The following is a 72,089-nucleotide window of genomic DNA, read 5'->3' as shown; positions in this document are numbered from 1 at the left end:
TTTCCTTATCTGTCAAATGAGCTAGAGAAGGAAATGGCAAATGACTTGAATATCTTTGCCAAGAAAACCCCAAATGGGATCACAATCAGACACAATTGAAAAATGATTAAACAAAATACTCCATTCCAGTAATTGTCAGGCACTGGGGAGACAAAGACAAAGATGTGAAAGCCCCTGTTCTAGCAGGGGGGGGAGAGCTGACATTTCTTTAAGGGGAAACAATATTTATGCATATAAGTATGTGAAAAATATACATTACATTTACTTGGTACAATTTTTTCGGGGAGGGGTAAGTGATGGAGGAGATGTTAGCAACTGTGGGGAAGGTAGGGATCAAGGGAAAAGATTTGTAGAAGAGCTTGCTCTAACTTTGGAAGAAATGGCAGATTAGAAGAAACTGAAATAATGTGGAAGGGCGTACCTGGCGGGGGGGGGGGGGGAGTCAGTCCAAAAGCCCAAAGGCTGGAGATAGAACATCCTGGTGGATGTGAGAACAGTTGGACTGACCTGGAGAGTGTGTGAAGAGGGACAAATGTATTATAAACCTGGAAAGAGAGGCTGAAGCCAGATTGTGGAGGGCTTGAAAAGCCAAGCAAATTTATATGGGAGTCAAGCAGCAATAAGAAGTTTTTGGAGCATGGATAGTGGATTCTGAAACCGTTAAATCAAGAGTTCTGAACCTGGGGTCTGTGAACTATTTCACTATAATTGGTTTCCTTTGTAATCCTGTGTCTTTGATTGTATGCATTTAAATTCATGGTTCTGAGAAGGGTCCATAAACTTCCTCCAACTGCCCAGGGGAGCCATGACACACCACAAAGATGAAGAGCTGCTGTACTAAAGGATACATAATAATTGCAGACTCTAAGGATTGTTATTGGGGTTTTTTAATTGGCAGCTACAAAATCTATGTTGGATTTCTCCCATTGCTTTTCAGGTCACAAAAATGAAGTATGACTCACTTCTTAAGTAAGCCAGGATTACTGGAGAATATTGAAACTCAGGGTCACTTGGGAATAGGGCCAGAGTAGGCAGCTACCTTCTTTGGTAAACTGGCACCATCACTGCCATTATCTGACCATGATCTAGGGAAAATCCCAAGTGTTCAGAGCTTCTGTTTCATCATTTTCAAAGTGAGGGGATTGAGCTGGATAATCTCTAAGGGCTCTTAGTGATCCAACTTTCTAGACCTAATGATAGACTGGGAATTGTTCCTCAGTTGGTAGGCTCAGTCAGGAAGCTGATCAAATCCTGTGAACATAGAGAGGATCCTTGATTCATTGGCCCAATTGCTTAATTTTTAAAATGTGGAATGGGTTCTACTGGGAGACAAAGGAATCAATAAACTCAAGGTTACAAATCTCATAAGCAGCAGAGCAAGATCCCAGAGAGGGTGCCTTCCATCAAGACCACTGGGCAAAAAAATGATAGACTTGGAGTTGGGAAGACTTCTGTTCAAAGCTGCCCACAGGCACATAGAATTTGTGTGACCTTGGGCAAGTTACTTAATACCTCTCAGTCACACTTTCCCCATCTGTGATATGGGGAAAGTATTAATAGTAGCACCTTACCTCCCAGACTTGTTGTGAAGATCAAATGAAATAATATGTAATGCACTTAGCAAACCTTAAAGTGCCATATAGTTAAACATTATTACTACTGCAGGATGCTTCCAGAGGCTGGACCTTGACCAGAGATTCAAAGAGCTATTCTAATCACTACATAAATATGCAATCTCTAATAAAGGAATTTAAAAGCCAATGTTTTTAACCCTGTGAAACTATTTGTAAGATCTAACAGAAACCATTAGTGTTTTCTGTGACATTTTTGTCATCATCTCTCTTGTAAGAGCCATAAAATTTTAGAACTGAAAGGAATTTGAGGAAATATAGTGGCATGAAAATTAATTGGTAAAAAGAGTTCAATGGTATACAAATAAACCTTACAGCTTTTTATATCTTTAAAAAACCTAACATGAATCAAGACATCCATTTGCTACAATTACTTGTTTTGCATGATTTGACACTGAGTTCACAAGATTTTGACATATTTTTCATTTTTCAGGAAACCAGTTTTTATGACATGGAATCTTTTTGTTTGTTTGTTTTGCAAGGCATTGGGGTTAAGTGACTTGGCCAAGTCACACTACTAAGTAATTATTAAGTATCTGAGGTAGGATTTGAACTCAGGTCCTCCTGACTCCAGAGCCAGTGCTCTATCCACTGTGCTGCCTACCACGTGGAATCTTAAAAGGACTTTTTGATCAGCCATTTTTGCAAGTCTAGTCTTCATTGTAGCTGATAAATTTTCAATGGGATTTAAATCAGGCAAGTTCCTAGACTTGGGAAACATGATTATCTCTCTCTTGGAAAATTTCATAACCTTTCATGACATGTGGCATGGTAGAAAACCATATTGCAAAATTCTATCTCTACCTCAGAACTTCTATATATCTGAAACAATTCTACTTTTTTAGTCTGTCAATATATTTATTTCAGGTGGCACAGTGTGCTGGACCTAGTCAAGAAGACTCCTCTTCAAATGTGGCCTTAGACACTTACTAGTTATGTGATCCTGAGCAAGTCACTTCATCCTGTTTGCCTCGGTTTCCTCAACTGTAAAATGAACTGGAGAAGGAAATGGTAATCCACTCAGCTATCTTTGCCAAGAAAACCCCAAATGGGGTCAGGAAGAGTAAACAACGAATATTTACTTGAGTTGATCATTTCCTCAGTGAGGACAAGACATTCCAAACCCACTAGACATTTTTTTAATTCCCAAATCATTTTTAGAGGTAGATTTTTACACTCTGATTAAGCAGTTCCAATCTGGGGTGGCCAGGTGGCTCAGTGGATAGAACACCGGACCTGGAGTCAGGAGTACCTGGGTTCAAATCTGGTCTCAGACACTTACTAATTACCTAGCTGTGTAGCCTTGGGCAAGCCACTTAACCCCATTTGCCTTGCAAAAAAAAAAAGTTCCAATCTGATAGGTTCACCTGAACCTATCTGTCAATGATTCTGATACAGCCTTGAACAAAAATTAAATTTCATCAGTAAAAATTACCTTTTTATAATCTTCGGGGACCAAATCTTGGTAGTCTTATCTATGACATACCAGGATATGAAGGGCTTTGAATGCCAAAGAGAGGATTTTATATTTGTTCCCAAATGTGATAGGGAGTCACTGGAGTTTATTGAAGAGGATAAGAAGGTAGGGGTGACATGGTCAGAACTATACTTGAGAAAGGCCAGTATGACAGTTGAGTGGAGCATGGACTGGAGCAGGTAAAAACTTGATGCAGAGATATCAACCATAAGGCTATTTTAGTAGTCCAAGAGTAAATTGATAAGGGCCTGAACTAGGGTGGTGGCAGTGTGAGAGGAAAGAAGAAGGCATATACAAGAAATATTATGAAGGAAAAATCAAAAGACCTTTCCAATAGATTGACTGGAGGTGAGGGTAAGGGGTGGGAGTGAGGAATTGAGAATAACACCTAAGTTTCAAGCCTGGATGACTAAGACTTCAAATCTGGAGGTTAAGACAATATAAATAGATCTTAGAATCATCAGCATAGAGATGGTAATTGAATCCGTGGAATCTGATGAGATCACTAAGGAAGATAGTATATAGAGAGAAGAGTGGCATATACAGACACCCTGTGGGATATCCATAATTAACAGACATAACTTGGATGAAGATCCATCAAGGAGACTGAAAAGGAACAGTCTGGTTTGTAGGAGAGCCAGGAGAGATCAGTTTCACAAAAAGCTAGAGAGATTGTATAAAGAGAGATGAAAAGGATGATCAACAGTGTCAAAGACTGCATAAAGGGCAAGAAGAATGAGAATTGAGAAAAGGTCCTTGAATTTGGCAATTAAGAGACCATTAGTAGCTTTAGAAAGAGCAGCTACAGGGGCAGCTAGGTGGCACAGTGGATAGAACACGGGCCCTGGAGTCCGGAGGACCTGAATTCAAATCTGACCTCAGAAACTTAATAAATACCTAGCTGTGTGACCTTGGGCAAGTCACTTAACCCCATTGCCTTGCCCAAAAAAAGAGCAGCTACAGTTGAATGATGAAGTCAGGAGTCAAACTGCATAGAGTTAAGAAAAGAAAGAGATGGAAGGAAGTATAGGCACCAATTCCTTTTCAAAGAATTTCGACACAAAAGGCATGAAAGATCCGGGACAATAACTATCAGGGTTGAATGGATCAAGGAAGAGTTTTTTGAGGATGGAGAAGAGGGTATTTTGTACCATAGATAAGGAGAGATTAAAGATAGGCAAGAGTGTGAGGATGATTGAATGGGGAAACTAGAAGGTATAGCTTTACTTTAATTGGTCTTGCCATTCCTTCAACTTCAAGAAGCCTATGCCATTATGGAAGAAGCAATCACAACCCATCTGGGTGACAGTTCCATCTGAAGGCCTTTATTTTCTTTCTGAGGATAAATTAAATTATTTAGCAACAACTGTTATAATTTTGGAGTGGATTTTTTTTCCATTTTCAACTTATCTTCCTTTGTGAGTCTGTTACTGACTCTATTTCACTGTGGACCTGAATCATCCTTATTGGGAGCATAGGAACATAGATCTTGAGTTGGAAAGAACCTTAGAGATCAGCCAATGCAGTCCCCTCATTTTACAGATGAGGAAATTGAGACCTAGAAAGGCTAAATGACTTCTCTAAGGCTACAGGGAAAAAAATATCAGTAATGGGATTTCCACTGTACCAAACTGTACTTGAAATACTCCATTGCCCCACACCAACAATCACTGAAGTGTGGAGGATTTTAAAAGATAAGACGTTTTCATATTTCTTTGGACTAATAACCATTCTTTAAAAACAAGAGAATTATAAACAAAATAGATCATTGAAATTCCTATATATGGTATGAAATCCAGCTCTCAGCTAATAAGAGAACTGGCTAAAGGTGTGGAAACTAACACCACCAAGTTTCTTCTCATAAAGAACAGACTTCTGAATCAGTCTCATGTTGTATTGGTAGTGCTCATGTATGTGCACTGAGGTTCACCCAAAGAGGTTAAATCATTTCAAATACTCATTTGTCTCAAATGATGCATGTAGGGCGGAAAAATACAGAATGGCAGAGTAGGAAGGAACCTCAGAGTAATGACTTCTGATAATCAAACTTATCAGAATTGAAACCCTTTCTGAGCAAGGACCCAATGGAGTTTTCCTCCTTCAGTAGGCACTTTGCTTAACAATGTTTGATCATTTGAACTAGAAGGGTCCTTATAAAAGAAAAAAGCCATATGGGGGCAGCTAGGTGGCACAGTGGATAGAGTACCAGCCCTGGAGTCAGGAGTCCCTGAGTTCAAATCCAGCCTCAGTCACTTAATAATTACCTAGCTGTGTGGCCTTGGGCAAGCCACTTAACCCCATTTGCCTTGCAAAAAAAAACCCCTTAAATAAAAAGAGCCATGTGGATCATCTTACCCCTTCGTTTTACAAACAAGGAAACTGAGGTCCAGAGACTGGGGTGGCTGGCATTTATACATACAGAGAGAGAGGCTCATAGACCAAGAATTAGATCTCAGATCCCATCTGGTATAGACCCCTCATCTATAGAGGAGGAAATTGAGGGGGAGTTGAATTATTTGTTTAAGATCAAACAGATAGTAACAAAGCTAGGATGCAAAATGCTTAACCACAGTAAAGAACAATCCATCTCAATCAATACCAAATGCCCAGCTCCCTTGCAACCCAGTAACTCTGATGAATGTGTGTCTGGGCCTTCCCTTTTGTCCTAGTTACTGTCACTATCCGTGCTGCTTCCAAGAAAATGGTTTGGGGTGGGGGAGGAGAGGAGGCTTTATCAGCTTGTGAACTAACGCCTTCTATATGACACCTGTGATTTAAGATCGCCTGTCCCTGGCGAAACATTGTAAGAAAGCTTTTGTGTACGTTTTCTTGGACAGATGTGGGGCAGTGTGTGGGCACTTTGGGATCCTTCCCCTCCTCCAAGGCCTAGTTGAGTAGACATCTCTCCCCTTGATCTCCACACTGGCAGCATCATGGACACCACCTTCACACTCCTTTGCTGCATTCATCTCATCTGCCCTTGTCTTCTAGTTTTTGTGCCCCAAAGTTCCTTGTCTTAGCAACTTTGGAGTGGTGACTATTCCTCTTGTCCCTTTTTTATCTTCCCCCATGCCTCTCATTGCCTACAATAGACACTCAATAAACACTGAATGAATGGGTGGTCTTGGGGCTGCTTGCCCACAATAATAGCCCATTTCTACGGTGCCTCCCAGTTTACAAAAGCCTTTTTCTCCCAGCAATCCTAAGAGCCCCGGATCTAAACCTGGGAGGGGAGCAGAGCAGCTCCCTCGCTGTGATCTATTGAAGACAGCCCTTGACACAAGCTTTTGTCCGAACCTGCCATTCTTCTCCTACAGAGCAGGATTGCTATGGCAACAACTCAGCATCAGTAGGTTTAAACCAACCTGTCTCAAGATAGTCTAATCCCAGCCCATGCTCCCTATTAGGGGGTGAACAATCCAACACTTGGGGAATTCTGCTTCACAATGACAATTGGAAGATTTTTGATCAAAGGATCAAAACATTCATCTAGTTCAGCTCCTTTATTATATAACTGAAGAAGTCCAGGCCTTATAGATAGCAAGTATTTAAAACATGATTGTTGAATTTCCATTCTTTTTTATTCATTCCAAATCACTATCCCCATAGTTCAGGTTTCTACAATGCTTTTAAGGGCTTCACAGGTTACCTCCTCGGATGGTCACAACTTGTGAGGTCAGTGTTATTATCTTAATTTTACAGATAAGAAAACTGAGGTTCATCCAAAGAGGTTAAAGTCACTTCTTTAAGATCACCCAAATAGTAAATGTCTGAGACAGGTTTGGCTGAGCAGGGGATTCAAATATAGGTCCCCTGATTCTAGATCCAAGACTCTCTCCCTGCAAGTACTGTTTTCCAGATGAGGAAACAAATGACTGAAATAGATTGAATAAGGCTGGCATTAGCTTTCAAGGTCTTGAAAGGCTAAAATGAGTTCTATTTACTTCGGTTGGCTCCAGAGATCCGAACTAGCAGTAGTGATTGGGGTGTTGCAGGGAGGCTTCTGATGGAGCCTAATGTAAGGAAAAGTTTCCTTACAATCGATATTTCCCAAAGTAGATTGGGTTAACTCAGAAAATAATGGATTTGCATTCACTGGAGGTCTTCATGTAGATGTCAGATGACTGCTTATCAGGAAGTAATTCTATGGTTGGAGAGCTCTGACCCCAGAGACTAGCTAAGCCAGACTCCTCATTTTATACTTGGAGAAACTGAGGCATGGGGGATTAAATGATTTATTCGACATGAGTCAGATAGTAAGCATCAGAGGGGGTATTTGAACCTAGGTCTACTGACTCCAAAGTCAGCGCTCTTTCCACTATAATTTGCTGATAGATGTAGAAGGAATTTCTGTTCAGTCACCAAGCACTTATCAAATACCTACTGTGTTCAAGTTACTTGCTAAGCACTGAGGATACAAGGAAAGGCAAATGAAAGTCCCTGCCCTCAAGAAGTTCCCAGTCTGATGGAGGCAACAACTCAGGAATAACTAGGTATTAAGAAGCTATAAGCAGCATGGATAGGTTCTCTGAAAGGAGTAGGCACTTGTAGCTGAGAGCACTGGGAAAGGCCTCCTATAAAAGGAAGGCTTCGAAATCCCTTTTGAAGGGAGATAGAAAACTTAGAGGCAGAGATGAGGAAGACAAGACCTCTAGGCAGAAGGAACCAGCCGGCCAGAGCAAAGGTAGAGAAACTAAAGGAACAAGAAGCCAATGTCACTGTGTGTAAGGAATGAAGGTGGCCAGCTTGTAAATGGCTCTAAAAGCCAAAGGCAGGATGTCATATTTGATTTGGAAGGTAGCAGAGAACCACTGGGGCTCACCAAGCAAAGGGTGATGTGCTCAGAAAACTCTGAGCCAGGGAGACCAGTTAAAAGGTTATTGTAATAGTCTAAACAGGAGACCATGAGGACCTGAACTTTAGAAGCTGTGTGAATGGAGAGAAATATATGAGAAATGTTGTAAATGAAGAAATCAGATTTGGCATCAGGGTGGCTATTTGGGGTAAGTGAAGGTGAGGAGGATGTGGAGATTATGGATCTCAGTGACTGGAAGGATGGTAGTGCCCTTGATAATAATAATGAAGTTTGGAAAATGGGAGGATTGGTGAGGAGGAAAAGAGCTAAAGAGTCATTTTGGACATATTGGGTTTGAGATGTCAATGGGACGTGCAGTACAACATGTCTAAAAGTCAGTTCGTGATGTGTGTCAGTAACTCAGCAGAGAGATTAAGGCTAAATATAAAAATCTGAGACTATTCTGCATAAAAACTATTGAACCCCATGGGAGCTGATGAGATCACCAAGTGCAACAATATAGAATGAAAAGAGAAGAGTATCCAGCCTTGGGGGAAACCCACAGTGAATGGATGTGACCCAGATGAAAAAAAACCAAGGAGACAAAGAAGGAAAGAACCAGGAAGGAGCAGTGTGATGAAAAACTAGAGAATACCCAGAAGGTGATCAACAGTGTCAAAAGCTGCAGAGCGCTCAAGAATGACGATTGAGGGAAAATGTCATTGGATTTGGCAGGTAAGGAATCATTGGATGCCATCCACATTCAGAGAGAAAACTATGGATTCTAAATGCTGAGCAAATCATACCATGTTCACTTTTTAAAACTTATTTTTTTCCTTTTTTATGGTTTTCCTCCCCTTGATTCTGACTCTTCTTTCAGAACATGACTGATATGTTATATGTTAAATAGGCTTATATATGTACAATCTGTAATGAATTGAAACTCAAAAGCTTGCAAAAAGATGAATGTTGAAAACTACGTTTTCATATAATTGGAAAGACAAAACAATAGCAACAACAACAAAAGGAGATCATTTGCATTTTTGGATGGGATAGTTTCAGTTGAATAATGTGGTCAGAACCTATATTACATAGGGTTTAGAAAAGACTGAGAAGAAAGGAAGCAGAGACATGTAGTATACATAGTTCTCTCAAATTTATCCCAAAAGGAGAGGGAAGATATTGTGCAAAGACTGGAAGGGATGGTAGGTTCAAGTAAGAGTTTTAAAGATGAGGAAGTCATATGTGTAGCAGGTAGAGAAGGAATCAGTAGGTAGTAAGTGACTGGTTAAGAAAAATGGAATAATGATAGGGATAATCTGATGGAAAAGTCATGAGGAAATGGGATCCAGGGTGCATGTAGAGGCAAAGAGGGCCACCGCTCAATGTGAGACTGGAGAATGATTTCAGGTTTTAGTTAAATATGAAGTCCTTAGCTGAGAGTTAGTGGGGAGACTATGTCATATGAAGCTTGGGGAAAGAAGAAAAGGTTTGGAATAGCTCCCAATTTCCCAGGACCTGAATGTTAGCCCTGTTGCGGTCAGGGCTCATCTGAGATTAGATGAGAAATTTGTAGGGGGTACAATCTACACATTTTGTGAATTCCCTGAGTTTTGTTCAGCAATGTATGAATAGGATTGAAGCAGGCAAATGATGGATCCAGAGTTGGGGATTTGGCAAAGAGAAATTAGTAATAAGACAAGCAAGAGGTCAAGGAAAGTGAAAGTAAGAATAATCTAGAGGTGAATTGGTTCACCAACAGGTTAAATTAGGAAAGATGGAGACAGTGTAATCAATTTGAGGGTAGTAGACTGGGGGGAAAATCTGAGAAGGAATAGAAGTCATGGTGAGGATGAAGACTAGAGTTGGAAGTTCTAAAGCACAGAAAATTCCACCCCATGGCCTCTGCAATCCCTGTGAGAGCAGCTAGTCCCTTTTTTATAGAGGTAGAGGAAGCTAAAACCTTATAGTCAAGTCATTATTAGATGTCAGAGCCAGTATTCTGATTCTAAATCCAATTCTCTCTAGAACCCTCCATATGTATATCCTTAGAGCATCCACATAGTCACATAGCTATCAATTGACAGTTTGGACAGAAATCCAGTGTTAATGGGGAGAGGTAGGGAAGAGGAGAAAAGAGTAGAGACATCAGCATATTTAGAGCTGGAGAAGACCTTAGAGATCCTATAGTCCAATGCCCTCATTTTATGGAGGAGGAAAGAGGCCTAGAGCCATTAAGTGTCTTGCTCAGGTTCACACAGGTAATAAATGATAAAGGTAAGATTTGAACCTAGATTTGATACTGTGTTGCCTGCTTCCAGATAGCTGCAGTGTGTATGTACATATCTATAAATATAGAGATGTTTGTATACACACACACACACACACACACACACACACACACACAGACAAATACAAATGAGAATTTGGGAAAGGAGTAGTCTAATGAATGGTTAATTGAATATGGAGCAAAGGAAACTTCCATTTGCCCTCACCATAGATACAAACAAGTTCACAAATGTTGAGAAATTCTCTCCTGAGAGTTGGGCAGCCCAGTTTTAGATTAACTATGGCATCTCTCTAAGTTGGAAGAAGACAAAAGAGAGCACTTGAAAACTGGAAACAGGCCCAAGGTCTAAAGGGCTGGGCTATAAAATACAATCAAAGAGTTTTAGCTTTGGCCAACCCATATTCCTTTCCTCTTAATTTGTGTTCTCAAATCTTTCCTTGCCACCCCCATCCAGAGCACTTAGGAGTCATTTCCCTTCCCTTTACATAACAATTCCCAGAGCTCTGTTCTCTAATGCACAGCAAAAACTTGGGGCAACTTGATTAGAATCCGTTTTTACTCTGCCAGTTATTGGGAATTGCCATCTCCACACTGAAGAGAAAAACTAAGGGTTATCTAAGGACTGCTAAACCCTCAGGGCTCCATATTATAATGGCTACATTAGCTCCTTGGGCCCTAATATCAATTGTTTATGGATCAATTCCTCAACATCACCTTTAGAATCAAGTAAAGGCATAAGAATCAAGGAACTGTAATTGCATTTCATTAAAGCAATCATTATAATCCAAAGCCCAGAGACAGGAGATGGCTTGGCCAGAATCACACTGAGGCCAAGACCAGAACCCAAGTCTCTTGTGCTGGCACCACTTCTAGAAAACCAAAATGATGTTGTCCATGTTACCTGGAAGGGATGATACTTATACCCTTTACCAGAAACTAGTTGAAATGATCGACTAGCTCTTACCCAGTAGACAAAAGGGCTCTGAGGAAATGTCACCCCAGAAAGATCCATTTTGATGGCCACATTGGAAAGAGTTGGAAGAAATTAGAATATTAACTGCAGCTGGAAGTAAGGAAAGAAGAAAATGCAAAGATAGATCACCATTGGTCCTAGGAAATACTTGGTACTACAACAGTAGTTAACATTGGAGAGCATCACAGAATTTCAGTCAGAACAAACTTCGTCATCTGATCCAACTTTCCCATGATACACCTGACAAGGGACCATCCAGCCTCTGTTTTACAAACCTGCTACCTCTCAAGGTACTTACTCATTACACTTTGGGATGGGTCCAACTGTTGGAAAATTTTTCCTTACATCAGGCCTAAATGTGCCTCTCTGAAGCTTCTAGCCATTGTTCCTTGTTCTGCCCTCTTGAACCAATCAGAACATGTCGAATTCCTCTTCCACATAATAAGACTTCAAGTATTTGAAAACAGACATCATGTTTGGGGTCCCTTCCCCCAAGTCTTTACCTCTCCAGTCTAAGCATTTTCAGTTCTTTCAAATGATCCTCATAGCATAACATGATGTTAAGGCCCTTCACCAATCTTGGTTAATCCCCTCTGAATGTCTTTTCTTCTTATCTCTCCCAAAATGTGTTACTCCAAACTGAACACAATATTACAGCTGTGCTCTGACCAGAGCAGAGTACATTATGACTGTTGACTCACTGCCTCTCAATACTATGCCTCTCCTACTTCAGTCTCAGCTCACATTAACTTTTGTGACTGCCAGGCCATACTATACTGTCTCCTATGAAGTTTTCAGTTCACTAAATTCCATAGATCTTTTTTCAGATGAACTAATGTCTAGCCATCTTATACTTGTGAAATTGATTTTTTGAACCCAAGTCTAAGACCTTACATTTGTCACTATTACAAGTCATTTTATTCAACTAGGCTTAAGAAGTTTTTGAATTCTAACCATGTCTTACAATGTATGAGACAGCTAGGTAGCCCGGTGAATAGATAGATAGAGCATTGAACTTAGAATCAGGAAGACTTGAATTTGAATTCAACTTCAGACACTTCCTAGCTGTGTGACCCTGGATAAGTCACTTAACTTTGTCTGCCTCAGTTTCCTAATTAGGCAGGTAAAATTAGGATATTCATAGCACCTACCTCTCAGGGTTATTATGAGTTCAAAGTGACATAATATTTGTAAAGAACTTTTAAAATCATAAATCAATATATAAATGCTAACTTTTATTATTCAATATCTTTCCTAGTTTTGTGTCATCTGCAAATTTGATAAGCATGCCATACAGTTGGTTGACAAGTTGTTTGTGAAACAACTTTGGTCTTTTCTAGACAATACTCTCCCTTTCCCTTCTCATTTGAAATTATTCCTTTTTTGTCTCTGGAATTTCATTCTTCACCATCAGTCTTCTGGAGTCATGGTTAAATGTTGATCTGGGTTCTCAGGTTTTTCAAAGTCATTTGGCTTTACATTGTTGTTATTGTATAACTTGTTCTCCTGCTTCGACTCTCTTCTTCATACATATCTTTCTGGTATTTCTGAACCCATCCCTCTCAACATTTCTTACAGCACAATAGATTCATTACAAGAATGTTATCTTTTGGGGTTTGGGTTTTTTTTTGTTTTGTTTTTAGGTTTTTGCAAGGCAAATGGGGTTAAGTGGCTTGCCCAAGGCCACACAGCTAAGTAATTATTAAGTGTCTAAGACTGGATTTGAACTCAGGTTCTCCTTACTCCTGGCCAGTGCTCTATCCACCACACCACCTAGCCACCCCAATGTTATCTTTTTTAATGGGAATGGAGGAGGAGAATAAAATGCTTATTAACTGAAAAAAATTAAAATAAGTTTTTCTAAAAATTTTATTCTTGAAATGATCTTTCCTAGGCTAATTCTCCCTATAGTGTTTCAGTCCATGGGCTTCTACCTTCCTTTGGATGAATTGATGAATGAATGAAGCATTTATTAATGCTATGTACAAAGTCCTGTATACACAAACAGAAAAGTCAGAAAGGCCCAGTTTCTCAAGAGTTTCCATTCTTATGGGGGAGAAAGCACTATAGAGGTTTTCAGCTGTACATCAAATGGAAAAATCCCATGCAGCAGCAAAACTAATAGTAATCCTTCTTTAATGTCACTATTCCCAGGGCCCTTGGGTTCAGGATTCTGGGACATCCCAATTGGAGTGTAAGAGAAAATGGTGGTCAAAGTGGTGGTGGTAGCGGTGATTTTTTTTACTTGCCTAGAATATGCTACGTCCTGTATCTCCCTCTGGGGACCTTGATGCTTCTGCTAAGTTGACTTGCTGCCCTGTATCTAGTAGTTGGCAGTTGGTGAGGATGACTGACCCTTTCTCCACAAAAGTTGTTTCCCCAGATGATGGCTATGAGGGCCAGCTGGAAACAATAACAATATTGTGGGGAGAGAGGGCAGTACTGCCACTCTCAGGGTTCCTGTGTCCATCTGTCCTTTTGTGGCAGTTGATAGATGGTTGGTGGTAGTAGTGGTGAAGAAGGTGTGCCTCCTCTCCACAAGGATTTCTCACCTCGGTGATGGCTGTGGGACTGAACTAGAAACAGGTTTAGTGCTTACTTAAGTCATTTTTTTTCAGTTGGGTCCAACTCTCCATGACCTCCTTTAGAGGTTTTTGGCAGAGATACTGAAGTGATTTGCCATTTCCCTCTCCAGATCATTTTATAAATGAGGAACTGAAGCAAACAAGTTAAGCAACTTGTCCAAGATCACACAGCTACTATCTGAAGCTGGATTTGAACTACTGAAGATGAGTCTATCCATTGAGCCACCTAGTTGCCCTTGAGGACTGGAGACATTGCTATTTTAAAAAGTTCTTGAGTTCAGAGTACTGGGCTGTTTCCATCAGGGTCTGAGGAAAGATAGTGGTCAAAGTGGTGGCATCATTGTTTGACTTGCTTGGCATAAGTCTCCTCTTGTCTTTCCCTTTAGGGCACCTGGTAGCTTCAGCAAGGTTGGCGTGTCTTCCCTATGTATTCTTTTTCTAAATCCTTTGAAATCTATTCCTTGAAAATCTAGGGTACACGTCAGAATATATCCTTATTTCCTCTCCTCCTTTACAAAATCTAAGTTGAAACAATTACTTCTCTTCAAATTTCCCATCATTTCCACCCCAGCAACCAATTCTTCCTTGTTGATAAGAATCAAATTCAGAAAAGTTTCCCTTTCGTTTGTTTTTCTACCTTCAGAAGGATTGAAGTATTAAGAAAAGTCAGAAAGTTATGAGTTGTTTTGCCTAAATGGAGAGAGATTTCCAGTGGCATTGAGTTTCCCCTCCCTACTAAATCATGGATCATCAGACTTGTGGCCCATTTCCTGAACTCATCATCTATTTCCTCCTCCTTTCTAGATAATTGGTAGTACATGCTGATGGCAATGTGGTTCCTGTGTTTCAGCCCCAATCGAAACCCAGTCACACTTACCCATCCTCCCTTCATTCTTCTAACAATCCTTAATTGGATATGGCACCAATCACATATTTTAGGTAAGGATAATGATGTAGGAAAGAGTAGCCCTATCCTCCCTCCTAGACTCAGAATCGCCAGCCTCATATCTCAAGCATGGAACCATGGATAAGTCTCTTCAGTGTCCCTCCACCTCACCTGCCTCATATCTACCATGAGGATGACAATATTTACTATATATATGTATATATATATATATATATATATACACATATATGTGGGTGTGTCACAAAGTTGAGAGGAAATAGCTATATAAATTGATATATAAAAGTGAGTTCTTTTTCCTGCCTAGTAGTGTTAGTCATCTTTCCATGAGTCTATGATTTTGTCGCTCCTATCTAGAAAGCAAATTCCTTTAAGGAGAAGAACTGAGTTTTATCCTTGTCAGCACCCCACATAGGCAAATGCCACCCCTTGTCCTTATCACCTTAACTACCTTCCATTTTGCCAATGTTTCTCCTAAAATGTGGCATTCAGAAATGAACACAATACTCCATATATAATCAGACCAAGACAGAGAGAGGGACATCTTGTCTCCCTTTGGCTGTGGTGTCACACGGGTGGTCCAGGTTTGCAGCTCATTAAAACCATCAGATCTTTTCTCAAAAGAATTCTTTCTAACCATATCACTCTTCCACTCTGCCACACACACCTCATCTTGTACTTACACAGCTGATTTTTAAAAAACTGTTTACAATAATCCCTTTTTGGATTTCAGTTTCATCCTCTAACAGATTTGGCCTTTTGTTCCAGCTTGTCAAGAGCTTTCAGAAGCCCAATTCTGTCACTCAATATATATACAGCTTCAAGCCATCTGAGAATCTGCCAAACATGCTATCTATGACTTCATCTGAATCACTGGTAAAATATGTTGACCAGGACAGAACTACACTGGGCATCCCTAGAGACTGGGCTCAAGTTGACCCATTACATTATTTGGGTATAGACTTGCTGTTCAACCAACTTTGATCAACCTAATCTTACTGTCTTCCAATTAACATTTAAAAAATCTTCTATAAGGATTTCTTGAGAAACTCTGTGAAATCCCTTATTAAAATTCAGATTTCCAAGATTGCAGTGTTTTCCTGATCTACCTTGTCTAGTCATGCTATAAGAAAAAAAAATGAAATTCATTTGGCATGAATCTAAGTGAATCTATGATGGCTCCTAGTGATTACCATATTCATTCCTAAATGTTTATAAATCATCTCTTTTAAAATTTATTCTAGAAGTATTCTAGGAATCAGCTTCAAGCTTACCAAGCTATGATTTCCATAATATACAGTTCATGTCTCCTCTCTTCTAGAACTCCTCCACAATTCTGCAAAGATCTGCAAATTCTCTAAGAAGTCTGGGAAGATGTGATTTACCTGGACCTGGATGGAGAAATTCATTTAGAGTAAGCCTCAGAGGTCATTTAGATCAGCTCTTGCTGGAACAAGAATCTCTGTAAAATATCACAAAATGGTCATATAACTTCTGCTCAGAGACTTTGATTGCCCCCTCCCAAGGCAGCCTTTTCCATTTTTAAAATAGCTCTAATTATTAGCAAATGTTTCCTTACATCCAACTCACATTCTTTTCTCTACAACTTGTATCCATTACTCCTAGTTATGGTCTTTAAGGTCAAACAGATCAAGGCTAACCCTCTTCCATGTTATAACCTTTTAGATATTTGAAGATAGCTCTTACTGGATAGTTTCTTTCCCCAGGTTAAATATCCCCAGTTCATTCAAGAGATCCTCATATGATATGAGCTTAAGATATTTTATCATCCTGGTCACTATCTTCTTATCATGCCCTGTCTATATCATTTCTAAAATGTGGAAGCTAGAACTGAAGACAGTACTCCAGATATGGCATCTACACAAATAATTGTAATCATCGGGATAATAAACAGTAGGCATGAGATTCTAACTCATGTCTTCTCTGGCTCTCAGTTCAATGTTCTTTTCCTTCCAACACTTCTCTATCCAACACTCAGATGTGGGAGGATTTCAAGAAACATAGGAAATGACTTTCTATTCAAGTTCTCCCCCTTCCAATAGGACAGAATAGGAAGCCAATTTGTTGTCCAGGGTCTTTTAAAACAATGTTACTTTAGTCCTTGTAAATAGTACCTAAAACATTGCCTCTCTGTAGAGTTTTGTTTTGTGAAATGTCTCCAAGAATCTTCTACTTTAAATTAAACAACTGATAATCTTGTTCCTTTGGGACCTTTGCCCCTAAATGAATATCTACTCATCTTGAGACTGAAAACCATTCAATATCAAACCACTGGTAACGAAGAACTCTGTGTTATGTTTGCTGGCTAAATTAGGGACAACTTTTTAAAATCATTTGATAGGAGTTAAGGCTTTGGAGGAAACTTAAAGATCATTTAGACAAGTCCCTTCATTTGACAGAGGAAAAAATGGAGGACAAGAAAGGAGGAAATGCTTTACCTAAGGTCACACAGTGAATGAGTGACAGATCATAGAATTCTATGTCCACAGAATCTTAAAGATGCAAAGCATCTCAGCAACCACCTAGCCCAAACCATCATTTTGGAGATCAGAAAACTGAACGCTTTAGACCATACAAAATTAGAGCTGTAACAGAGTTGGGAACAGGGAATGTCTGAACTAAAAGAAACAAAAATGTCAGAATGTAGTATGTCTTAACATGGAAAGAGCAGTGGTGGAGAGGGGTAGGGGAGGGGATATAGTTGGGAAATGGAGGTTCTGGAGATACAGAAGATATCAACAATTTTTTTAAAAAGAACATTGATCCTCAAATCAGAAGTCCCAGATTCTAAGTTCTTCCTCTTACCAATTTTGAGACTATGGTCAAATCACTTTTCTTCTCCCCTCAAAGTAAAGAATTGCTATAAGGAAAGTTGCTTTCGAAAATAGCTGTAGAAATATGAGTTAATATTGTGCTATAAGAAATGATTAGGAGGTTGCTATCAAAAACACCTAAGAAGACTTGAATGAACTGATACAAAGTGAGCAGAACCAAGAGAACTTTATGAACAGTAATAGCAATGTTGGATGATGATCGATTTTGAGTGATAGCTATTCTCAACAATACATAGATTTAAGGCATTTCTGAAGGATATATGATTTTAAAAAATCCTATCTGCCTCAGGAGGGAGAACTGATGGAATCTGAATGCAGATCAAAGCATATGGGGGTTTTTTACTTTATTTTTCTTGGGGGGTGGGTCTGTGTTTTCTTTCACAACATAACTAATATGGAAATATGTTTTGCATGAATGCACATGTATAGTCTCTATCAAATTGCTTGCCTTCTTAATGAAGGGGGAAAACGGGGTAGGAGAGAATTTAGAACTAAAAATTGTAAAAATTAAAGGTTAAAAATTGGGAAAAAAAATAGAATACCAAAAAAATATAGTTAATGTTAATAATATCAATTTAGAGTTGAAAGAATTTAAACATCATCAAATTTATAGAAAAAAGAACCTGAAACTCAGAGAAAATTCAAACAAGACAATGATGACAATAGCTGACCTTTGTAGATTACCTTAAAGTTTTCAAAGCTCCTTGGAACCTCACCATAACCCTATTAGGGAGGTGCTTTTATTGTCCCTATGTTACATGTTAAGAAAATGAAGCAAAAAGTCACACAGGAACAGGGTAAAATTTGCTAAAAACCACATAGGGTGTAACCTGTTTGACCACTCCTCAGTCTCCTTTGCTGATTCCATAGCCATTTTCCTGCCCCCTAAAAATGGTGACTTTCTCTTCTCTCTTTACACTTTCTTCTTGGATGATATTAGAAGGTCTTCCGAGTTCCAGTGTCATCTTTAAGGCAGATAATTCCCAGATCTATAACTCCCTCTCTCCTGATTTCCAAGAGTACCAACTGCAAGTCTCACCAACATCTCAAATTCAGATTTTCTAAAATAGAAATCATTAACTTCTCCCCTAGCCCTGCCCTTCCTCCTAGCTTCCTTCTTTCTGTTAAGTCATCCTTCCAAGCACCCAAGTTTTCAAACTCAGAATCATCTTTGACTCTTTTCTCTCACCCTTCAGATGCAATCAGTTTCCAAGTCTTGTCCATTCAACCTCAATAGTGTCTTAAAACCATGCCATGCTTTCCACTTAGACAAAGCTAGTTCAGAGTCTTGGCATTTCTCACCTGGACCGTTGTGATAACCTGACTAGTTCCCCTGCCTCTAGTCTCTCTCCTCTCTATGCAGCTGCCAAAATCATCTTAAGGTACAAGTCTGACCATGTTGCTCTCCTGCTCAAACAGGGGGTTTGAGATAAAATATAAACTCCTAATCCTGGCATTTAAAAATACCTTCTCAGTCTTGTTCCAACATAACTCTCTAGCCTAATTTTATATTATTCCTCTTCACACATTCTAGGCCAAATTGGCCTATGAGCTCTTCCCAATATTGATATTGCAGTTCCCATCTCAAGGCCCTCACACAGGGTTTCCCATGCTCAGAATGCCCTCTCTCTTCACCTTCAAGTTGTCATATATTCTTTTCTATTCAAGCCTCAACTGAAGAATCCCCTCAGATGTTAGTGTTCTCCCTCTCTCGCCAAATTCTTTTTTGCTTACATAGATTCCCCACCACCTCCCTTGAGGGCAGATATCATTTCATTTTTGTCTTTATGATCCTAGTCATGTAATGATAGACCTAGGGGGTCAGGAAGCCAACTACTGGAACCTGTGTTCAAATCTTGTCTCTGACCTGTATTAGCTATGTGACTATGGATAATTTATTCAATGCCTCTAAACAACTCCCTAGGTTGCAAATGAGTTGTGATCTACCTCAGTGGCAGAGGGAATCTTCTATTTCTCTTTGTCACAGCTCTGGTTCTCTCTTTTTGGATCTTACTGGGGATTCCAGAGTTTCCCCTGAAACCCGAAATTTGGCTCATGTCTAGGTTACCACAGATCAAAGAACTCTTCATTCCTGCACAAGCACTCAGGTTAGTATTACACTAAATAGAGGTCAGACTTTATTTAACCAAACAAAATTTAAAATGCAAAGCATGCACACTGAAGCATCCTTTTCTCCCCAAAGAGGCCACTGCCCCAGGACTTGTCCAATCCTTCAGGTTTATAGCACTTGATGTTGTTGTTGCTGTGGTGTCATTTCGGTCATGTCCCACTCTCTGTGACCCCATTTAGTGTTTTCTTGGCAAAGGTATTGAGGTGGTTTGCCATTTCCTTCTCCAGTTCACTTTACAGGTGAGGAAACTGAGACAAACAGGGTGAAGTGCCTTGCCCAGGGTCACACATCTAATAAGGATTTGGAGTCGGGTTTTTCCTGACTCCAGGCCTGGAATTCTTATCCACTATGCTACCTAGATGCCCTGCTTATAGCACTATTCTGTCATAAAGCTCCACCTCACCCTGTAATACTCAGGGTTTCTAGACAGTGGATACCTGCATATGGACCAGCATAATCCAAATAGCTCACAGTACAGGTGAAGGATAAAGTCTAGATTTACCTTCTCCACATCATAATATTGAGTTTATCCAGTGCTTTCTTCTTTGGTTAGTTCCCAGTTACTGAAGGGAGTATCAAACAAAGACAGCTCAGAGATAAGGTAGGGAGGATACTAAGAATATGCTTCATCTCCTTCCTAATTTTGCCCAAAGAAGGAAATGCTACATGCTGTGTGCTAAATATTTGGAAGGGGAAGTATAATGTAGCAAGAGACTAAGATAGTTATCAAGCCCAAGGACTTAGCAGTTCAGTTCAACAGTAAATACCTACTCTGTGCAAAACAAAGGGAAAACAAAAGTCAAAAATGAAACAGTGTTCAAATGAACTGTCCTATCTCAGCTAGACTTTGGTCTTGATTGAGACAGGTGATTTATAGAATTCAGTTCCTTAGCACCTTCCCAAAGGCCTTTTCTGTTTAGACAGTAGGCACTAGCAACAAGATTCAAATCCAGTGTATATCTACGGAATTAAGCCCCTCCTAGGGGCAGCTAGGTGACATAGTGGATGAAGCATTAGCTCTGGTGTCAGGAGGACCTGAGTTCAAATCTAGTCTCAAACACTTAATATTTAGCTGTGTGACCTTGGGCAAGTCACTTAACCCCATTGCCTTGCAAAAATCAAAAAAGAAGTCCTCCTAAATCAGACTGCTGAGCTGTATGATCATAGCAAGTAATTTCCCCTCCGTGGGGAAATATGAGAATGGAAATTCCGTCTCTGCTTCTAATTATTGCTATTACCTTGGACATCACTTAACCCTCTGTAAAATGAATTGGAGAAGGAAATGGCAAACCATTCCAATATCTTTGCCAAGAAGACCCCAAATGAGGTCATGAAGAGCTGAACAACAACATAATCTCAATCCCTCTGGGTCTCAGTTTCCTATCTGCAAGATGATTGAGCTGGACTGGATAAGGTCTAAGGTCTCTCTCAAAACCACATGTTTCAAGGCTCTTTCCAACTCTGGCTGGCTCTCTCTCTCTTTCTCTCTCTCTTCTCTCTCCTCTCTCCTTGATCTGATGTTCTCTGTTCAACAATCCTTCCCCAACTGGGACATTCCATGCCCTAGAATTCCTTCCATCTCCTATGTTTTTAGCATCTGTGAATGTTTCCAAAGCTAACTAGTTTTTGCATTTGTAGCTGGTAAACTGACTCACTCTCAACAGGGTAAAGACTATGTCACCCTCCCATTCAGTAAATTCCATTGACTCTCTGTTGATGCCAGGATCCAATAGAAAAGCCTTAGTTTCATACTCTGTCAATTGGGGTTAAGTGACTTGCCCAGGGTCACCCAGCAAGTAAAAGCAAATTAAATGTCTGATGCCAGATTTGAATTCCTGCTGTTCTCTAATCTTCACAGTCTTATTTCATTCCTCTCTCCCCATTCTCCCATCAAACTACACTGGCCTCTCTCAGAGGGCAATGCTTCTCCCATCTCCATGCCTTTGTATTTGCTGTTCCTCATATCTAGGATTCTTTCCCTTCCCACCCTTACCTCCTGAATTATTTCAAGACAACTCATATTCCACCTTTTTCACAAACCTTTTCCTGGTCCCCCCTCCTGCTAGTACCTTCCCTCTCAGATTACCTTCCATTTCCTCTCTATCTTATAAGAACCGAATCATTTGTGTCTTAATTCCCCTTTAGACAATGAGCTCCTGCTGGGCAGAGGCCATCCCCAGATCTTAACAGAGCCCAATTTATAGAGAGCAAATGATTGTTCATTTCAATGAAGGAGGACTACCCTTCCTATAGGAAAAGTATGGGGCAAATAGTCTGGGAGATTGTGAGAAGCCACAGCCAAGCCTGGCCTTGAGAATACTGGAGAGGATGATCTCAGTTTGCTTATCAGGACCAGGCCTTCTTGCAGCTGCCAGGGCTGCTGCTGTCACTCTGCCTGGCCAACAAGATCTCTTTGGTATTATCCAAGGAGACTCGCAGGCACTTTGGAAAACAAACCTTACCACAGCTCACTTTCACTAACTGAAGCCACACGGTGGAGGAGTTAAAATGCTGGACTATAAATGAAGATCTGGGTTCAAATCCTTTGCTTCCTACTAGCTATGTAATTATGGGGAAGTCACTCTCTGCATCACAAAATGAAGGATTAGACCAAATTGCCTCTAAAGATCCTTCCAACTGAAATCTATGAACAATCAACAAATGAATCAATAAACATTAATTAAGCTCCTACTATTTGCCAGGTGCTTAGTGCTGAGAATACCAAAATAGGCAAAAGAGAGTCACTACTTCAAGGAGCTGACGATCTAGTAGGTGCTCTGAATGTAGGAATAAACTATTGTTGTGGTAACTGAGATCAAAAATATCTACCCAAAAAATAAGGTGAAATTCTTTTTAAAGAAATCATTTTCCAGAAGGGGATGAGGAGAAGCAGCTTCAATTCAGTGATAGCTCCTAGCCCTGGTGTTCCCTCCTACCTCATCTTGGCATGATCATCCCCTTGTCCTAGAAACACTTGCAACTGGAAGCTATACCCCAGAAGGAGGTTATGGTTTATTGAGTTTTTTAAGATTTGACCCCTGTGCTAGTTTCCCCAGTGGGTTTTTTTCAATTAAGATTGAAATTTCTCCCAAAGGACTTGTCTAAATTTTAGCCCCTCTTAAAACTAAGGCTGAGTTAAATCCATAGCAAGTCACTCAGGATCAGTTTCCCAAACAGGCTGCCAGGCCATTGGATTCAAGAGCTGTGACCATGTCTAAGCTAGGCCAGCAGACTTAGTTATCTTGTAAAGCAACTTGTCTAACTGCCCCATGTATAGCCACTATCAACTGGGCTAAAGGGCAACCCTTGTAGGGAAGGAAGTGAAGGCAGAGCTCAACAGCCCCATGATTACCATTCTATCTCCATCCAAATGGGGCTTGGCCTTTCCCAAGCATTTTTCCAGCCCTAGTGGGATGGTGGGAGACAATACCAGGACTAGAACGCATCACTAGAATGAAGCTGCTACTCCTTCCTGCAAATTATAACAGAGGGGCCTCGAGACTCCAGACATAAGGTAGGGCCAGTTGACACTCACTGAGCAATTATTGAAACCTACCATGTGCAAGGTGCTCTTCTAGATATTGAGGATATAAAACCCAAAACAAAAAACCAGGGTTGATGTGAGGGGCTTTCAGTCTTCTACAAATAGAAAAAATAAGGATTTTCACCATATTTATTAAGCTCCTACTGGGTGCCAATCACTGTGCTAAGTGCTGGGGTTACAAAGAACATCTCTATTGCCTCCCCCTCGCCCTCTCAGATGAGACCTTTGTTTCATATTTCACGGAAAAAAACAATTGAGACCATTTCCTGAGAGCTCCTTCTTCTCTCTTCTTCCTCATTTCACATGATTTAGCTCCCTTCTGTCATGATCTTCTCCTTCAACCCTATGTCACATGAAGAGACAGTCCTTGGCAAAGCAAATCCTTCTCCACTCACAAGGGATCTATTCTCCAGTGGACCTGTCATCCCTACTCTCTCATTTATCGTTAAGCTCTCTTGTCTACTGGCTTCCTTACTATCTATCAATATGCCCATACTCTCTCCCATCCTCAAAAAATTCTGCCTTAATCCATCTATCCCTGCTAGGGATCTCCTTGAGAAAGCAGCCTCCACTCTCTTCCTTCTCACTCCATTTTGAATTCTCTACAATCCTGGCTTCAGCTTTCATTCAATTGAAATTAATCTCTCCAAAGTTAGCCATTGATCTCTTAAAATGCCAAACTGAGTGACCTTTCCTCATTCTTCCATCTCACTCTCTCTCTGTAACCTTTGACATGGGATCCCCCTCTTTTTGATACCATCTTCCTGGGTTTTTGTTCTTGGTTCTCCTCCTGCCTAGTTGATCCATCTCTACCTCCTTTGTTGAATCTTCATCTCCAGCATACCCTCTAATGGTTAATTATGGGTGCCCCCAAGACTTGGTCATGGACCCTCTTTTTCTCTTCTGTACTACCTCACTTAGTGGACTCCTCAGCTCCTATGGATTCAATTATTATCTCTATACAGATGATTCTTAGATCTATTTATCCAATTCCAATCTCTTTACTGGACAGATAGGTGACAAAGTGGATAGAGTGCTGGGCTGAGAATCAGAAAGATGCATCTTTATGAGTGAAATCTGGCCTTAGACACTTACTGACTATGAGACCCTGAGCAAGTCACTTCGCCCTGTTTGTCTCTGTTTCCTCATCTATAAAATGAGTTGAAGAAGCACATGGCAAACTACTTTAGTATCTTTGTCAAGAAAATCCAAAATGGGTTCATAGGTTTGAAATGACTGAATAACATCAGCAAACATCTCTACTGACCTCCTGTCTCACATCTCCAGCTGCTTATTAGACATCTCAAATTGCATGTCCTACAAATAACCTCAACTTATCTTTCTCCCCAAATGCTCACATCTTTCAAACTTTCCTATGACTTTTGAGGACACCATCATCCTACCCATTACCCTGCCCTTCCTACCCATTATTACTACCTACTCAAAATGAAGAGAAGGCATTAGCATTTAGGGGAAATGGGGAAGGCTTCTTGAAAAAGGTGAGGGTTTACCTGAAGCTTGAAAGAAAACAGGAGGTACAAATGAGGGAGGGGAAAATTCTAGACATGGAGAAGAGCCAGTAGAAAGGGACAGAGTCAGGAGATGACCTGTCTTATGCAAGGTTCAGCAAAGAAGCCATTGCCCTGACTTGTAAAATATGTTGAGAGTATAAAATGTGAGAACTCAAGAAAGGTAGTAAGGGATTAGTTCTTTAAAAGCTGTTAAATAGCAGATTTCAGATTTTATCCTGGAGGTAATAGGGAGCTAATAGATTTTGTCAAGAAAGTGGATGAGATGATCAGAGCTGCACTTTAGAAAGAGAACATTTAACCATGCCCATAGATACCAGCTCAACCACATAGACAACACAGTTGGCATTTTGAGAGGATAGGGTCTAGAATGGAAGAGATCTAAGGTCTGATCCCTTCATTTTATAGATAAGTAAACCAAGGCTCAAAAAAGAGGTAATTTGCCCAAGATCTCCTAAGTAGCAGAACTGAGATTTGAAGCCAGGTCCTCCACCTCCAAGTGTCATTTTGCCCATATGATGCTGCCTCCATGAACCTTCTGAAAATCTATGGTTGCTTCCCCCAACAGTCAAGAGTGGGGAAATGCTGCCAATTTGAAACTGGGATGGGCAGGGGGTGCACAAACTAGTAGTACCATGTCATAGAATTATGGGTTGTTTGAGCTGAAAAAAAGAACTTAAGCTATCAAAAAGTCAAAGATTTAGAGCTGGAAGGACTAGGCCATATTGTCAAAATGCCTCATTATAGAAGAGGTTGTGATTTACCCAAGATTACACTCCTAATAACTGGCAGATGCAGAATTTTAACCTAGTTCTTTTTTGCTTTGTTTAGTATTTTTATTATTTCCCCCAGTTACATGTAAAAACAATGGCTAATGTTTGTTCTTAAAACTTTGAATTCCAAATTCTCTTCTTCCTCCTTCCCCACCCCTTCATTGAGAAGACAAGCAATTTGATATAGGTTTTACAAGTGCAATCATGCAAAACATTTCCCCAATAGTCATGTTGTGAAAGAAAACATAGATTGAAAAAAACCTCAAGAAAAATTAAGTTAAAAAAGTATGCTTCAATCTGTATTCAAACACTATCATTTCTTCTCTGGGGATGGATGACATTTTTCATCATAAGTCCTTCGGAGCTATCTTGGGTCACTGTAATATTGAGATAAGCTAGGTCATTTACAGAGGATCGCCCTATAATATTATTGTTATTTGGTACATAGTACATTTCACTTTGCATCAGTTCATGTAAGTCATCCTAAGTTTTTCTGAGATCATTTTACTCATTTCTCACAGCAGAATAATATTCCATCACAATTACATAGACAAAAAGCCAGTCCTTTGATGGCAAATCTAGCATACTTTCCACTGTACCACACTGCCTCTAGCTTAGCTCAAATTCAACCCACTCCCTCATTTTGCAATAGATTAAAGTGAAGCAGAGAGAAGGGAAATGACCTGCTCAAAGGCACCCAGCTAGTGATAGATGCAGGAGAACTTAGGACCTCTTATTCCTAGTTCAATGATCTCAGGTGAAGACCAATTTGGGCTTACGGGGGACCTCATCTCCATCATCCAGCAGCCATTGAAGGAAGGCAGCTGGGGAGCACACAAAAAAGCCCAGTAGCTAGCCCCACTGTGACAGGAACCCTAGCACTGACCCAGGAGTCTAAAGATGACCAATTGCTCTCCACACTTCCCCCATGATTCATCTCCAGGAACACATGAGAAGCTTCTTCAATCTCCCCAGGACTAACTCTCTCACATCTCTGAGATTCACAGTCAGTTGGAAAAGTGCTAGTTTAGAATGTTAACTCCCAGAAGACACCAAATGTGTCCTGTGCACCAAACTGCTGACTCATTGGACAACCTTCCAAAGATTGAACTTTGGATTCAAATGGATCCTGCCCCAGTCAAAGAAGAGCTTGATGGTTCTTCCCTCTTCAAAGAACAGCTCCCGGGGTCATGGCATCTCAAGATATAGAATCCCTGACTTTGGTCTGCTGCAGAGGCAATCAAAAAGGAAAAAAAGAGATTCTCTGTATGAAAGACTGGATCAACAAAGTTAGGTTCTAATTTTAATCTGAAGCAGTTACCATTTAGGGAGCTGTGTTCAGCAAGTAGGGCATCATTCCTGTTACATGAATGTCTATGTGTATGTATATATATACACATATATATATATATATGTGTGTGTGTGTGTGTACATATATATTGCATTATGCAAATACATATATATGGAGAAAGAGAGAGAGATAGCTTATAGTCCTCCTCCTCAATAGAGAGTCCCCACACTGATAATATTAAAGTTCCTTCATGTACATGCATATGTTTCTAGAGGTAAATTAATATATGCATACCTCAAAGACCAGAATAATGGGCTCCTGGCCAACTACAGTGGATACCACAGAGAGGATACAGTAAGAATATAGTTGCCTTGAATCTTGCAAATCTAAACAAAATGTTAAACTGGAGGGAGGGGAGAAAACTGTCAAGTTAAATAACACAAGGAGTATCCACAATGTAGAACAAAGAGCATTAGAGCCACCCAAAATTTCACAGGAGGCAAAATCCAAGAAAGTGACATTATAATAGAACCCATGGCTTCACATGTCAAAATATAAATGCCCAAGTCTAGATGACAAACAAGGTAAATAAGAGACCCTAATGCAAGGAGGCCAAATTAGCACAAGAGTTTTCTTGAATGGCAGAAAAGGAAAAATAGCAAATGTTGACAGGGATGTGGAAAACATTGGGATACTAATGAGCTGTCGGTGGAGTTGTAAACTGACCCAACCATTCTGGAGAGTCACTTGGAACTATGCCCAAATGGCAAACTAATTGTGTATACCTTTTGACTCAGCAATACCACTACAAGGTATCCCAAAGTGACTAAAAAAGAAAAGGAAAAGGACCTCTGTGTAAAAAATATTTATAGAAGTTCTTTTTGTGGTGGCAGAGTTGGAAATTGAGAGGATGCCCATCAATTGGGGAATGGCTGAACAAGTTGTGATATATGAATGGTCATTAAATGCCATTGTGCTATAAGAAATGATGAGCAGGAAGTTTTCAGAAAAACTTCAGAAGAATTATATGACCTGATGGAAAGTGAAATGAGCAGAACCAGGAGAACATTGTGATACAATAACAGCAATATTATATGATGTGAAAGACTTAACTATTTTCAGCAATGCAATAATTCAAGGCAATTCAGAAGAACTCTTGATGAAAAATGCTATCTACCTCCAGGGAAAGAATTAATGGATTTTGAATGCAGACTACAGCATACTTTTTAAAACTTTTCTATTTTTCCAGGTCAGTTGTTTTTCCAGTGAGATAATTTTACTTTTTTTTTCATTCTTTTAATTTTGTTTAATCAGTGATGTCTCATAGAATCATTAGCCTCTGTTTGTCCAATTCTAACTTTTAAGGAACTATTTTCTTCAATTAGTCTTGTGTACCTCTTTTTCTACTTTTTTTTAGGTTTTTTTTGCAAGGCAATGCGGTTAAGTGGCTTGCCCACGACCACACAGCTAGGTAATTATTAAGTGTCTGAGGCCAGATTTGAACTCAGGTACTCCTGACTCCAGGGCCGGTGCTCTATCCACTGCACCACCTAGCTGCCCCTCTTTTTCTACTTTTTAAAGAGTTTTTTTCCTTCATTGAATTTTGGTACATCTTTTTTCCATTTGGGGCCCTTCCTTGACCAATCTAGTGACTCTTTCTTTTTTTTCAATGATTCTCCTGTATCACTCTCATTTCTCTTCCTAGTTCCTTCCTACCTCTTTTATTTGGTATTAAAAATTCTTTTTGGGCTCTTCCAGTTCTTTTCAGAACAAAAACCAATACACATTTTTTCATTGAGATTTCCCATGTAGGGTTTTTGACACTGTTGTCTTCTTTGGAGTTTGTGTTTTATTCTTCTCTGTCACCATAGTAACTTTCTATGGTTAGATTTTTATGCTGTTATTATTGACTTGCTCTTTTTTCCAATCTATTTCATGAGTGTTGAAGTTGAGCTCTGCTCCTGGGGTGGAGGGGGCACTGTCCCTATCTTCTTGTACTGAGAGCTCCTTGCCCTAGGGTCCCTGGCCACTCACCTACTACTACTAGGGCCACAGAGACCTGACCACTTACCTCCTGCTGCAGCCTTTGTCACTGACCTGAGATGGGGCTCATGGCCTCCTGTTGGCTTGCTCAGATACCTTCTACACTGGACTATACATACTCGCTTTTTACTCAACACAGACTTTTCTTGCTGACCTTCTAAATTGATTTGGGCCGAAAATTTTTTTCAACATCTTTTTGTTGGTTTTGTTGTTCCAGAATTCATTTTGAGGAATTATTTTATTGTTGTTTGGAGATGAATTTTGGAGAGTGTAGTTGAGTTCCTGCCTTAGTCTGTCATCTTGGCTAAAAGGAAATTGGGAAACAAATCAGGGAACTCTAAGCTTCCATATATCTGCTCAAGATTTTCCTCCCAAAAACAGAATATCTAATAACTTGTTAGATTGCTTTAATGATTAATCTTTTAAAAGATACAGAAAACAAAAAGGAGAATTGTTTTTCTGGACCTGATTCTCACCAGCAAGATAGAATTGGTTGCTGGAGTAGAAATATAAAAACTTCATGGGTAGTGAGGAGATCACCATTTACTTTAGAAATTGTGAAAAGAGGAAGCCAAGATGGCAGCATGAAGGCAGCAATTCCTGGAAACTCATTCCTCCCAAAACTCCAAAAGCTGTCAAATTATCACCCTAACCAAAATTTAGAGGGGCAGAACCTACTTAAAGACTGAGTGATACAATTTCCCAGTCCAAGACAACTTAGAAGTTCCACAGGAAAGGTCTGTTTCACTGGGACTGGGGACTAGGGGCTGAAAAGAGCCGCTGCACAGCTGGGCCAGGTGCCTAGATCCCTGGGGTGTCTGGGTCTGTGGCAGAGGGGGATCTTTCCAGACCTCCTAGCCCAGGGATCACTGGGAACAGCTTGAAGGTGTGGTGAGAAAACTCTGCCACACAAGAGTGAGTGCAGAGCAAGTGTAGGCCTCAGAGGAGCCCTGTGGTGAGAACTTGCAGTGGGAATTGGAGAAGCCAGCCTGCACCTCCAGAACACAGTCCACAGACAGTATGGGGGTCAGGGGAGATTGCAGAAGTCTCTCTACTCTCCCTGGGGAAGGACTCAGCTATTTTCCCACACTCAAATCCAAGTTGCAGTTTGGGCTCCCATACCACCAGAGCCAAGCAGGGACCATCCTCACAGCTCCAGGGCAGAGGGAGAGAGAGCCTGTGGTCATCCACATATCAAAGCACAGGCAAGAGAGCCTCTCATAAGACCTTGGAGGAATTAAGGTCCCTGTGGGTTGTCCCAAAAATCTTCCCAAGTCCTGGAAGTGCAGTAAATCAGTCATAGGCTGAAAAAATGAGCAAACAAAAGAAAAAGAAGAATCTGACCATAGAAAATTACTTTGGTCCCATAGAAGATTCAGAAGGTGACAAAATCGAAGCTTCTGTACCCAAAACCTTGAAGAGAAATAGAAAATGGACTCAGGTTATAGATGACCTCAAAAAAGGCTTTGAAATGGAGGTAGAGGAAAAATTGGGAAGAGAAATGAGAGTGATGCAGATAAATCATGGAAACCAAATCAACAGCTTAGTGAAAGAAATACAAAAAATACTGAAGAAAATAATGTGTTAAAAATCAGTTTGGGCCAAAAGGAAAAAGTAACACAAAAGGCAAATGAGGAGAAGAATGACTTAAAAAGCAGAATTGGCCAGCTGGAAAAGGAAATAAAAAAGTTCTCTGAAGAAAATAACTCCTTCAAATGCAGAATGGAACTAAAGGAAGTCAATGACTTTGCAAGAAATCTGGAAGAAATAAAACAATTACCCCAAAAAACAAAAAATTAGAAGAAAATGTGAAATATTAATTGGAAAAACAACCAACATCAAAAATAATTTTTTGTTTGTTTTTTAGATTTTTGCAAGGCAATGGGGTTAAGTGGCTTGCCCAAGGCCACACAGCTAGGTAATTATTAAGTGTCTGAGGCCGGATTTGAACTCAAGTACTCCTGACTCCAGGGCCGGTGCTCTATCCACTGCACCACCCAGGTACCCCAGAAGATATAATTTAAAAATTATTGGGCTACCTGAAAGTCATGACCAGGAAAAAAGCCTAGACTTCATTTTTCAAGAAATAATACAGCAAAGTTGTCCTAAGATCCTAGAAGCAGAGGTAAAATAGAAATTGAGAGAATTCACCAATACCCTCATGAAAGGGATCCCGAAAGAAAAACTTCCAGGAATATTATAGACAAATTCCCAAACTCCCAAGTCAAAGAGAAAATACCAACAGCTTCCAGAAACAAACAATTCAACTACCATAGCTCTATAATCAGGATTACACAGGATCTGGCAGCATCTACATTAAGGGCTCCTAGGGAATAGAATATGATCTTCCAGGAGGCCAAAGATCTTGGTTTACAATCGTGAATCAACTACCCAGCAAAAGCCAACATACTCTTTCAGGGGAAAAGATGGATTTTCAATGAAACAGAGGACTTTCAAACTTTCCTATTGAAACAACCAGAGCTGAACAGAAAGTTTGATCTCCAAGTATAAGACTCTGGTGAACCATAAAGGGAGTGGAAGAGAAGGACTAACAATGAGGAGCTTAATGATGTTGAATTGTTTGTATTCCTGCATGAGAAGATATTGATAACTCATATGAACTTTCTCATTTATAAGAGCTGTTAGAAGGAGCATATATAAGTTTTTATAGGGGGCGGCTAGGTGGCATAGTGGATAGAGCACCGGCCCTGGAGTCAGTAGTACCTGGTTTGAAATCCGGCCTCAGAAACTTATTAATCACCTAGCTGTGTGGCCTTGGGCAAGCCACTTAGCCCCATTTGCCTTGCAAAAGAAACTAAAAAAAAGGAGCATATATAGACAGGACATAGGAAGAAGCAGAATATAATGGTATAATATAGTAAAAAGATGGAGTTAATGTGTGATAAAAGAAAGTACTGGGAGGAAGAAAAAGGAGAGGAAGAAGGGGCTAAGATATTTCACATAAGAGGCAAGAAAAAGCTTTTTCAATGGGGTGGAACAGGGGAAAGCAATGGGGAATGAGTAAGCCTTCATTCTCATCAGAAATAACTTGGAGAGGAAATAACATACACATTTAATAGAGTATAGAAATCTGTTTCACCCTAGGGAAAAATGAAAGGAAAGGGATGGGATAAGGGGGAACCGGGGTGGGGATTAGGAGATAGAAGAGAGGGAAGATCATGGAAGAGGATACTCAGATACAACACACTTTTGAACAAAGACAGGGTGAAAGGAAAGAGAGAATAGAATGAGAGTGAAAAGGAATAAAGTGGAGGGAAATGCAGCTAGTAATAGCAACTGTGGGAAAAATATTGAAGCAACTTCTTTGGTGGACAAGAAGGCAACTCATCCCTGAAACAGAGCCATTGGAATCTGAACACAGACTGAAGTATTATTAAGGTTTCTCATCCTTTGGGAGGACAGGTGTTTATGTTTACTCTCACAAGAAGATTATTGTAATAATATAAAATAAATAAACAAACAAAAAATATTGTGAAAAGAACTTGTGAAAGCCAAGTGTAGTCTGACAAGACACACCTCCTCATTTTGTGAAGAGTAGATGCCAAAGGATTTAGAAAGAGGATCAGTAAGATCTCATAAGCAAAAACTATAGGGGAAGTCAGTCTAAAAAGGATGATGAGATTCTGAAGCCTCAAAGACAATCAATTCTTGTGAGGAAGAAAGGGGGGATCTAAAAGGATTGATGTGGTTGTAGGGAAGGTGAGACTTTTAAAAGATACATATTTCAGAAGATGAAGCAAAGACAGGTAAGGAAAGATGAAATCAAAAGGGATGGCGTAGTCCTTTGAGAATAATGTCACAAGAAAGCAAGTCTCCTCAAGTAAGAGGTTAAGTTTAGCATGTATAAGTGAAGGGTTAAGAAGGGGACATGAGGGGCAGCTAGGTGGTGCAGTGGATAGAGTTCCGGCCCTGGAGTCAGGAGGACCTGAGTTCAAATCTTGCCTTAGACACTAATAATTACGCAGTTGTGTGGCCTTGGGCAAGCCACTTAGCCCCATTGCCTTGTAAAAAACTAAAAGGGGGGGGGGTAACATGATCAATCAGCTAGTATTTTTTAAGCATCTACTATGTGCAAGCACTATGTTAGGTGCTAGAGACACTAAGCAAGGTCAGATTGCCCCTAATCTCATATTGCTTCTATTTCACAGGTGAAGCAATATAAAAAGATGGGGGGGGAAGACAATCAGTTTGCCACTGGGAGGAACCAGGAAAGGTGCCATGGAGGAGGCTGTCCTTGAACTGACCTCTTAAATAGGCTGGAGATTCTAAGAGGTTGGGGTAAAGAAGCAGGGCATTCCAGAGATGGAGCATAAAGCCTGTCTGACTTCATTTGACAGGTGCTGCTGAGGGATTCAATTTGTTTTACTTGGCCCTAAGAGGCAGAACTAGGAAGGATATTGGGCAAGTTGCAGAGAGGCAACTGATAAAGAATGATAAACTAGGAAGTTTGAGAAGTGAAAGGCCCTCAGAATTCATACCGTCTAACCCACCTGAGAAGCGACTGGGAGGGATAGGACTTGCCCAGGGTAGCACAGTCCAGTCAAGATTCAAAACCAAGTCTGCAGACCCTAAATCCAGGACCCCATTCATTCATTCAACACGCCCCTACTACTGGCAACACAAAGGCAGAAAGAAAACTATCCCTGACCTCAATAAACTTATTTATTGGTAGGATAACATCTATTGGCAGGAAACCTCTGTAATTAAATATAAAGTACACACATACTCTCTGTGTCTCTTTCTGCCTCTCTCTGCCTTGCTCTGTTTCAGTCTCTCTGTTTCTGTCTCTGTCTCTCTGTCCCTCTGTCTCTGTCTCTGTCTCTCTATCACACACACACACACACACACACACACACACACACACACACACACACACACAATCCTGTGTATACAAATAGATATAGCCAGAGTACATATTCCTTCTGCTACAGTATACTGAATCCAAACCAGGATGGTAGTTTTGCAAATATCACCCCCACCAAAGGAGCTCTGCAGTGGAAGTCTCTATCCACAAGTGTCAGAAAAGAAAAGGGGGTGGGGGGAAGTGAGCCGATTAACCTTCCTGAGAATCAAGTTTCCCATCGTGCCAATTACATTAGCAGAGACTGGTAGGATCCACTTTTCCCCGCCTACAGATAATCCAGCTCCCCCCCACCCCCAGCCCTAGTCATAAAAATCCTCCCTGCTTCCCACAGTCCCCACAGCTGCATGCTTTTCTGGGGAGTTCAGAGGAAGAGGCCCAGCCCCCCCTTTGCCCTCCAACCCACTCCCACACAACCTGCAAGCCTGTAACTGCTATTCTTACTGGCCCCATCCTCTCTGGCTCCCTCCCTTCTGCCCTCCTTAAAGCCAGAAGGGGTGGGGGCAAAACGGGGGGCGGCTAATGTGAAAGAGGAAGGAGAGGATGAATATTGACTAGCCAGCGGGCCCTGCCCTCTCCCCACCAGGTCCTCCTCACCAGAGCAGCGACCTATCTGGCTGCAGAAGCTGCCTTAGAGGGCAGGCACCATGTGAATGGTGGGTAGCCCACAAGCCAGGCCAGACAGGGCAGGACACAGCTGCCAGCAGCCAGCCCAGCTTAGCCCAGTGCCAGCCAGCTCCAATTGCCGAGACCCTTTGGGACCCTTTGTCAAGGATTCCCAGCAGGGGCAGCCTCCAGCCCTCCTAAGGTAAGTAGATTCCTTCATGGGCAGGTGTTTATTAGAAAAAGGCTGTTTGTACTTGTCTCTCTCACTCCCCAGGAACCTTGGAGGGAAGAAGAGAAGGTGGCTCCCCTTTGGGTTTTCAAGCTGGGCTGCTGTGGGAATGCTTTTCTTCCTCTTTCCTTTGGCTGAGAATAGGGAGCCTGGTGTTCCCCCTTAGCTAGGAGGGGTGATGCTGGGGAGCTGAGCGGGAGACACCTGCCCCTTCCCAACAGCCCCAGAACTTCCCAGGTGCAGCCAAGCTAGCAAAGAACCACCTTCTGGCAATACATGAGGAGCTTCCCTCTTGAACTCTTTTTGTTTTGTTTCATTTAACTGCAGTTTCCTTTCTAGAGACAAAATAGAAAGAGACTGGAAATTCAGAGACCTGCCTTTTGCTAACCCCTCCCCTCTCTGGCCTCAGTTTTCCCCCTCTGTAAAATGAGGGGTTTGATGCCCCCTCAGCTCCCTCTCTGAGAATCCCTGGCTTCCTTCGACTCAGACTAAACCCCACCTTCTCCAGGAGGCCCTTTCCTCTACAGGTTTCTAGGATGGATCTGGTTGTTTCTATGTCATCTTCACCATTAGAACAAAAGGTCTTTGAGGAAAGGAACTGTGTCTTCTGCCTTTCTTTCTATCTCTAGCACTTAGCACAGCACTCAGCTCCTAGTAGATGCTTAATAAATATTTATTGACTGAGTAGCACAAATACTCTCAGCATCATCCCCATTTTTAGATAGGGAGACTTAAGCTTAGCTAGATGGTAGGATTTACCCTTGATTTTCCCCCAATGGGTAAGTGGCACAGCCCAGAGGAAAGCCCATCTTCTTCTGCCACTAAGTTTAGGACCTTTCAGGTTTCCTATAGCCTATGCTTGAAGGTCTCACGTAGGTCTTTCATTGCATGCTTCAAGGACCCATCTCATTTCCACTTTAATTCTTCACACTTGATTTTTCGATCTTCCCCATCTCTGTCATTTTCTAGCTCTTTACCTTGTGTTTGTAAAGGGCCTCAGCCAAAGCATAGCAGTTGGACACACTGAATAGCTTCCTAAGCCACGCATCCAATTCAACAGCAAAGATTTCCTGAGGTTTTACTCTGTAGGACCCTGGAGCCACACAGTTTGCTGGATCTAACATCCAGTTAGTTGGGAGGGCGATCCTCCTACTTTGTGGCAGCAGAGGAAATGAAAAGGGTAAGGATGAAGAAGGCGGCCGTATGTTGCTGTTGTGCATTCCAGTTTGCCAAGTGGTAGGCGGTACAAGTGTGCCCGTTTTCCTGATGAGACAGCTGAAACTTAAAGAGTTTAAGTGACTTGCCTTTAGTAACACTGATAGTCTATATATTATCTATGTAGTCTAGAGTCATCTTACAGACTTAAGACCAGATTTTCTAATTCTAAGTCCAATGAGCAACAAATGGTTTTGAGAAGCAAGTGAATGGTGTGACAGGGTCTCTCTGTGGTTGGTTTGATTTGTTAGTTCTACCTTCGGAGCCTCAGACTAGGCCTTGGAAACTGGAGAGAAGCGGTAGAGAGAACATTAGGCAGGTGTTATATGTTATATGAATGCCACATGTGAGCTAAACCTGGCCTTGGGATCACATTTGGTTTTAAATAATTTTGAGATGTTTGCAAGAATGAATTACCAAGCATTCCTAACTCATTTCCACATAAATGACTATTCATGACAAATGCAAAACTATTATATATTATATATGGGTTTGCAAGTAGTCTTAGATAAATGAGAAGTATTTTATCTGCATGGCTGGCCAGCTATTGTACTCAAATCAACAAACAATTCAAGAGAGTTCATCTCTGTGAGGTGACAAAGACCAAAAAAAAAAAAGAAAGAAAGAAAGAAATCAAACCAATCCCTGTCCTCAAGGTGCTGATATTCTATGGGGGCCATGTCATATGGTATCTATCATTCAACATGCATTTATGAATACTTATGAATATTAAGTTCTTGGAACTTTGCACCTACTCAGATAAGGAAATAGTCATTTAAGGAGAGATGAGTAATAGCAATTGGAGGAACCTCAGGAAGCCTCGTACGGAAAGAATCTAAGAATCGTCTGAGGTAGATGTGAGAGGGCCTCCTAAGAGGCAAAAGAGGGTAAGTCATTGAGAGATGGAATGTTCAGTTTGCTTGGATCAGAAAGTACAAAAGAGGTACAATAGGAATCATACCAGACCATTAGGTGGGAGATTGATTAGATGGGAGATTTAGGGAAAACTTGAAACACTGGTCAGAGAAGTTAGTATTTTATCTTAGAGGTAAGGAGACACTGGGCATAATGGAACAATCACTGACTTTTAAGACAGAGGACCTGGATTCATATCCTGGCTACATCACCTACTATGTTCATGTTCATGGATAGGACACTTCATCTCTCCAGGCTTTGATTTCCTTATCTGTCAAATGAGGGGCTTGGATTACATGACTTTCTAAGGCCCCTTCTGGCTCTCAATCTATGATCTAAGATCCCTTTACTGGCTCCCATGCCACTATGGTTTGCATAACCACACTCTTAAGCTTTATTTCAGTTCTAATATGATAAGACTAGAAATACAGACCAGGAACAGGAAGACTGGTCAATTCAGTGAAGGCAATAAACATAGAAAGCAAGCATTAGAAAGAGCCCAGAAGTCATCGAATCTCCCTTCTTGCACAGAAGAGGAAATGGACCTGAGACATCTGCAACAGCATCCCCCCTCTCTCAGAAAGTTTGGGGGATATTGGAAACATACAATCATAATGAAAAGAATTCATTGGACATCTGGCCAGTGAACTTCTGGGCTGGTTTTGTTTTGTTTTTATTCTGTATACTCTTCAATGGCATTCCCATTGCTGATATTCAAGGGAGACAACATTGTACATGGCCTCTGCTCTCACAGAAAGATAACTATAATATACATATAATAGCCCATAGTCAATGTGCAAGAGAGAGTGAAGGACATGCTATATAAAATAAGAGGGGAGGAGGTTGCTACTGACTGAAGCATGGAAGGACACATGGAAGAGGAGCTATCTGAGTTGGTCTTTATTTTGTTTTGGTTTTTTTGGGGGGGGGTTATTTGAGGTTTTTGCAAGGTAATGGGGTTACGTGGCTTGCCCAAGGCCACACAGCTACGTAATTTTTAAGTGTCTGCAGCTGGATTTGAACTCAGGGACTCCTGACTCTAGGGCTGGTGCTCTATCCGCTGCGCCACCTAGCCCCCCCCCCGAGTTGGGCTAGCTAGGAATTCTTTTTTTGGGGGGGGGGTTGCTAGGCAATGGTGACTTGCTTCCCATCCAGGACCATCTCCAGTCATCCTGATTCCTATCTAGTCACTAGACCCAGAGGGTTTTGGAGGAGAAAGTGAGGCTGAGGACTTAGCACAGTTCCTCCTCACTCCCATCCGATTCATGTGTTTGTCATGGCATCACCTCCCTGATGTCACAGTCTTCTTGGAGATTGAAGGGCAAACATCATCAAGAACTTTAAGCAAGTCAATTCTCAAGATCCCTTCCAACTCTAAATGCATGTTTCTATGCGTTCAAGTCTGGCCTTAATAGCTTCCTAGCTATGTGACTCTGAGCAAGTCACTTAACTCCTATGAGCCTCAATTTCCCCATCCATAAAGTGGGGATAATAACAGAATTGACCTTCCAGGGTTGTTGTAGGGATCAAATGAGACCACATATATGATGAAGCATTTTGATAGCCTCTAAGTATGATATCAAGTGAGTTAGTGTTATTATAATCATTACTGATGACTTAGAGAGTAACTTGCCCAAGGTCATCTAGCTATTTAAATGGCAGGACTGTGATTGGAATCTAGGTCTTCCCATTCCAATCCCAAAGATTCTTCTTTTTACCTCCTCATTGCCTTGAAAACAAACCTTTCCTTAAAGATCTGTGTTACTGTGTTTCTTAGAAATAAGTCACGTTTAGAGGCAAACTTGAAAGTCCCCCAGGGTCACAGTCCTGGCCCTCCAATCTACCCACATAGTTCAGCTGTCTAGTTCCTTCTTCCCTTTCTGCTCAAACCTACCCTCAGAGGAGACCTAACAAGCCCAGTGGATGTGAGACAGCTGTTCCCCTTGTCTGGAGACATCGGAATTCTAATCTTGATACCATACCAGGAAAGAGAGGAAATGCTTTTTGGCCAGGTTAAGGGATTTCAAGCATCAACACACCAGTGGGGGAGTAATTGGGCAGCAAAGGGACCTCCTAGGACTTCTCAGACACTACCTGCTCTTAAGTAAGACTAGCATTGGTCATGAAATCACTGGCCTTCTTTGTATGACATTTTAATTTGTATTGATGCCTTTTATTTTTTATGTCACATATATTTCCTGTTCTTCCCAGATTTCTCCCTGATAACAGAGAAAACCAGTTAAGCAAAACCACTGCTCACAGTAACTGTGTCTACCAGTGTGTACATTGTGCCTCTTCCAAGAAGTGTAGGCCATGTTTCATCATGCAGTCTCCACACTATAAGACAGGGGAGATGACTTAGGCAGGATGTCTTTGTGTTGAGATGACACATTGTCACCCCAGGTTCTGGCCTGTTCAGGGAAAGAATGAGAATCAGACCTAGAGAATTCCCACCTCTCACAGTTCTACCTCTTCTCAGTAGGGACTTTGATTCTCTCCAGATGTCATGTATATTAGAACTGGGGATATGAAGAGGCCAAGTGGTAGCTCTTATGTTTCTCTAAGATTAACTTTATGGAGTTCTCGGCTTGTTTTTCAAAAATTCACAATTTCACCATGGAAGGGACCTCAAAGGGCATCAAGAGTAACCCATGCCTAAGAAGGAATCCTCTTTATAGCATCACTCACAGTATTCATTCAGATTCTGTTGAAAGACCTCCAATGATGAGGAACTCACTAGGTGCTAAAGCAGCCCATCCCATTTTTGATTATTTGGAAATGTTCCCCACCACAGAACTGAAATCTGAATTTTTTGCCACTTCTACTCATTGATCCTAGCTCAAAAACCTCATAAATGAGTTGGCTCAGTTGGTAGAGCACCAGGTCTAGAGTCAGGAATATCTGAATTCTGATTCGATCTCAAATACTTGCTAGTTATGTGACCCTGAGCAAATCACCTAATCCCTATTTGCCTCAGTCCCTCATCTGTAAAATGGGGCCCTGATGGAGAAGGAAATAGCAAATTACTCCAGAATCTGTGCCAAGAAAATCCCATCGACAATGTCCACAGGATCATTTAGAATTAGACGTGACCGAATGACAAAATAGCAACACTCCTCCTTCCACTTTAAAGCCTTTCATATATTTGAAGACAGCTGCTGTGCCTACCCTAAATATTGTCTTTTCCAGACTAAACATTCTTGGACTTGTGACTCATGTGGCATGGTTTCAAGTCCCATCAAGGTGGCTACCCTTGGACATACTCCAATGAGACAGTGTGCTGAGAGGATGCTTCCTTTCTCTAAATTTGTAATGCTTCTGGCTCCAGAGTCACTAGAGAAAAGTGGGTTGTATCACAGAGTTATCCAATATGAATTTTTAAAAAGGGCTTCATTACATAGCCAAGGAAATTCTGCTTCAAAGAGAGGAAAAGAACTCGCCCCAGGCATGTAATACCTAGCTCGTCTTGAGCTCCTAGTCCTTAGGCCTTCTCATTCCCCTCAGCTCCAGGCAGGATTGCTTGACTCCAAATAAGTCTGACTTTCCACCTCTCCTTTCTTTCAAAGACCATCTTCTTGCTCCTTGCCCTTTTCACTCAAAATTATTAAATGAGCTGTCCTAGGGGCAGCTAGGTGGCGTGGTGGATAGAACACCAGCCCTGGAGTCAGGAGGACCTGAGTTCAAATCCGGCCTCAGACACTTAATAATTACCCAGCTGTGTGGCCTTGGGCAAGCCACTTAACCCCATTGCCTTGCAAAAAAAAATCTAAAAAAAATGAACTGTCCTAAATCCATCTCCTAGAGACAACAAGGCCTTCTGTAGCAGAAGATTTGAATTCACATACCAACTCTGCCACACACTAATCATATGACCTTGGACAAGTCTCTTAACTTTTCAGTCTCACTTTCCCCATCTGTAAAATGACGGGACTGGAGTAGATGACCAATGATGCAGGCTAGTTAAATAAGTTCAGTTTATTCAGAAAAAGAGAGGAGAAAGGGAGATACAGTTAGAGACTGCTAAATATCTACGGGTACAGTCTATGACTAAAAGAATTCTGACCACTCCCTCTTATTTTATTAACCTTATTTGACATACTCCAGTTTGGGGCTGTTGGTAAGAGTTGCCTATGTTTACTTCACTATAAAATCCGACAGCCTCTAAGGTCTATGGGCCATATGAGTAATCAAGTTACTGTTATTCTCTAGAGATGACATTCAGAAAGTAATGGTATGCATCACCTCATTTCCGCAAGCCAGACAAAGAAGGGGACCCAAGAGATGCAGTGAGGTAGACCACAGAGATACCCATGTCATCTTACCTCCTCCCTATGGTTTGCACATCACTATAATGAGCCCAGGTAGGCAGGACATCTTAGTAGTATAAGACTTTGTCTCTGTTCATTGCAATTTTATGCTTGCCCAGAACAAGCTCCCCACCTACTCTAAATCTCTGATCTCGCCTTCTGATAGCAGACTGGTGAAGATGTGTTGGCCTTCAGCACCTTTCTATCTCTTGCTCTATCTAGCCTAATTACGCCATCATTCTCTCTACAGTTTCCTCATCTGTAAAACAGGACAATCATCAGATAATCAGTCTTGCAGAGTTATTGGGCTTCATCCATGTCATGCCCCATGTGAAGATAAGTGGGTATTTTTAAAGTGCTCCCAAAAGACTGTCTTTACTGTTTGTTTTCCCAGGAATTCAGGAAGAAGGGAAAGAACAGCATAATAGAATTGCCGCTTGCTAGTATTTCTAAATCAAAGGAAAATTGGCAAAATGGTGTACAGAAATTATTTCAATTGATCCTCACAATAATCCTATGAAGTCAATGATGTTATTATCCCCATTTTCAAATAAGAAAACTGAGGCTCAAAGAGGTTAAGTGTTTTGCCTGGGATCACACAGCAAGTAAGTGTCTGAGATGGAATTTAAACTCACACCTTCCTAACTCTAATACTCTTCTTTCCTTCCTTTTTTTTCCCAGAAAAGGAAATAATGAAGTAAGATTATCCTCTCTGAGAGCTCTGAAGTATGTACTTGTCTCTTTTTTTTGCAAGGCAGTGGGGTTAAGTGGCTTGCCTAAGGTCACACAGCTGGGTAATTATTAAGTGTCTGAGGCCGGATTTGAACTCAGGTACTCCTGACTCCAGGGCCAGTGCTCTATTCACTGCACCACCGAGCCACCCCTGTAATATGTCTTTTTAAGGTTTTTTCAGATCCATTTCATTTGACTCTGATGTTTTAGAGGGAGAAGAGACCTTAGAGGCCATCTAATACAGTCTAGCCTCACCCCTCTTACAGCAGAGGAAATTGATTGATGACAGAGCAGTTAAGTGACTTGCTCAAGCTCATCCAGCACGTCCTTTGACTCCAGATCTAGCACTCTATCCAGTCTGTTTAACACACCTGAAGGCAAGGTCTGCCCTGGGCAAGTTCCAGACTCAAACATTTCAAAGGTAGGTGCCCTCTGATGGGGATCCATCATGGAACTTCAAAGCTCTCTTCTCATGCAAAGTTCCCAAGAGGTCAGCACAAAGGTCAGTTCCCCCGGCATATTCAGAATGGGGAATTTAGGATTGGATCACTGTCCAGGGTGGTGGAAGCTTTATGATGCCAGTGACTGTGTGGGAGAAGGAGGGATGTCCTTGACCAATCAGTTAAATAAATATTGGAGGACTCGCTGGCTTCATGCTCTAGGGATAGGGGCTAGACCTGTGATTTCACTCCTTGATCAAAAAACTCCAGCTACCAACGCCAGCTAGCCTCTTCTCAGCAACTTAGTCTTAGAAATTTGCTTAAAGCAATGTGAGTTTTAATGACTTGTCCAAGGTCATCTAACTACCATATGGTCACAGGCTAAACTGGGCCCCAGTGATCTGGGCTATCAGGGCATCTCTTCATCCACCATGCCTCTAAGCTTACCCCTGGTAAAAATCAGGGTCCCACAATTAAACTGCCACCTTCCAGAGAAGAAGTGAGAAATACCATTCAGTTTGTTAAGCATTTATTTAGTATGACAGTCACTGGGGATATAAAGACAAAAAATAAGCAGTCCTTGCCTCCAAGGAGCTGATATTCTTCTACTCTATAGCCAGGGTAAACAGAAAAAAAATAAATAAATAAATAAATTGAGGAGAGGGGAAAGAAGTCAAAACTAGTGGAAGAAAACAAAGCTTCTCACAGGAGGTGAGTCTGGAAGGTAGCTAAAATCTATACCGTAGCTTGGCCAAGGCCATGGAGGTGGGGCATATAGAAGGAATAACAAGACTCTTTGGCTGGCACATAAAATGTTCAGAGTAATGGGAGGAAAGGACAGGCTTCGATAAGCTCCAGCCAGGTTCTGAAGGTCAGTCCATTTGGTTTTTTTCTTTCCAGCAGATCTCCCACACTCTTCTCCTTGGCTTGAGCCTAACTTCTCCATATCTGTCTATAACAGCCTAGCATCCACATGGGAGCAATTCACTGCAAGCCAGTTTTTAGAAACCAAGGTGACATAATAGTTTTAGAAACCCAGGACTTGTTATTTGTAGATGGGAAACTAAAGGTCATTGAGGTTATATCACTTACATAAGATCATTTTGATTTCAAATAGAATAGAACTTTAACCAAAGATCTATAGAAATCAATAAATTACTTGAGTCAACCATTAATTTTGACAGCTTTTCACTTGGTGATATCAATGATCATGACTCTATGCTTTTATTGATAGTAAGCTGATTCAGAACACCTAACTTTGACAAGATGAAACTGGATTAAGCCTAGGCATATTTTGACTTGCCAAGATCATATTGGTATTACATCTCAGATGAAATTTAAAACCAGGTTCTCTGACTTCAGCACCAGTGATCTTCCTAGTTCTTTTTAGGTTTTTTGCAAGGCAAATGGGGTTAAGTAGCTTGCCCAAGGCCACACAGCTAGGTAATTATTAAGTGTCTGAGGTCGGATTTGAACTCAGGTACTCCTGACTCCAGGGTCGGTGCTCTATCCACTGCACCACCTAGCTGCCCCAATACAGTTACTTTCAATAGCAACCTTGAATCATAGAATAACATTTAAGGGATTGGTCTTCTGAGTACTAATCAGAAGTTATATTCAGATTATTCTGTGTAACTTAAGGAAACAATGCAATCAATATCATGTAAACAATGCAAATTAATGTAAGATTTATACTATAAAGAGGTTTTTCATTAGAAGTGTTGAATTTTACTTTTTATATTTGTTCTAAAAATAAATCTGAATTCCAACATGGTTAAAAAAAAAAAGAAAGAAAGAAAGAAAGAAACCCAGGACTTGGGTTGCAATCTCCATGTCATCTTAAGTCACTTCCCTCTCTTGGCTTATTTCCTCCTCTGTCGAAAATGAGGGCATTGACCCAGAAAGGATCTTTTTCAGCTTTAAATTCTCTGCTCCCGGGGCGGCTAGGTGACACAGTGGATAGAGCACCGGCCCTGGAGTCAGAAGTACCTGAGTTCAAATCTGATCTCAGACACTTAATAATTACCTAGCTGTGTGGCCTTGGCCAAGCCACTTAACCCCATTTGCCTTCCAAAAAAAAAAAAAAAAAAACCTAAATAAATAAATTAAAAAATAAATAAATTCTCTGCTGCCACTTGTATGAGGGAAGTATGGGCTACTGATCATTTGCCATTAAATAATCAGTTCAGTTTCACTCCTGAGGCCATTTAATGTTTTGTACATCTTAAAATTCTGTGAATATTTTTCGCTATTTCAGCTTTAGTGTCTCAGGCTCTCCCAAGTGATTCCTAGAATTAACACTTCAGAACATCTTGAAAGGAAGGCAAGAAACATTTAGTCCAACCTCCCTCCCCCATTTTACAGATGAGGATACTGAGGCTTAGAGAAATTATCTGACTTACCCAGGATGACAGTGGTCATTAGTCATAGTTCCAGGATGCAAAGCAAAGTGCTTTTTATTTGCTCCCTACTGTAGAAATGAAGGGGAAAAAATTGTTATTTGCTTTCTGTGAGATACTATGCTAAATACTGGAGATATTGATATAAGAAAAAGACAGACATCCCCTATCTACAAAGAACTTACTTTCTAATAAGGAAAAACAACACAGAGAGAATGATAACCAGGGAGGGCAAACAAATGAAGACATGAATTGACTACATGGGACTAAATCTAGAACTGAAGCATAATTTAGTGTCTAGGACCAGTCAGTAGATGTATCAGACTACATGGGCTAATTGGAGTGACCAATCAACTGAGTTGGAGCCCTGGGGGAGGAGCTCCAGAATGAGTAGATTAATTTTCCTAGGGACTACAGCATAGATACGGGAAGATCTGCATATGGAGATGCATGGCTCGTGTCTGGTGTGGAGGGTAGTGATCTGGGTTGTGAAGAGCAGATCATCATCAGGGAAGGGAAGTAGTAAGATGGCCTAGGTGGGCAGTTGATCAAATGGAATGTGAAGCTCTACCACCAAACTATGGTCTTGTCTCAGATCCAGAATCAGTCATAAGCTTCCCCCAGGGTCTGCTCTCAGACAGCCATATCTTGGGTATATGGGTTTTGTACAGGCCTCTGACGCTTTTCCAGCCCCAGGAGTTTGCAGCTACCTTTGTCCTTGCCATGGTCTCTCCAACTCCATGATCTCTTCCTTTCTAAATCCAGAACTCTGACTCCTTTGCTTTCTTCTTCCTGGAGATAATTCTCCAGTAGCTTCTAAATATTCAAGATACCTAATCCTTTCCAGAACTCATCTCCTTAGTCTTTTTTTCCAATTTATTTTAAACTCTTTTCAGAATTCTGCCTAATTCTTTCTTCCTATAGATGGCAATCAATCACAAAGCATTAACTTAAGAACTTCATGTGGCTGGAGATTCAAAGAAAGATCAAAAAACTGTCTAGGAGCTCCCATTCTAGTGGAGGACCCAACATACTAAAAGCTAAGACCATGCAAAACCTTGACACTGCAAATGGGAGATCATTTCCAGGGGCAGACACCAGCAGTTGGGGGGGGGGGGGGGTAAGAAAGGACCTGGAAAAGGATTCTTTTAAAAAGTAGGATTTCAGCTGAATCTGGAAGGAAGCCAAAAGGCAGAAGGAACAAGGAGGAGGATAGCATTCTGGACTTGGCAGACAACCAGATAAATTGATAGCTCCCAGGCTCTTTAAATTTCAGTTAAATGAATGGATAAAGTCATTTATCCCTTAAAAAAGACTTCTTACCCTTTGGGGCTTATAGACCCTTTGTGCAGGCTGGTAAAGCTTGCTGAGCAGATATATCCCAGCAACTCTATAGACAGGAAGACATCATCTAGCAGCCAGTCCAATAACTGTAATGATGGGCGGCTAGGTGGTGCAGTAGATAGTGCACCGACCCCGGAGTCAGGAGGACCTGAATTCAAATCTGGCCTCAGACACTTAATAATTGCCTAGCTGTGTGACCTTGGGCAAGTCACTCTTAACCCCATTGCCTTAAATAAATAAAATTTAAAAAAATAACTAACGATTTCAAAGTAGTGGTGAACATAAACTCTTTTGAGATATCTACAATTATAATGAGATATGAAAATATCTGTGATTTCTTTTAGTGAATTTCAGGAAGTCTATGAATTCAGACAGAAAGAAAATTGTTTATTTTCCCTAACATTGCTAATTCTACTGTGGTCTGTTGCCTAGATTTCATCGTTGAAAGAAATGCTAAATTTCAGTTAGTGGAAATAAAGATTGCTTTTCCTAACCAAGTTCATGGATTCCCTGAAATCCCCACCTGACGAATCTCCGCTTTGTGCCATTCTCTTGCTGCACTGACTCCTACCCCTCTTCCCCTCTTCTCCACATTCAAGTCATTTTCTTACTTAGTCAAAACTTAGAGCTTACAGAGCATTTCGTGTTGAGTTTCAAATGACACCAGCTCATCTGTATGGAAATGTACAGCAGGAAATGATGGGTCTGGAGCTCAGCAGATGTAAATTTGGAACTGCAGATGTTCATTTGGAGAAGCAGCTACATAGAGACTGTAGTTAAAGCCAAGAGAGGGGGAAAAGATCTCCAAGTGAATGAGTATGGAGAGAGAGGGCTAAGAATCAAATCTTGGGGTTGCATAAAACTAACTGAAGCAACAACCTAATCAACTTACTTCAAAATCTTAGTTGTCAGTCTTAAGGCAGGTCAAGAGAAAGTATCTGGACAGGAGGCAGCATGTTGGAAATCACCATCACAATTTGCATTTCTATGCTGAATGAATGAAAATCTATTAAAGTTTGGGCTAAACACTATGCTAAGGGTTAGGGATACAAATAAAAAAACTAAAAACAGTTCTGGCCTGCTTTGATACTAGAATGGTGAAAGAGATTGTTGAGAAGTAGATTAGCACATCCCATCCAGGCACAATACCATCCCTGAAGAGAGGGTACTGCCAAGGTCATTGGCCATTGGTAGTTGAAAGTATGTCCTGAAATGAAGCATAATGAGAGTTTTCTTGAAAATGGATGCTTTATAGTTTGCAAAGTATTTTCATCCCAGTGACCCTAAAAGGGCTGGTAGAGTCAAGATTACTAGCTCCTGTTCTTACAGATGTAGAAACTATTAGGACTCAAGAGGTAGAAAGTGTAAAGAACATTAGACCAGGAGGCAGAAGTCAGGGCTTCTAGTCTCATCTGTGCCATTAACCATCATCCTACCTGACTTGGGCAAAGTTACTCCTTGGACTTGTCTTCCCATCTAACCAAAGGGTGGCTATTCTCTCAAAGAAAGTGACTATGTTGAATTTGGTGGCAACAAGATTCCTTCTGGCCCTAAAATACTTGGTTTCAATGCAAACCTCCCCTCATTCACTGTTCTGGCATCATCCTCATTAACCATGAATTGATCATAAATAACTATAGAACACCATCCTAGCCATTGTAAGGGAGAGATGAGTTGGGGGGAAGTGCAGATATGAAATAAGAAAAAAAAATAGAAGAAATTCTCAAGCTCTAAAGAACATAGCCCAACCCCCCCCCCGTCTTATAGATAAGGAATCTGATACTTTTCCAATGTCACAAAACTAAAGAATGACAAAAAGAGGACTTGAACTCTGACCTGTAGCATAGGACACCATCCCTCAAGAAGTTTATGGCTTAGATGCAGTCACTGACCTCATTTTCACACACTATGAATCATAGTCTACCATCAGATTGATCGATGATTTTGCTTGAGTGGGAAATAAGTAAGAGAGGATGCCATCCTTGGCTTGCTTTCCTAGTTTACAGCCAAACACTGAATGAGAATGATCTTGAATCTTAGTAGTTGAGTCACTCCCTGTGCCAACACAGATCACACTGAGAGGTTAAGGAACTTGCCCAAAATCACAGAGCTAGTGTAGTAGTGTAGTCAGGGTAGAATCTGAAACCAGACTGCCCTGGCTCCCAATCTAGCTTTCTAGCTACCATACCATGCTGCCTAGAATATACCAAAATCATAATCATTCACCTGTATCTATAGGACTTTACACATATGATCTTATTTGAATTTCACAGGCCTGGTGTAATAGGCAGAGAATTAACTATTATGTCCATTTTATAGAGAAGGAAATTGAGGCTCTACGGAGTTAATGACTTTGTGCAGGGTCACAAATAAGTAAGGCTAGGACTCAATGCTTCCAGCCCATTCTGGCCCTCTCTGCTGTGCCTTTTCTAGAATTTCAAAAGTCAGTCATCACAACAGCAGAAGAAGAGGAAGGGGAAAAGGAAGAAGAAAAGACAGTCATAGGAAAAGAGCTCCAAATCTCTTTATATGCCTTGCTCAGTAAGGCATACTATCTCATACCAAATTAATTATCCTAATGGGCTACAAATAAAATCTTCTTTGTCTAAATAATGTTTACAATAGCTTGGGGCCTTGAATTGGAGGAGTTCACCAAAGTTACTGCTAGATGTTCCTCAGTACAGAATGTCTAGCCACCATGCATTTATTCAAGGCATCACCCAGCCCAGGAATGCCCACCCTCCTCATCTAGGCCTCCTAGAGTTCTTTTCTTCCTTCAAAACTCAATCAGCTAGGGGTGGCTAAGTGGCATAGTGGATAAAAGCACTGGCCCTGGAGTTAGGAGTACCTGGGTTCAAATCCGGTGTCAGACATTTAATAATGACCTAGCTGTGTGGCCTTGGGCAAGCCACTTAACCCCATTTGCCTTGCAAAAACCTAAAAAAATAATAACTCAATCAGCTGCCAGTTCCTCCATGAAAACTTTCCTTGTGACCCAAATTGGTAGTAATATCTCCCTCTTCAGTTTACCTTCTCTCTACACATTTTGTATCCTCCCAGGAAAATGTCAGTAACTTGAAGGCAGGGTCTGTTTGGTTTGTTCTTGTCTTTTTGTCCCCAAGGCCCTGGGGTAAGAGGTTGTCCATAAGAGGCATTTAATAAGCATTTGTCAACTTGGTTTCTCCAATTAGTGATTTGGGCAGGCCTTGGGAGATTCATAAACCAAAGCTGGAATGGATACTACAGGCTTATTCAAAAGACCATATTTTTCCCTGCTCACCAAACAGCCTTCTGGGTCTGTGGTATGACTGACCCTTCCAGAGCACAAACATGTTAACATCTTCCTCTAGTTTTCTCCCTACCATTAGCTCTCCCATCATTTTAATAGTCTTATCATAGGATTTTTTTCAAGGCAAGGAGATCCTGAAATTGGAGTGTTTTCAGTCTACTTTTGAAAAATGTAAACCATATACTAATTTGAAAATTACTATGAGATCGTTCTGCCTCAGGCCTCTCTGCCTGGTGAATGTGGAATCAGCGCAAGGCAGTTGAGTCTTCCACTATAGCCTGCCAAGTTGCCTAGGGGCCCAGAGTTAGCTGGTCAGGGCACCCTCTCCCTAAGCTGGTACTGGGGACATACTGACCTTCTGTTTCTCTAACCCCTTTATCTTACACATGAGAAAATGAGGCCCAGAAAGACCATGTAACTTACCCAAGGTCATATAGATGGGGAACATTGGATCTAAACCTGGCTCTAAATCCCAGGCTCTTTGCATTGGGCTTCCCCCATGCCTTGGCTTTCAAAAGGCTGTTATATTTTTTAAACAGAAAAACTGGCCCCAAAATAAACTCTATGTTCCCCTTTCTCTAATTTTTTTCACTAATTACTCATAATTTAAAAAACACAGTAAGTTCAGTGTATGTTTTTCACTCATCTCCTTGCTCTTGGTCAGAAATATCCTCTTGTTGTGTCAATATTGGCTCTTTAAGACAGACCTTTTGATTCCTTGAACCAAGTGATACCCCCTAAATTGGTGAGGCCTTTTTTTCCACCAGAAGAGGGTGTGTTTCATTTGCTTTTCTACACCAGAGGATCTGCAGTAATGTCAGTTCCCCAAATTTAGATGCATTGGTTACAGATGGATATTTTGAGAAATGTTCAAAAGATACTTTTTCACCCAATCTTGTGGGAATAAAATTCCAAAGTCAAAGTGACTTTTTTGAAGAGAGTGCTGAGTAAAGAGACTACTCAGCTCATACCCTGTGGTCCGTCTTTTCCCTAAATTGGCTTCTTGGGACTGGTTGAGCAACCTGAGGCCAGATAGTTCCACTTGGGGTTTTTAAGGAAACAGAAAAATTAGTGTGTCCAATACTTAAAAAGAAGAAAACTGAAAAGCATCAAGACTGTAGGATTTCAATGACTCAAACAGAATCCCACATTGGGATTGCAGTTTATTGTAATGATGTGAGGGATAATGGGAGAGAGGAGCCTTGAGAGAGAGAGAGTGATGTTAATTTCTCTGGGCTCTAGAGGCCAGTCGCAGGAAGTAAGGACAAGGCAGTTGCGTCCCTTGATTGAATTCCTGTTCTCTCTAGCCTCCCAAGCTGCCTAAGGGTCCAGAGTTAACTGGTCATGTTGACCTGACCCTAAGACGGTGCTGGAGGCCCATTGACTTTCTTTTTCTCTAAGCTCCTTCTTCCAACACTCTAAGCTGCTCCTTTAGCTCTTCGGAAGCAACTCCCAGGATGCAGAAACCATGTTATCATTATGACAGCAACAACTTATAACACTTTTTTAGTACTCTAAGTACTAGAAAGTACTCTAGTACTTCCTCTAGCCAAGGACTCTCCAAGGTCCACTTGGAGAAACAAGGGTTTCTCTCCTTTCCCAATCTCACAAACCAGGTTGATGCTCTACCATTAATGAAATACTTGCCACAGTAAGGCTTACCTATTACAGGACACCTAACCTAGGCCAAGACGTATGGACTGAGAGCCTGCAAGGAACCACTCACATAGCAAGTGCATGGTATATAGTTGGACACCTGAGCTGGAGATGGTGCACAAAGGAGACAGAAGAGTCAAAGGTGACATTTGGGGTCCTACTAGACTAACAACTGCCAGAAGTGAGGAAGTTCCACTCTGTAAAGCCAAAATAAACTAACTCAAGGAAGAAAAGAGACCTGTGCATCTCTGGCATTCATATTTTGATGCCTTTGAAAGTTCAGTGTAGGGGCAGCTAGGTGGCGTAGTGGATAAAGCACCGGCCCTGGCGTCAGGAGTACCTGGGTTCAAATCCCGTCTCAGACAATAATTACCTAGCTGTGTGGCCTTGGGCAAGCCACTTAACCCTGTTTGCCTTGCAAAAAAAAAACCTAAAAAAAAAAAAAAAGTTCAGTGTGGGGATTCCCTTCAGTGGTGCAGAACACAATCTTCTCATCCTCAGGATAAGATCTTGCTCACTATTTCCCACAAATCCTCCACAGGACTCACCCTAATTTAGTTCTCAGGACATCTCCTTTAGTCTTCACCATTGTTTATCCCTCATTCTCACTCACCTTTCTCTCTAATGACATCTTTCTGTGACTTTCTTTGTTGATGATGCTACAATCTGCTCATGCCCATGTACTTCTCCATTGTCCTCTTGAGTTCAATTCTGGTCCTAACTTACTCCAAAATATGTACATTGATTAAACATATTGGCTGTCCAACCAACTTCATCCACAAGGTGCTTCCTAGGTGGATACTTAGGCCAAGACCTTTTGATTAATTATGTATCTCATTTAAAAGGTTCCATGATAGCCCCACAAGTGAGATCATTTTTGTAGAGCATTATCAAGTGTCTTTACAGTAGATACTAAATAGATGCTTATTCCCTTCCTTCCCCTTCCCACTTCTTGCATTTGATATAATCAACACAAGGATCTCCTCCAACAAGGTGTCTCCTTTGCATATGAAAAAATCATACAAAATCACTTGAAATATGAAACCAAGGAGATGACTTTGTCATTGACTCTATGATTATTAATATCAAGCAAGGCAGTAAACAGGGGGATGTGTGCCAGTCAAAGGTATTGCTGCTATCATGAAGTATGTTAAACCAAGAATCCAGAGTTTCTGTAGATATTAACTTGCATTAGCTTTAAGATTTACAAGCAATTTATACACTTGATCACATATGATTCTCCAATAGACCTATGAAGAAGGTGCTATTATTATCTCCACCTTTACAAGTAAGGAAATTGAGGCTGATAAATTAAGTGACTTTTCCAAGGTCACGTAATCAAGTACTTATCTGAGACAGAATTCAAAACCCAGGGCTTCCTGATTTTAATTCCAGTAAATCATTATAAATGTCTGACTCTTATTTTGGAAAGTTCAGCCTAAAGCTAGGCCTACTGGGCTTTCAGCAGCCATACAAGTCTGCTCTTAGAACCTGAGTTCTATAAATAAGTAATTTGCCTCAACTTTCACTTGCTTACCTAAGAGAAAAGCTTCTTGGGGCACAATTTAACCTCATTGTCTAAGGTAATGGGCTTAACATTCCCCCCCCACCCCATCCCTAAATTGCTTCTGCCCAAAGATCTTATAGACCAGAATCGTTTATACCTGCTCCACCTTTGCAAAGGAAAAGATGATATGAACTCACACTCACCAGAATGCATGAGAAAACCTTGAGCAAGCCCCTTGACTTTTATGTGCCTCAGTTTTCTCATCTATAAAATAAAGGTCTTGAACTTGATGACTTCTAAGGTCCTTTCCAGTTCTAAATCTAAATCTATAGTCATTCCTTGTTTATGAAACTTCAGAACATTGATTAATTCAGAAGCAAAAAGTATAAACCTTTATCAGCAATAGCACTTAAACCCTGTGTCCCTTAGGCCATTCTGGAACCCAAACAGGACACCAAGTTGGCCTGGAGCAAGCTTTAGAGAAATTCAATGAACTGATTCCCAAACTAAGTAACTCTGTAGCAATTCCTTACTCAAAGTTCAATATAATAGAAACTAGGTCTTCATCTTCTTAGAATGCCAATGTGTTCTCAAGAACTCAAGAAGGACTGAATATTGAAGGGGGACTGAGAACAGATCAACATCCCAAAGAGAGTATCCACTGAACCAAGGAAGCAACTGAAAGTCCCCAAGAGAGTCCAGTCAGAGACCTCAAGTCAACCCAGGGAGAAAGTTTTGGGATGTTTTTAGACTTCAGACATGACATCTGTAAGACAGAGTTCAATACCTCAAATTCTTGGGAGGCCTATCCTTGAACTTCCTCTCCTAGACCTCCACATACCCACTCAACAAAGGCCTTCATTGGAATGAGAGTCATTGGGTTTGAGGCAGTGAACCCTGTGAGCAAGGAGGACATGTAGCCATAGGATCGAGAGCTGAAAGGGACCTTAGAGATCATCTCTAGTCCCAATTTGTTTATTTTACAGTGGAGGAAAATGAGCCCCAGGGGAGGGAAAAATGATTTGCTCAAGCTTACAACATAGCACAGGTCTTTTGCATTCCAAACCCAGGACTCTTTTTGCTATGGAGCACAGCAGCATTGACTGAGAGCCAACTGAAAATGATTTCTTTAATGATCTCATAATTGCCATATCTAATGGATTCTTAGCAGTCCTCATACTTCTTGATCTCTCTGGGTAGCCATGGCACTGCTGTTTTGTGGTTCAAAATGTCTGATTGCTCTTTTTTCAATCTCCTTTGTTGGTTCTTCATCTATGTCATGTCCACTAACTGTGAGTGTCCTTTAAGGTTCTGCCCTGGACTGTTGTTTCCTTTCGGTCTGTACCATTTCACTTATTGATCTTGTCAGCTCCTGTGTGCTCACTTCTCATCTCTATGCAGAGGTGATTTCCAAAATTAATCCTCATCTCTCCCCAACCTCCATTCCTGTATCTCCAACTGCCTCTTGGGTATGTGTCTTGTAGGTACTGCAAAGGCGACATATCCAACACAGAACCTATTATCCTTCTGCCAAAACCTTCCCCTCTTCTAAACTTCTGTTGAAGGTACCTCCATCTTCACCATCCAGCAGGTTCATAACTTGGATGTCATCCTTAATGCCTCAGTCTCATTTTACCCTGGATGTCTAATTTGTTCCCAGATCTTATTCTACCTCTCATATACATCTCCTCTCCACTCATATAGTCACTACCCTCATTATCTTTCATCTGAACAATTGAAATAGTCACCTTGCTGGTTTCCTGCCTCAAGTCTCTCCCTACTCCAAAACATCCTTCAATCTACTGTCAAAATTATTTTCCTTGAGTGCAGATCTGACCACATCACCCCTTCCCCAACTCAACAAAGTTCCAATTGCTTCAATTACCTACAAGATTAGATGTAAATTTTTCTATTTGGCATTATAGAACCCTTCAAACCCTTCGCAATCAACTCCAAAGTACTTTTCCAGTCTTTTTACTCCTCCATATACTCTAGGATCAAGCCTCAGTGGCCTTCTTTGTTTTTTTTCCTTGAACAAGCCACTTCATCTCCTGCCTCCATTCTTTTTGGGGTTCCCAATACCTGTCCCCTGATTTCCTTTGAGACTCAACTCAAATCCTACCCTCTGTAGGAGCTCCTTCTCCACCTCCCCCATTTGCTATTGTCTTTATCTCTGAAGTAACTATCCATCTGTCCTGTATATGTCTTGTATGCTCATAGTTGCTTATAAGTTGTCTTCCCTATTAGAATGTGAACTCCTTGAGAGCAGAGACTGTTGCTGTTCTTCTTTGTATTCCCAGAGCTTAGCACTGGAATGTCACATAGTCAGCACTTTATAAATGTTTGTTACTGGCTGACTTATTCAGTCTTCAACCCACTCCAGAAACAGTTCAGAATCCTACTAGAAGCTAAGTCCCTTCCAGCTCCAGTTCTATGATTCTCTGCTCATCCACCCCTTTGCCCATTCAAAATTTTGGCTGAGTGTGGTTAAGCAGTCCCCTCAGTGCTAAAACTTGGGGATCTAATAGCTTATGCTTCTTAGGTAGGCATAAAGCTCCTTTTGTAGCTGAATCCTAAAGTTTTATAAATTCTCTTTCTCATTCAAGGTGGTATCATCTACACTTAGCTAGCTGATAAGGAAGCTGTGCCAACCCTTTTTCTCAATATATAAGCATCCAGGCTTTAATAGTCTCCATTACTCATTCAGTATTCAATAGATTCCTTCCTGAGAGTCTCCTAAATACAGAAGCACCCCAATGTCAGGGATTATAAGCATAGGGGTATACGAGAACTGAACTGCTGAGAGTTAACTGTTCAGTTGTCCAGAGTGAATATTTACACTTTGGAAATCAGCAAAGGCTCCAAATTGGGACTCGATTATTTTATTGATTTTTTTCGACTTAGGAGAGTGAAAGAGAAAATTATAATGACCCAGATCCGACTTCAAAGTGTGTCTTGCATATCATTTTTTTTCAGAGTCAGTTGCTAAACATTTACCAGCACACCAGGTTAATAAGATCTGTTGATTTGGGGTGACAGACACAGACATATGAACTTGTGAGACAACAGTCCACAAAGCCCATCTTCATCCCATTGCACATGGTTGTATCTGCTAAAGGTCAAAAGAGCAAAACAAATAAGAGTGAGATAGAAAATAAGATAAAGGAAAAATAAGAGCTATCAGAGGCCTTCCTGCTGCCTGCAAACAGGACTCCCCCTCAGCTGTCCTCAACAGATGATGGGGCCTCCCAAGACCTTCTCAAACCTTCATTCTCTAAGTTTTCTGCTTTGGCAGTGCTCTCAAGTCTCCCAGTCCCAGCTCCCACCCTCATGCTGAAAATTCTTGTCTCCCTCTCCAATCTCGATTTCTTTCCTAAACTGCCATTCATCTTTGCCTTGTTAGCCGTTTCCTGGAGGGTCTACCAGTTCCTCACATCCATCATGGCAAAAAACCAAGCTCATTTTTTCCTCCTCTAAACCTCCTCTTCCTCTTCACCTCTTCCCATTAACAGTCCCACTATCCACCCAGTCACCAAAGTGCAAAGCTTCAACCTCATGCCCTACCTGGAAGTCACTTGAGTTCCATCATTTCTACTTGTAGAAAATCTAAGGGCCCTTCCAACACTGGATCTTTAAACCTACAATTTTGTATGCCTTCCCCCTTCCTGTGTTCCATCTGCCAGGAATCTACTGCCTGTCACCTAAACAATTACAACCTCCTTCCTGGCCTCCTGGCCTCCAATCTTGCCTCTCAGTCCATTCTGTTCTGCACTTAGCTGACAAATGAATCTTCCTAATGTGCAATTCTTATTTTATCACTCTATTCAAAATCCTTCAACAGCTCCCCATTGTCTGATGAAATCTAATTTTTTATCCAATGTTCATGACTCTTCACAATTTGGTTGCAACATGACTTTTAGTACTCATCTTCAATTGGAGGACTTACTTGCTGTTTCCCTAAATAGGCCCATGTACTTTTCCACAACTACAGCTTTGCTCACGGCTGCTCTTTCCCACTGGGAATGTCCTTTTACTCCACCCCAAATCTGTCTTTCCAATTCCTATTCACCCTTCAAGGTCTAACTCAAACGCTACCTCACCCATGAAGCTTTCCATGATTACTTGAATTGGAAGTCATCTCTACCTTCTTTGAATTACCAGACCAAATTTTGCCTCACTCTCACTTTGCCTCACTTGCCTCATTCTTAATGACATAGGACTAGACATCAGGTCACCAGTCTCCAAATTCAGGGTGTTGTCCACCGACACATAGGCTGCTTCTGCCAACTATTGAATTCTTGTCCTTTTGAACTACAAAAATAGAAAGTGATGAAAAAAGTCCCAAAACCCTTTGGATAGATAAAGAAAATGTATTAACAGAGCAGGTCCAAGGACCAAAGGTTGTGTACACAGGGCCAAACATCTGGATGGGAACTCAAACAATCAATTGCCTAAAAGTCATTGTCCTGTTTGTTTTCTAACCAACATTTCCAGCTTCCTCCTGGTGATGGGAAAATGGAGGGGGGGAAGAGTAATAGGACAAGAATCCTATTGGGGAACCCTAAATATGGTAGTGGTTCTTTGCTCTCTGAATCAACTCCCTCCTGTGTTTGTATTTAGGCCTGCCAAGCTCCCATGACCTTCCCCAGAGGAGTCTAAGTAAGCTCACTTCCTTTTGAATTGTATGATTCTGACTTGAGTTGCCTTGACTCTTGTGCCAGCCCACAAGTACTGGACCACGGGCAGAGCACAATTGAGAAAGGAAAGACAGTAGCCAAAAAAGGGATCCCTTGACTTTGCAGACAGAAGTTTTGTTTTTAATCTTATAAAACCTTCTACAATCGTCTTTTCCACATTGTCTGCTTTTCCCAAAGGCCATTTGGAATCTAGTGGAAAGAGTCCTGGTGCAGAAGGCAGAAGAGTTGGGTCCAAGTCCCAGTACCATCATTCAAGTGGCTGGGTGATCTTGGGTAAGTCTCTTAACCTCTCTGAACCCCAACTCCCTCATCTACAATAAGCTTGTACTCCTTAACTGTCAAGAGTTGCTTGAGGAAAGTGCTTTGTAAATCCTAAGGAATGGGAACTCTTAGTAATTTTCTTGTTTCTTTACCTTTACTAATCTGTGGTTGTATTTCTCCAATATATATGTATATGTATGTGTGTGTGTATATATATATATATATATATATATATATATATATATATATATATATATATATATATACACAGAGAGAGAGGAGAGAGAGAGAGAGAGAGAGAGGAGAGAGATAATAATTTCTCAGGGACTTGCCAGTCAGTGAGAGCCAGGAAGCCCTGTATCTGGGCCTTCAAGCTTCTCCATTTGTTCCCAAATCCCCCAATTATAGTGATAAATAACCATCTGAACCCACAGGAGAAGCAGCCTGTTGTGAAAGAGAAAGCTTTGTTCTCAGAGCCAGGAGGCTCTGCCCCTTCCTAGAGGAACGCCACTTGAGCTCCCTAAACCAAATACTTCTTTTCCCAGTAACTGGTACCAAAGGTTGTTCAACTCCCAATATAGTGTATGTTCTGACCTTAAGGCTAAAACCCCACAAAGAAGAATTCATGGCTCAGTGAGTTCAGACAGTAAGTTTCCCTTGACCTGGTTACACAATGTCTTTCCCAAGCCATCCCCCTACCACCAATTCCTTTTGGCAGTAAACAGGTCAAAGCAGTCGTCACTTCACATCTGCTCATGGATAGTATCCTGTATACTTGAGATTGGCTTCGGTTTTGACCCTTGCACAGTTGACTTTGTAGAGATTTGTAGTTTGTTGAGTTTGCAGAGTACCTAGAGAAAACCATCTCTATCTCCCTTCTTTTAAAGGTGAGGAAACAGATCATGGAGTAAGAGCTTCAATAAATACTCATCAATTGATTGCTGAGTGACTCATCCAAAGTCATTCAACTTGTCAGAAGTCAATTGGCTAACCAATTTGTTTTAGAATTACTCATTTCACAATTCCCCAAATGTTTGTTTTTTCTCCTTTTTTTCCTATTACAATGCTGTGAGATAGAATTTGAGAAAGAGGCCAGGATGAGATGGGGGTCTGGGAGAAGGATACCATATGGTATCTAATCACTGTAAATCTCAGCTTTATCATCTATAGAGTAGAGGTAATAACCTCTATACCACTCACCCCCAGATCAAGTCATTGATAGGATCATAGATTTGAAGCTATTAGACCTGAAAAGTCACTGAATCCCACCAATATACCTTTTTTTCTTATTTTTTTATCTACTTTCCAATTACAAACAGAGACAGTTTTCCACATTCATACTTTCACAAGCTTTTGAGTTCCACATTTTGCTAACATCCTCGTTTCTGACCTCCTCCCATGGCAGCAGATAATCTGATATAGGTTGTACGTGTAAAATCATGTTTAACATATTTCTGTATGAGTCACACTCCCATTGATTTATCTGAAGAACTTGGAAGCCCTAACCCTGTGACTGGGATTTTTAAAAGTGAGTTGTTATTATGCTTAGCCCTAATAAAGAAGGCTTTTCCTAGTCTATAAAGAGACAGGCAGCATGGAATAGTAGCTAAAGAGCTGATATAGAAGCCAGGAAGCCTTGGCCTGCAACACAGACAGGCTGTGTGACCCTGGCCATGTCACATAACCTCTCAGTGCCCCAGACTGTAAGTTGATCACACATGTAACCATGCAGTCATGTGGAAAAATATACCAAGGTAATTACAAAGTCAGACTCCTGTGGCAAAGCCAAAAGTAATTATTCATTCATTTTCTCTAGTGTCTATCCTCCAGAGAACTGAAAATTTCAGGTGCTTAAAAGTGGAACATAAAGCAAACAGTAAAGAAGATAACCTATGCTGGGATAAGGGGTTCTTGGTCCCTAACTAAGCCATAGACCTTAAGCAAGTCATCTCATAGGGTGGGGACTGGACTGAGATCTATGAGTAGCTCCAGGTTCATATCTCACCTTCTATAACATTCACTAATGATGTGATGACAGGGGCAAATAATTTGTCATTTAACCTTTCTGAATTTCACTTTTTCCATCTGTACAATGAGAATAATCTTCTGTAGGTATAATAATGATAGCAACTTGATACAGTTGTTGTGCGGCTCAAATGAGATTATAAATCTAAAGCCAAGGTTGCAGATCCTAGGCTTCAGAACTGGAAAGGACTCCAGTAGTAATCTAAGGAGTAGATTCTAATACCTTTATTTTAGAGAAGAAACTGAGACCCCAAAGCTGTCTCCTGGCACCAAATCCAGGCTTGTCACAGAAAAAGATCTAAAGGTTGTGATGGACCCCAAGCTCCATATGAATCACAGAGTATCAAAGATGGAAGGGCCTTTAGTGATCATCTAGTGCCATACAACTCATTCTAGAATGTACTAGTGTACCCAACAAATGGCCATTCACATACCACTTGAAGAACCCCAAGGAGGGAAACCCACTGTCTCCCATTCTATTTTGGGACAGCTCTAATTTTTATGAGGTTGGTTTGTTTTTTTTTTTTTTAACATAACATCAAGCCGAAATCTGACTCTCTGCATCATCCCTCCACTGTGCCACATTCTTCCCTCTAGAGCCAAACCACAAGATTGATTCTTCTGTCATGTAATAGAGACCTTGGACTACTGGAAGATAACTCATGTCATGAAGGTCTTTGTTTCAACAAATCCCCACATGGGGACCACTAGGTGGCACAGTAGATAGAGCACTGACCCTGGAGTCAGGTGGACCTGAGTTCAAATTTGACCTCAGACACTTACTAATTACCTAGCTGTGTGACCTTGGGCAAGTCACTTAACTCCATTGCCTTGCAAAAAACAAAAAAGAAAAAAACACAGATCCCCAGATGGCATGGACTTGAGGTCCTTCACCATCCTGATATGCCCTCCATGTGCTCTAATAGGGCAGAGGAGAGGGTACCTATGGCTGCCTGATTCATCTCTTATTGTAACCTCAGAATTCCACAGGTGAGAGTATCGGGGGTTTTTTTAGGTTTTTTTAGCAAGGCAAATGGGGTTAAGTGGCTTGCCCAAGGCCACACAGCTAGGTAATTATTAAGTGTCTGAGACCGGATTTGAACCCAGGTACTCCTGACTCCAAGGCTGGTGCTTTATCCACTACGCCACCTAGCCGCTGAGAGTATTGTTTTAAGAAAGACTTTGATAAGCTGAGGAACATCTTGGACAACCAGGAGAGTGATGGGCCTTATATCCATGTCATATGAGGACTGGTTGAAGGAAGAGAGGATATTTAGCTTGGAAAAGAGAAGTCTAGAAGGAGCATGATCACTGTCTTCAGATATTGGAGGGATTACCACAGAGAAGGCTTGGTTAGATTTTCTCTGCTTGACCCCCTCCAAGATGGAGGCAGAAGGGCTGAGTGAGCTGGCCCAGAGTGCAATGAGCTATAGACTCTCCAGGGAACTCTTGGAGTTGTTGATTAATTAGGCTCATTCTTTATCTGCTTCCCTAACAAGCATTTTGTCTATCTCTGACTCAAAGGTCTGTGCACAGTTTAAAAAGACATTGGAACCAAACCTCCCTAGGGATTTTCAGATGATCAGTAAGACTGTCTAATTCTGTATAATTATATAACACCTTTCCATTGAGGGTCTTCAAACAGAAAAGTAGCACAGGTGGGGGGCAAAGTCACCTCAATAGCGCCATCTAGTGAGGAGGAAATAGGGTGATGCTCCTTCAATGTGGGGGCCTTGAAAACAGTCAGCTTTCTAGCAACTATTAAAATGATGAGGGTGAGTAGCCCCAGGAATACAAAAGAGTAGCTAATCCCCCTGAAGCTTTCCAGCCTTCTATATAGCAGGACCTAGATCCTAGAAAAGCCAGAAAGCATATATGACAAGGAGCTAGAAAACAACCAGGAACCAGTGTCTGGAGATAGAGAAAGCTACCATGAGCCCCTTTTTTTCTTGAACCCTTTAAGGTTGAAATGGATTTCTGCATATGTGATTCCAGTTTCTCCTCACCACCACAATCTAACAGCAAAGATTACTATTCCCATTTTAGAGAAAAAAATCATTGAAATGTGAAGTGACTGGACCAGGGTCATTCAGCTAATGAAGGTGTCCAGGGCAGGATTCACCCACAGATCTCTCCTGATACACTTTTTACTTCACTATACTGCCTAGGAGGCATCTCAGACACTTTTCTCTGATGATTTCTTTTCAAGCCTTTGTCTTATAGTAGTGGTTACTGAAGAAAGAGATCATTTATACATAGAAGTAAAGTTTATGGAAAAACTGAATTTGGGGCAGCAAATTAGGGCAAAGTCCTAAAGAGTTGTAGGGGGGCATGATGAGGAAATCTGTCTGATCAAACCTCTCCTTCTGGCATTGAATCCTATAGACTATCTAGCCGGCCCCATCAACATCACATTTGAGCATCTCTTCCTGCATGGAACCAGGCTCCCTTGCTCTAGCCCATTGCAACTGGGAATGTTTGATCATGACTTGTATTATGGCTGAGCCAGACCCTTGGAGAGGCCTCTGTGAGCTGGATTTGACAAAGCTGAGAATGCCCCCAGACAAGGGCCTGGAGGTAGCAATGGGGTTCCTGAACAATACTGAGGCCCTAAAATAAGGGCCCTTTGTAGTACTATAGACTTCTAACACTGACCAGTGGCTGGAGTCCAGAAAAAACTTGACGACTCATCATCCAGTAAATTCCCACCTTCCCAGGAGCCTCTCTAGTCACCTTGTCTTATCCATAAAAGCACAATATTAACAGAGGGCTCCATCCTGTTTTGTCCTTCCGTACCATGATTCTGTCTTTTGCTAGGCTTTTGCTCAGACTGTCTCCTCTGAGTCCCTAAATTCAGCTCTCCTTAGTGGCTCCCAATGCCAGGTTCAGGCCAATTCAATCCAATATCCTCAATGTTTGAGGACCTGGAGATCACAGCCCATCAAGGAGGCATCTTTGATGTCAGAACAAAGTATCCAAAATGGAGTAAATGGAGATGTTTACATCTTTAGGAAGATAACTTCAATACCAAACCAGTCCTTTTACCTTGTAGGTACACAAAATGGCCTTTACCAGGCATCCTGCTGGGGACCACAGGCTTTAGAGGGAGAATGAATCAATCTTAGAAATCACCTAATTCAATGCCCTTACTTTACCACTGAGAAAACTAAGACCCAGAAGCTTGCTTAAAAAGTGGAGCTAATAATAAACAAACTTTGCAATTTTGTGTAGGATTTAGCTTTTTCCATTCTGCTGATACCGTCTCTCTATCCCTATCCCTCCCAGCTCCAGAAGACCTGGATTCAAATTCTGACTGTACCACTTGGGCCATGTGTGACCTTGAACAAGTCACATTATCTCTTCAAGCAAAGCTAGGATTGGAAAATGAGGGAATGGAACAGTGATAGATCACATGCAGACAGCAAATATTGTGCCACTCTGATAGAATGGTAGAGGGGCAAAGCAGCTAAGTAGATAGAGTTCCATTAAGCTAAGAAAAGGAAGAGGGCAAAGTTGGGAAGAAACAGAAAAATGGACCTTGGGAGCAGCTTCTAGAACAAAGAGACAGCCCCCAGGTATCTGAGAACTGGGGGAGAGCTGGGAGCCTTAATTCCAGGGCAGCCATTGCCTCATCCTGGGCATGGCCTCAGTGAGCCTCTCAGTCAAGGGCCTTATGGCCAGAGGGGTTCAAATCCTGTTCACCATTTGTTAGGCAGACTGGATTTATCTCATCATCAAATGGAGGAAGGTTACACTAGGAAGAACAAAAAGTCCCTTCCATATCTAACATTTGGCCTATTTGCTCAGGGTTCCTGGTTAGCAACCTAGTGTCCACCAGGGGGCGCATTGTTAATGCGGAATGTAGGCTTTTCCTGAGGATGAGCCAGTAGTACCTTGGCCCTGCCTGGACAAAGCACTCTACAGAAGGGGGAAAAATCAGATCTTTCTCTCTCTCTCTCTCTCTCTCTCTCTCTCTCTCTCTCTCTCTCTCTCTCTCTCTCTCTCTCTCTCTCTCCATCTTTCTCTCTCTCCATCTTTCTCTCTCCATCTCCTCCCTCTCTCTCTATCTAGCTATCTCTATCTCTCTGTCTTCCTCTCTCTGTCTCTCCCCCTCTCTGTCTTTGTCTCTCTCTCTGTCTCTGTCTCCCTCTCTCTGTCTCTCTCCCTCTCCATCTTTCTCTCTCCATCTCCTCTCTATGTATCTATCTCTATCTCTCTCTCTGTCTTCCTCTCTCTCTATCTCTGTCTCTCTGTTTCTCTCTCTCTGTTTCTCTGTCTCTCCCCCTCTGTCTTCATCTCTCTGTCTCCCTGCCCCCTCCCTGTCTCTGTCTCTTGCTCCATCTCTCTCTGTCTCTCTTTCTCTCTCTTTTTCTCATTTTCTCTTTCTCTTTCTCTGTTTCTCTGTCTCCCCCCTCTGTCTTTGTCTCTCTCTCTCTCTCTCTGTCTCTCTTTCTCTTTTTCTCTTTCTCTGTCTTTCTCTTCTCTCTCCCTCTCCCTCTCCCTCTCTCTCTCTCCCTCTGTCTTTTTTTCTTTTGTAACCTGGGAACCATTTTCAATCAGAGGCTATTTTCCTCATTCCTTCCTACCTCCTTCTCTCCACTTCATACTCTCACTAAAAAAGGATGATCTGAAACCATTTTCTACAAAATTTTATTTGTGGGAAAGGTAGGAATAAACATTGTCAGTTGGATTTACTCTGAGGGCAGGGAAATGAATCCAATCCCCTCATTTTACAGATGTGGAAAGTGGAGCCAGGATCACACAGTTAATAAGTGACTGGGTCAAGATTTGAATCCAAACCCTCTGACTCCAAACATAGTTTCCCTATTCCCCCCCATTTTATAGGTGAGAAGACTAAGACCCAGAAATGGAAAGCGGCTTATCTTAGTTTATATTCTCATTCTCTCTCTTTTTCCTCTCTTTCTCCCCCCATCTCTTTCTCCCTATCTCTGTTTCTCCATCTGTCTCTGTCCCTCCTTCCCTCCCTTTCTTATGCGCTCACTCATTTTCTCTCCTTCCCGCTCCCACATTCCTTTCCTCCCTCTCTTTTCCTCCCCCTCTCTCTCTTTCATTCTTCCCCCTCTTTCTTCCTCTCCTCTTCTATCTCTCCTCTTCATTATGTATATATTCATGAAACAATGCTAATGTTAAATTTTCTTTTTGCCTAGAGTCACCTCCATTTCCAAATATAATCTAATACTAGTTTGCTTTTTGTAGCATCTGTTGGATTTTTAAGAGTAATCTTTACCACTTCTGCCCAAGATTCATTTTTTATTCTCTTTCTACTTTCCCACCTAATTGGTGATAATAAGTAAGTTGAATATTTATTAAAATGTTTGTATGTCATACCCTTCCCAATATGTATGGGAACACATGGAATATGTGCCTATGGGGTACAGTCCCCATGCATCATTATTCAATAAGAATGTCTTCATTCAGCAAATGTCTATGGAGCCTCTACTACCAACTAAACTTGGAGCTATGCCCTTGGAGACTACAAAGAAGATGGGGGCCCTGCCCTCTCACTGCATGATATACAGATAGTACAAGAGGCAGAATAACTGCCAGGAATGAACATCCAAGGTAGAAAGTGTTAGCTGCAGTAAAAGAGAACATGAGGACAGCAGGAGTTGGGAAGAGAAGAGCCCTTTTGACCAGGTCCATTAGGGTAAACAATATGGATGGGGTGCCATTTATCCTTAAAGAAAGATAAAATGCTGTCTGCAAAGGAGAGTGCCATCTGTATCCAGATTAGGAGCTGTGGAGTTTGAACAAAGTGCAAGGACTATTCCCTTTAATTTAGGAAAAAACAGATATTTTATTGTCTGATCTTGTTACCTCTTAGACTTTTCTTCTTTAAGGATATGATTTCTCTCTCATCACACTCAATTTGGATCAATGTACAACATGGAAACAAAGTAAAGACGGACAGATTGCTTTCCGTGGGGGTGGGGAGGGAAGCAAGATTGGGGGAAAAATTGTAAAACTCAGATAATATCTTTAATAAAAATAAATTTAAAAAAATAAAGAAAGAAAGAAAAAGAACTGAAAAAAAGAAAGAAAGATAAAATGAGGGCAGTTAGGTGGCACAATGGATAGAGCACCAGCCCTGGAGTCAGTAGTACCTGAGCTCAAATCCGGCCTCAGACACTTACTAATTACCTAGCTGTGTGGCCTTGGGCAAGCCACTTAACCCCATTGCCTTGCCAAAAACCTAAAAAAGGGTAAAATGTTGATAAGCAGAGATGAAGGCAAGGAGATCCTAGCAGAGAAAAGCATGGGCAAAACCATTGAGTTATACTAAGGTTCAAGAGGCAGTAGTATGTTTGGAGCAGAATGTTGGAAGGCCTTCAATAACCACCTGTCTGAGATTTTGGAATTTGTTTCAGTCAGCATGGGAAAGGATGGGAGTAGAGAGAATTAAGGTTGTGGTTTGGGGTTTTGGGGGAGGCAGGGAAACAGCAGAACAATGTAATTAGGATAATTAACCTGGCAGTATATTCGTATAGATTGGAGAAGAGGGTTGCTAGAGACCATGAGACTGGTTAAGAGGCAAGAGAACTTAACTAGTTTGGAAAAAGTGGGAAAGAAAAAAAAGGGGAGATACCAAAATATCAAGCACATCCAGAAGATTGAGAAACTTGATGTATATAAGTCAAGGGATAGGAAAAAGTTTGAAAAGATACCAAGGAGTCCTTTCCACAGAGAGAGTGAGCTCAAGAGAGAGAGTAGGGGTCAAAGGGACAATGCTGAATTTCAGTTTGGGGATATTTAGAGTTGGAAGTGCAAGTAAGACATCCAGGTGGAGATATTCAATGGGATGTTGGGAATGCGTTTTTCTGTTATCAATTTTAAAATCATGGAGTTTAATCTTTAATGTATATATGCCTCTCTCAGAAAAAAAAAAGTAAACCTAACCAAACACTGACTTTAGCTTTCTCCTCTATCAAATGAGAGTTGGGCTAAGTGACCTCAAAGGTCCTTCCAGTTCTCATCTCTGTGATTCTAAATTAAGCTCCTTTTTCCTTGCATGTGGCCCTTGCTTGATTTTTTTTTTCCTGTGAGTGAAGTATCCCTTGGTCGGAAAAAAAGATTCCCTATCCTGGCTTTAACATGATACATGATGAAGTTATGAAGTGGAACATGAGAACTTCCTGTAATTGATGGCCTCGTAAAATGGACATGATGGTTTCATCTTTATATGCTAGGTGCCAAGCGGACATTCCCAGAGAACCATGGACGGTGTAGGAAATATGACAGGATCTGAAGTCAACATCAGCTGCCTCTCCACTATCGATGACTTCCGCAATCAAGTATACTCCACTGTGTACTCAATGGTCTCTGTCGTTGGCTTCTTCGGCAATAGTTTTGTGCTCTATGTCCTCATCAGGACATACCATGAGAAATCAGCCTTCCAAGTATATATGGTGAACCTAGCTGTGGCCGACCTGCTCTGTGTGTGTACATTGCCTTTTCGAGTAGTTTATTATGTTCATCGAGGCATCTGGTTCTTAGGAGACTTCTTGTGTCGCCTCAGTACCTATGCTTTATATGTCAACCTCTATTGTAGCATCTTCTTTATGACTGCCATGAGCTTTTTCCGTTGTGTGGCCATAGTATTCCCAGTCCAAAATATTAACCTGGTGACCCAGAAAAAAGCCAGGGTGGTAAGTGCAATCATTTGGATTTTTGTTATCCTGACCAGCTCACCTTTTTTTCTGATGAGCAAAAGCTATAAAGAAGGGAATAACACCAAATGCTTTGAGCCTCCACAGGACTCAAAGGGTAAGAAAACGGTATTGGCCTTGCACTATTTCTCATTGTTCTTCGGCTTCATCATTCCATTTGTTACCATAATTGTCTGTTACACTATGATCATCTTGACCTTATTAAAGAATTCAATGAAGAAAAATCTGCCAAGTCGTAAGAAGGCTGTAGGAATGATCATTGTTGTAACAGCTGCCTTCTTGATCAGTTTCATGCCTTATCACATTCAACGCACTATCCACCTTCACTTTTTGAACAATGAAAATAAAAACTGTGAGTCTGTCCTTGCCATGCAGAAATCAGTGGTCATAACCTTGTCTCTGGCAGCATCAAATTGTTGCTTTGACCCACTCCTCTATTTCTTTTCAGGGGGTAATTTCAGGCAGAGGCTGTCTACATTTAGAAAGCATTCTCTATCTAGTATGACCTATGCACCCAAGAAGAAGGCCTCTTTCCAAGAAAAGGTAGGTGAATTGTGCACAGAATAGGGTTATCCTTATGTCAACAAGAGGAACTAACCAAGTAATTACTTGCTATAATCACATAGATATATAGATGATAGAGTAGATAGATAGAAAGAGATGTGTATATGTATTTAAATGTCACAGAATATAAAAAGCCAATATCTGGATATTTGTGCCTGCAAAATTTGCTTCATTTTTTACATCCATGTTGTCATGGATCCTAATGACTTCTGAGGTGGTAAAATTAAGTTCACAACCAAAAACTAAACGCTGTATAGTATTGTTGCTGTTTGTGCCTACACTTTGCAAGTAAGTCTTTGTTTAAAAAGTATAATAAACAATTCTACTTCCAATGGTGGCATTGCATATGGAAGTGATGTGGTTTTCGGTGTCTTAGGTTGGCACTTAATGCTCAGCCACCACCCCAGTATTCACCTTTGCATAATGCCCATGGGATAATGACAACAGAAAGAACCCCATGAACTTTTTTTAGGTTTTTACAAGGCAATGGGGTTAAGTGGCTTGCCCAAGGCCACACAGCTAGGTAATTATTAAGTGTCTGAGGTCAGATTTGAACTCAGGTACTCCTGACTCCAGGGCTGGTGCTCTATCCACTGCGCCACCTAGCCTCCCTGCCCCATGAACTTTTTTTCAGTGGCAACAGTACAGCCAAGGGACATTAAGTGCAAAGAGTGCCTGCAGGGTCTAGAGAAAGCATAGACAAGGACTATTCTCAAGATGTGGTCCCTTACAAGAGCACAGCCTGAGGGAAATCTCTTTGGTCAAAGGCTAAATCACTTTTTGGTAAAGTGTGTCCCAATCTCTTCTCTCTCTCTGCCCCCTCTGCCACCCATGTTAGTGGTGGTTCTATTGACAAAGAGTAGGGCCATCCATAGGCCCTCTTCAAGAGGCAGTAACTCTTGGGTGGGCAGGAGAAAGTCACAGAATTGGTTATGGGAGAGATGTATGCCATTACTAGAATTCAAATTTAATAAGAGAAAATTTTTTTAATGTTTTAAATCTTTTTGTTCATTTTATTTTTTAATTATATATTTTATGTATGTATATATATATATATAAATGCCAGTGTGTATGTACATTTGAGAAAGAGTATATTCTATTAAATGCATTTGAGTGAAAATTCACTATAAATTGTATTGTTGCTCTATATATTTTACTTTTTCAGTGGCATGTTGACAGGAATACTAAGGCAATGTTTACATTGGTTTTTATGCTATAGTAAAAACTTTGTATTTTAAAAAAAATAGCTTGGTCATGTCTGAAAAATATAATCCTCATGGGTAAACTTGTGCTAAAGTGTTGTCTATTTCTCCATTCTGTTTCCCCCCATAATCCTGCTGGGTAGCCCTTTCTGATAAATGAAGTGATAATAGTGGGGAAAAGTTATGAACAAAGTCTAACTAAATGAGCTGGATGCATTTCATTTCACTCTCATTTACAATGGTACAATACCCCTAAAACCCACTGAATGAGCTCAGGGGTCTCTTCCAACTCTGACATTTGAGGCACTAAGGTTTCTTCCTTCCCTGATTTTTTGTGGCCTCAGTTCCTTCCTAGCTCAGATATTTACTGTTCTAAAGTCCCTCTTAATTCTGATCTTAGGTTTTAAATTTTAGAGTCCCTTCTGACTCTGGAACTCTAGTATCTTTTACAGGTTTGGCATTATTTGTTCTTAAATCTATCCATTCAGACATTCTAATCTAAAACCCCTTCCTTGCCACTCTGTTGTTTTATGTGCTAAGGTTTCTACCTACTCTGCAATCTGTTTTTATGGCTCCTTCCAGCTCTGGCAATCTGTTTTCTTAAGGTCCCTTCTAGCTCTGATTTTCTCTGGTCTAATGTCCCTTTTCACTCCAATATTCTATGTATGAGGGTGACCTCTGGCTTTAACATTTTCTGGGACATTTCCTTTCTAGGTCCTTGCCACTCTGATAGTCTATGTCCTAAAGTCTCATTTAGCTCTGACAGTCTATGTTCTAAAGGGCTCTGACATTCATTGTCAGGCATGAGATCTTACAGAAAGACAGAAAAATGGCCATAGCTGCCTCCAATTTGTTGCTACTTAGCATTAGTCAAGTATAAAGTGTCTGCTCATTTCTTTAGCATACCATCAAGCCAGCTGTGGCATTTCCCAAAGGTCAGTCTGGCCAGTCGTGATATACGTGGATCCCCAGTGGTCAAACAGAAGATTGCTGACCAGTAAGGTTAGGGAATGGGACTAATGCGTTGATCTGATGTTCTAGTAATCAGGAATTCACTCATTTTATATAGGGCTTCCCAGTTTTCAGAGAGATAGACTATAATAGACTTCACATAAAGCTTGATTAGGTTGAATGGAGTATGCTTTTTTTCTTTGATGATTCAGAAGATCCTTCAGTATTATACAGGTTCTGAGGTTCCACCATTCTTGAAATCAAGTCCAATACTATGGTTAATAATTTTCATTTCTATGGTCCTTTAAGATTGACAATGTGCCTTTCCCCATAATGACCTTATAAGCTATGTAAGCCAAGTTTTTTTAATATTCACTGTCTAAAGGAGCAAAATGAGGTTCGGAAGAATCCCAAGGCTTGCTCTGAATCCCACTGTAACTGCCAGAAACTAGGATTCAAAGCCTAGTGGTCATCATACTTTACCATACTGCATAAGGGTATGGAAGGACTGGTTAAAGAATGGGGATTAATGCCTACTAGAGAAGGCCATAAACTGGAATGACTCAGTCCATCCCACCTGTCCCATCACCACACCAACATACACACACATGTACTTTATCTCTCTGTCTCTGTCTGTCGCTGCCAGTGTCTGTCTGTCTGTCTGTCTGTCTGTCTGTCTCTCTCTCTCTCTCTCATTCTTTTCACCCTATGTTGCTATTACCACATGTGATATATTTTGAAATGGAATAGAATAAGTATTCATTCCGTACTGTGCCTTGGAGAATATTATCTCATTTGATTCCTTTCTCAGCCTGTCCAAATCCTATCTATCTTCAAGGCCAAACCGAAGCTTCGCCTCCTCCCAAAAGCCTTCTGTGACTATACCAGCCTCTGTTCAAGGCTCCCTTCTTTATAATATCTCTTTTCTTTGGAGTCCCTAGCACAGGATTAGTCCATAAGTGCCCTATATTTTTTATGTCCATTAGTTGGATCTGCCCAGTTACTTAACACCAACTGGTGCCTAGCAGAGCATTGTGCTCTGGGAACACAAAGAAAAGATGAAACAGGAGATCAGAAATGACTTCAAGGCCTGGGTGATGTTTGAGCTGGCTTCTAAAGGCAACAAGAGATGGAGGAGAAGAGGAAGTACATTCCAGGCATGAGAGATCAGTGCAAAAGTTCCCAAGTGCTACCCAGCATCTAGGATGCTGCTGGGAAGATATACAGTGGATGACTGATTGGCTACTAGAACCCTGGGTATCAAAGAGTTTAATATTTAATGTGTGAGAATGTGGCAGGCAAAACGACTGACATTTAGAGGAGTCTATTATTTGATATCAATGATGACTTTGCTATATTGATTCATTTATTAAATATCTACTGTGTACAGGGCCCTATGCAAGTCACTGACTGGAGATAAAACAGCATAGGGTAAAAAGAATGCATGAGAGAGAGAAAGAGAGACAGAGAGATAGAGACTGAGAAAAATGAAAAAGATAATCCTTGCCCACAGAGAGCTTCCAACTAAATTAACCCAAAGCAAGAGGAGAAGCATTTTAATCAAAATGCTATGAGAGGGGCGGCTAGGTGGCACAGTGAATAAGAGCACCGGCCCCGGAGTCAGGAGTACCTGAGTTCAGATCCGGCCTTAGACACATAATAATTGCCTAGCTGTGTGGACTTGGGCAATCCACTTAACCCCCATTGCCTTGCTAAAAAAAAAAAAAAAAAACCTAAAAAAAAATGCTATGAGAGGGGCAGCTAGGTGATGCAGTGGATAGAGCACCAGCCCTGGAGTCAGGAGTACCTGAGTTCAAATCCAACCTCAGACACTTAATAATTATCTAGCTATGTGACCTTGGGCAAGTCATTTAACCCCATTGCCTTGCAAAAAGAAAAAAATTCTCTGAGAGTTCAGAGATAGGAGAAATAACTTCCTACCGGGGGGATCAAGTGGGGATTCAGGAAGGAGGTAGCCTTTAAGCTGGGCTTTGAGGGATAAGAGAAATTTCCAGGGATACCTGGAAAGTGGACATTCCAGAGGTAGGAAACAGTATGAGCAAAGGCATAGTCCTGGGATTTTATGGAACCCAGAGGGAACAAGGCATCCTGGGTATTTCCTGGGTATGTTACTATCCACCAGTAACTTTTAACCCTCACTGTGATCCATAGTGCTTTGCTTATCTTATGTATGTACACACAAAAAAAAAAAAACAAACCTAGTAAAAGTGGAGTCTCTAGCATTAAAACTAGGGGCATTTATAAAAAAAATAATATTTAAAATATCATCTTTCCCCCCACCCCCACCCCATTCTGCAGTGAGATATATCCTAGACAGTCACTTACCCCTTCGTCTAGG

General features: G+C 41.1%; 1 protein-coding gene across 2 annotated transcripts; it reads left to right on the top strand.

The window, feature by feature from the left end:
* The first annotated feature begins 34,066 nt into the window (after positions 1-34,066).
* CYSLTR1 (cysteinyl leukotriene receptor 1) lies at positions 34,067-71,376 on the top strand. 2 transcript variants are annotated; one of them, XM_074200461.1, is made up of 3 exons: positions 34,067-34,511; positions 57,217-57,312; positions 66,534-71,376. In XM_074200461.1, exon 3 carries the CDS (start codon positions 66,561-66,563, stop codon positions 67,578-67,580), a length of 1,020 nt encoding a protein of 339 aa, XP_074056562.1. In that variant the 5' UTR covers positions 34,067-34,511; positions 57,217-57,312; positions 66,534-66,560; the 3' UTR covers positions 67,581-71,376. The 2 variants fall into 2 exon arrangements, with proteins under 2 accessions (XP_074056562.1, XP_074056563.1); XM_074200462.1 differs by lacking the exon at positions 34,067-34,511 and having other exon boundaries at positions 56,922-57,312.
* The last annotated feature ends 713 nt before the right edge of the window (positions 71,377-72,089 follow it).

The sequence above is a fragment of the Macrotis lagotis genome, chromosome X (genome assembly GCF_037893015.1).
Source record: "Macrotis lagotis isolate mMagLag1 chromosome X, bilby.v1.9.chrom.fasta, whole genome shotgun sequence".
In the NCBI taxonomy this organism is placed as follows: Eukaryota; Metazoa; Chordata; class Mammalia; order Peramelemorphia; family Peramelidae; genus Macrotis; species Macrotis lagotis.
Note: the sequence above shows the minus strand (reverse complement) of the source record. Positions and strands in the feature narration are given on the sequence as shown.

Coding starts and splice junctions, on each gene's coding strand:
- CYSLTR1 (XM_074200461.1), top strand. CDS start 66,561: ATGGACGGTGTAGGAAATATGACAGGATCTGAAGTCAACATCAGCTGC.